Here is a 60948-nt window from a genome sequence, read left to right on the forward strand (position 1 = left end):
ATGAAAATTCAGTCATTTTCATTCAGTCGACCAAGCAGCTCATCCCACACTTCCCTATCCTCAGCCAAGTAGCACTTCCTGGGGGGTCCTGCAGCGTTCCCAAGAGCTTTTCAGGTGCCAGAATACACTATGAATATACTGTAGTTTCCTTTAAATGTGGATGTTGTAGCTGCACACGTCTGCCTTAATTAATTAATTATTGGAATCATACTGCGGTCATATTTGTGTGACGTTTGTGGCTCGGTAAATAAGTGAGAGTTGATGAAGCTGTCAGGCTGCATCCTTCGTACGTGCACATCCACACTCTCCTCATGGCAACACTGTACACAAGTAAACCGAGCCAGACCACTTTCAGCCGCGGGGGGCATTGTCTCCTTTACAACCGCCTCAAAGCACACCCAAACACACCTACAGCACCAGCCGGCGCCTCTCACCGTGTGTCTTTAACTGTAGCGAAACGTGTCACCTTCAGTTTTGGAGTGATTACTTTAGTCACGACAGGAAGCTTTTGGGGACCAAATGGTTTATTCCTAAGGTACGACGTGCAAAACTGAACGCGCTGTACACCAACTTCAACGTTAAGAATCAAGCGACCCTGAAAGCCTCCAAAGCCCGCCTTCTCAACGCTCTCATTGGTCTATTCTGAAAAGTGGGCGAGGCTCGTAAGTCAAACAGCGTATGTCGCTGGCTTATAGCGATGTCGTTTTTGTTTCTATTTGCATAACCAGGTCGGGTTGTAGATGCAGGGGACTGGGCAGGGTTGGGAGTGTAAGTGAACTGAACTTGTGCGTTGGTAGATTATATTTTTAAAGCACCTCAATCATAGCATGAACTGTGATGTAATCATAAGAAATTTCGATTTATTTTTTTATTTCTGCTTTTCGAGTGTATGTAAAAAAGGGGCTGCCTTACGAGTTATTGAGCTTTATTTTCTTTATTTTTTATTGAAGAAAGGGAGAAAAAAGAAAACTTCAGACTGGTAAGCAGCTGCTTTTATCTGTCAGTTATTTTTTTTATTAATATTATTGTCATTATTATGTTAAGTAAATCATTAACTAAATATTATTTCCTATAAAACGTTTTTTTTTGGATGGAATTATGGTGGACCTTGTTCATAAGAGATGGAAAGCATTATGACGTTGACTACACGAATAACCTGTTTTTAAAACTTAAAGTAAGTGGTAAATTTCATTATGAATCAATTTGTACTCACTGTAGTCTCATTTATTAATAATTAACTGTACAGTTAATAACATTTGAAGGGTATAGTGTGAAATTATCATATAATGAGCTGTATTCTTGATGGTTAATTTTTATTTACTGAAATGTTATACCATTTTTTAAACTGTTGTCTGTGTTAGTCCACAGTGTGATTTAGTTGAGATCTGGAATCAGGTAAGCCACTGACTAACGCACATTGTGCCAGTTGTCAGTTCCACTGTGCGTGTGACAGCGGCTAACCTGGTTTTGGGAAAACCTGACATCGCTGGGTTGACCCCAGCACAGAAGCAGAACCAGAACCGTCCATGTCCCGTACACACGGCTGGGCTCAGCCTTTCCCAGTGGTCTCAGTGTGACCCGTAGGGTACTTCCTCCTACTGTGTTCACATACTGTGCCTTATTAGGCACTGATATGGCATGCAAGGCCTCCTGCGGAGAGGATCGCTCTAATGCCACCTGTTGTCAGGACGGATGGTGAGTGGAGTTTGGTTTTGGTTTTGCAACAGGTAATACTTTTCATTCTCGCTGGTACCCATAATGGGCCCTAGGGCACTTTGCAGTAAACAAGGTTTGAGCATAGAATTGACATAATTGTATGGTATGGATTTTTCTTTTCTCTTGGTTGTCCACTCCTTTGCTTTATTGCATCACTGTGAAAGTATCAGAAAAGACATAAGTAAAGTTTCTGCTCCAAACAGTATCAGTATCATCTGTCTCCTTCAGTTTCACCTTTTAATAGAGATGTCAGTGAGGATGCCTTTTCCCCTCTGGTGTTTGCTGAGTCATTGCAACTGAGGAATAGATAAGTGCAATATATTTGACTCATTAACATGTGCTCATCATCAGTGTGGACGTGCAGATGCTCACTGAAGGACACACCCACTACCCTTTAAAAATTCTTTTTTTTACCCCCCTCTGAAAGTGGCCGGATGTTGAATTGTGGTGTCCCTAAATGCATTTGTTAATGTCCTGATTATTATAAACTCTACCCTATTGGATTACATACATGTTCAGCACTAGACTGAAGGCATCCACATGAGTTCTCTGAAATATCCTGAACACAAGGATTTTTTTCCTGCATAATGTGGCATTGAGTATTCTACTTCATGTTTATTTAATGTCAACCATCAGAGGAGGATGGACATTATGTGATTTTCCGCATCTATTTGTCCATCACACCATCTCGAAGCATGATAGCTGAAAAACTGGCAAGAAGACTACAAGAAAATTTTGTGTGGAAATGGTCGCAGATTCAGAAGTCAGTCTTATGTAGAGCCAGAGGATGCCTGTGCTTATTGTAACGTGAAGAGGATGAGAGTCTACGACTCCCCTGGAACAGGATGCCAGTCTGTTGCAGATTATTTTCTTAGTCAAAGTCAGTCTGGGGCAATGCAGATGAAGTGTCTTGTACAAGGACACAGACAGGTAGCATGAGATTTCAAAATGGGTTTCACTTTTTATATGCCATTCTCAAGAATTCTTGACTTAATGAGGGCATAGGGCATATCTCTGCTTGTGAAAGTCCATGTGGGGGCACTATTTTGCCAAAGTAAAAATAACATGGAATTTTAATATGAGACATGACTGAAATATTAAAAAAAGATGATTCAGGATCTATGCATGCCTTGATTCAAGGTCTGTGTTGCCACTAATTTTAATACAAAACCATTCATGTCTTTTTGACCTGTCTTGGTAATAATCAAACAGACAAATGAGGAATGAAAACATTTCCTTCTTGGCAAAGTTGGGGGAAAAAACGTAATACTGACTGCCCTCCAGTGGTGGTTGATTATCTGCCCAGCAGAGATACGCACTCTGAGTGCAACCCTGCTGTTGCACAACAATGACTGCATTAGTTTGTAAGACAGTAAAATACTTTGTGCAGTGATTGTAGCTGAGTGTGCTGTATCTTTCGTGTTCGCATGTAGGTGTCAGTACTGCATCAGGCCCTGTCCAGACAGTGGAAACGTAACAAGGATTTGGAGTTTATCTAAGCCCTGCCATGCCATACGTATCTAAATCTTCTCACTACAATTCAATTCTACGTAATTAATCATAATATGTAAACTTGATGTCTCGTGTGTGTGTGTCTCATTTTGAAACAGGCATTATCAACAATAACAGAAAGTGAAAGCTGTGTGAATAAAAATCTCATTATTTCAAAGGGTCCAAACAGATCTTGACATTTCAGTCATATAGATGTGTATGTAAATAACAAATAAAATCTCTTTTTTGACACTTTGGGTCAGTATGTAATCTACAGGCTCATTTTCAAACAGCATTAACGAACTTAATGTCACGCCGTGTGATTTACTCTCCGGGGTAAACAAACAGGAAAAGGGTGGAGGACAAAGTGTTTTGCGCAAAACCAAAATTGCGCAATTGTGTATGTTTTCCCTATCATACCAATGCGATCTTTATCACAACTGACATACATAACAAAAGATGCTGTTAGTGAGCCAGAGAAAAATGCATACACTAAGCGGAACATATTTCTTGCATTTTGCTATCACACAACTTCGTTTTATGACAAGCAAACAAAAGTAATAACCCATTATGATGAAAGCACAAATGTGCATGGAACATCAAAACTATCCAGCATGTATTCAGGCTTCTCAAATGTGCGTTAATGTCTTTTACGGTGTGACGTAGTGTGTCAGTTCAGCCGTAACAGTAGCACCTGTGACGCCAGGATGTTTGCACCGTTTCCCTCTGCTTCCAAAGATAAACTCTATGAACTTCCAGCCACCTGTGAATACTGCCTTTAAAACACTCAGAAATGATCAGTATGCATCATACAAGGCACTTTGCCACCGCAAAAAATCAGAGCATGCATATTTCAATAGCCATAATATATTTATAATGCACGCCACATAGGAGCATCACGAAAGTGTAGTTTTCAGAAATGTACATTGGTTTGTTGTTTATTTACTGGAGAGTATTCTGGATGCACCACACGTCAGAAAGCACAAATTAGTCCACCACAGGTTATCTAAAACACAATGCACCTTTTATTATATTTAAATACATAGTAATAATTGTGCTAGGTAAAAGTTTCCTAAAATTTTTTTTTTACATTTCATACAGATACTCTGCATTGTTTACAATAGCAAAACTGTAAATATATTTTTCTTATGTATGTACAATATGTATATGAGATTGAATAATGACATTAATTACAAAGGAAGTGGTTAAACCAAACAGGTGAGAGAACAGTGAACAAGTTTCCCTTGGCCCTGTGGTCCATGTTTTATCTCCATGATGACTCTCTGGATGTCAGGACTGCAAGACACAAAAATAAGCGTGGATGATGATCCTTTTGGAAAACACTTTGTTATCGAACAGCAGGAGCGCCCTGGATCAATAAAGATTGTCACACCACCCTAAAAGAAACGAGATGAGTCAGATCACCAGCAAAGGACCAATACTGTGCTTGTTCCTTTACCTGGAGGGGCTGTGGACTGTGTGCTTGTTCCTTTACCTGGAGGGGCTGTGGACTGTGACCCATGGCAGTATTCTAAAGCATACTTCTGACTCAACTGTACAGCCTCCTGAGCAAGAAAGTGCTATTTAAACTCACAGAGAAAACACCACACTGAAGGAGAGAGCACACACGGAAGCCCACAACACTTTGACCTGTCATCATCATAAGTGCTCAGGTGCAGTAAGTACTGCTTTTTGATGCTGTGGACTGTCCATCCAAAGTAAAGAAAATAACATCTTTTTTGGTTCACAAAAGTTTGTTAGAATTTGATCTTTAAGCTACAGCGTGTAGGATTTAGTGCCATCTAGGGGGGAGTTTGCAGATTGCATTATGTCACCAGTCCCAATTTTGCTTCCCTTTACATTTTTCCTTCTTTGATGATGGGGATTCACACTCACTTGCCTTCTCTTGTGATAAGCAATACATGCGCGTAATCCTCCATTTAACAAAAGTAGGGTTGTCAAACACGTTAGACTGCATTAACCAACAGAAGCGAGTTTAGAGTGGAGCAACCCCTGATTACACCTTTTTTTCTGTAGTCTTCTAGCCGCTCTGCAAAATACAAAAGGCAGAGGATGTATGTTCCTTGAGGACTACTGTATGAACATGTTGGTGCATCATGGCGGTCTCCATGAGGGGGGCACACTCCCATATAGATAAGCTCATTCTAAGCATATCACAACACACCGATTCATTGTTTGTGGGTACACTAATAAACAGAGGGTTCTACTGCTAATAAACACCCTTAAATCCTATAAATTGTAGCTTCAAATATATGGCACACTGAGACTTGATTCTATTTATGACAAGTCAAATCTTCAATGTGATAACAGCAAAGAACAAGGGAAACCTATCCCAAATGAAAATAAGGACAACAAAGCAAGTAAAGCCGCATTCTCAAACTCACAGATATGCATCCTGGAAGTTCATGGTTTGAAACCTTGTCCATACCTTTGGAAAACTTTAGAAGGCGTCTGGGAGGGTGTTCTTGGTAAAGCAGGAAATTCTGTTATTGTTTTGTGACTTTGTTTAAACCGTGAATTAATTTTTATTTTATACTATAAAAAAATCTGTCATGACCTTTGACATACTTTACCCTTGTTTTTCTGTGGAGCCATATTCCATGCAATATGCAAATGTGGACAAAGCTGGAATATCTTGCAAGGCTCAAATCCTGATGTATTACCTAGCTAGCAACCTTGAAAATTGCTTTCTCTTAAATGGTTTTAGTTTAGAATCAGGATTAGGTTAAAAGTTAGGATTATGATAGAATTTTTCTGAAATACATAAAGAGTTTGGAAATTACTTCAAAACAAAAAACTTCAGGATCTGGACCATGACTTTGCACACTTCAGGAAGTCTTGCGCAGCAGTAGCAGCACTGCAATATTTCACATTCACATTACTGCATGGAGTAGTGATACTTGCTGTAACATTACTGGGATTTTTTCCGGAAGCACCAGGGTTTTGCTAAAGTTATGCTTTTTTGCACCGATTACACTGTACACGGCCAGCATGTTACATTATTACACTGCATGCTAGATCACATTGGTGGACAACTGTGATCTCCTCACTCCAGTTTGTCACAGTGACAGTGACCATCCGGGATGCATATCCGCTAAAGTGAGAATGGTGCATAACCATGGCCATACTGCACTACATCCAAAATGCATCCTTCCATTGAATATAAATGTTGCACCAAATTACAGTGGAAGAAGATAATCTACAAAAAATAAATTGCACTGAATTCATACACAGCGTAAAGTGGGAGGATGCATTTCTGTGTAAGGAAGCACGGGCCAGGGTTTCACATGGGAGGAGAACAGGAGAGTGACATATTTTTGAACAGCCTTCCATGAAAAGCTGTTGTTCTTTGGAAGTCAAGCATCACCAAAGTAGAAGGCAATGTATAGATACACCTGCTTACATATAAACAGTATCCATACACAAAAGGCAAACTGAAAGGACACTGGTATCTTATTTTTCCATGTCGCCGTATAAAAACAGCGCTACAATCAAAATGTCTGTGACAGTCATTCCCAGTGTGCCACGCTAATGTGGTAATACAGCTCGTTTATATCGAAAAGCAGCTGTCGACATACATTTGTTGACTTGGGGGAAGGGGTGACACACTGTGTGTTACAGAGGGGAATTAGGAACAAGCTCCCAGCTGCATGAAAGTAAAACCAAAGCACCAACTGTTAGTCCAGAAGCAAACAAGGAGGGCGGGAGGAGGAGGGTTTGAATTTGGCACGAAAAGATGGCGAGACAGGGAGAATAAACAAGAATGGTGTAGAAATGAGGGTCTGTAGCAGATTCTGCTGATTGTAATAAAATAATAACAAAAAGGACAGAGTTCAGCAAAAGGTTTAGGTGAGAGAGGAGCCACCACACAGATGCGTCCACCACCTATCACCAAACCAGACAGCTGCAGCTGTAATGTTTAAATTCAACCACGCTGCAGGAGAAAGTGCTGGGATGAGGGGTTCTGGGACCAGGAGAGGGGCAGGAGAAAAGCAGAGGATGGACTCTGGTAGCAGCAGGTTCTCACACATACACACCCTCAGGGTTGAGACTGGACACTAGAGGGTTTTGTAGATTGCGTGGATGTCCCAGGAACTGTTTGGCAGTGGGACGAGGTGGCGATTCTATCGGCGTCGCACTGCGGCCTGAGTCAGGAAGAAAAAAATAGGAGGTCAGTCATCCATCCTGCAGCTTAGTGATAAACCTGGTGAGTATCATATGTGCTTTATTTTTGTGCTTCTGCTCTACCGTTCTTGTATCCGTCCTGCAGAAGATGTGCTAGTTCTAACTGCTCCAGCTGCTCCTGGAGTTCTGTGCGAGACTGACTGTGCGCAGGCAGGACACCTGTCTGCTGAATAAACTGCTGCAGGTTGCATTGCCTCAGCTCCTTGTTCAGTTCCTCCAACTCCTCCTGTTTGGACTGACAGGGACAAGAAAGGAAGCTTGAGACACATCAACAGAATTTCTGATGCAAATAGACATGCTTTTAGCTTTCTGTGATAAAGCCAAACAGCATCACTACCATTACAACAATCAATCAGCAAAAATTAAGATCACATTATTAATGTAAGAACTGAGTATTACCATAAGGGGGCAGCAGAAGATACAACACTAATCTCAAAGTGTAAGAGCATTAGTCATCATCTGGCCATTCAAACCACCAAGTTCCAGGAATACTACAAGTAGTTTTCTGATTAGATTGGATTCCAGCAGCCTGTGGGCACAGACAACGATCCAGAACAATGCTCATTTGTGCACTGAATTAATTAACCAGATTCCCAGTAATAAACACGTTCATCAACTGTGATTATTCAAAATATGCAGTGAAGAAACCCTCCAAGGGGACACCGGCATCACCTTTGTGCCCACAAATTAAAGTCTGATACAAACAGTCCAATCAGTCAGTTTCAATCGACCTATCCATTTATGCTGAATCGATGTGTCTGCACAGCACAGGAAGCTACAGCAGTATGATGGAGCTAATAACCCTAACGTGTGTGTGTGTAGTGTGTGTGTAATCTGATGTGCAGCCTGCTGAGTTCTTTCACACTTGCAGGTCTGACACCATTAGCCTGATGATGGTCATGCCATGCTCATCAGTGAAAACACTTACAGAGCCTGGACCAGTCAGCTGAGTGATGGCCGACAGGGAAATGCTCCTCACTAGTACTGTGGATTGGTTTTATTACATTATACACATTATATTAGCAGTCGGTGGACAACTGATGATTAAGTCATTTAACTGCCAATCTTTTTTCAGAGATTTCTTGTAGAATGATACGTGACCACCATTGTCTTTTTGCCCAGTTCGGTTCTGACTCTTGGGATGTGCAACTGTATGATGCACGCCATATCGACTGAGGTGTCTACACATGTATGAGCACAAATATGTTGGAAGAAGTCCAAGAATAGATTTGTAAATAAAAATAGCCAGTGAGAGAGTAAATAGCAAAATTCTCAGTTACTAACCCCCCCCACCCAGACTACTTAAAGGGACACTTACTTGATGGCAAAAATTGATCTTCTTAAAAATATATATCTTTTGAAATTGAAACATAGCTTCATACAGATCAGTAGTGATCTGCAATGGAAGGTATTCACCCCTGACATCAGGGTGAATGTGAGGCATAATTGTAAAGCGCTTTGAGCGTCTGATGCAGATGGAAAAGCGCTATATAAATGCAGTCCATTTAAGGTATCCCGGAATATTGCCAGAATTCATTCATACAGCTTGACCCCGCTAAATTCTATATCTGACAAAGCTGGACGACGGCTAAATGATGTCTCCGAAAGTCAACGTGAGTCCACATTTCTTGTTTCGTTTTGGCTTCAGTGTCCTTCATTAGTGCCGTGTGACCAGGGCGTGACGCAGGGCAGACACATATGGACAAGTTCATTCACACTCTCATGTACACCAATGGTTACGGTAATTTATCATCATCAATTAACCAAATCTGCAGGTCTTTGCAAGTGGGAGGAAGCCAGAACACCCACAGGGAACCCTCGCAAACACCACACAAAATGGACCAGCTCAGAAGCGAACCTGGAACTTTTTCGCTGTGTGGCAACAGTGCTAACCGTTAAGCCACACTTATAGATGTCCTAAGGAAAAATGTTTGGGTTAGGGACCTGTAATTTTAGGATTTTTATTTTTTTTATGTATCCTTCAGGCTCTTACCAACAATAATTTCAGACAAATATGAAAAGGTCATACATCATCCACTGCCTGAATTTTTTAAAATTTGCCTCTGAACATTGAGAAAATGAAAGTAATTTAGTCCAGGTGAAAATTACTTGGGGGGGTGTCTCTGATCACTTTCAGCTGATAAATACTTATGAGACTGTTTACAGGTCAAGACGTGACAATATGTATTATATGTGTGGAAAACCATTAATATATATATATATATATATATATGCTTTGCTCAGGGCTGTCTCTATGTAACTGGCAGATTACAATGATTGTTTCTTTGTCAAATTGTCCATGACACACAAAGTCTCTCTTTCTTCCATCAACCAGACACTGAATCTGCACTGTTTTCCCCCAGAGGTAGACGCAGACAGAAAAACACCAGCACTTATCATTATGTTTTAATCAGTTTTGCAGACACTGAGCTCAAACGTGGAGTCTGGTGGATTGTGGATCAGACACACTGGTCTCGATGGACTTTGCTGACAAAAATGGGAGGACACATTACAATCTACACAACAGATAGGGATGCACAGATTCTGATTCTGGTAGCTGGTGTTCATTCTACTTTGTGTAATTGAAGTTGCGTCTACATAATTGCATTATTTTGCGCTAAGTAACTGTGTAAAGGTTGGACAGGAAGAGAGACATCAGCAATTTCAAATAATCAGCAACAACAAAAGTAAAGCAGAGTGTAAACTCTGTTCTGATAAACTGTCAAGACAGATTTACAGTAGATGAGACAACATGAGCTGTTTTGTTAAAGGTGCATGACTGAAAAGATGGAAGCTGTGGTTCCATTTGAGGAGCTACAATAATCCAAAAAACATGACATCAAAACAATGAAGATAACCTTAGCCAAAGATGCAAAGTGGTCACGTGTGTTCCATTTACATGCAAAAATCTGCACGTGAATGTGAAACGATGCAACATTGCTGCCCACGTACTGTCATACTTCCTTTACACTGGTACAGATGTTAAGCAATAAATCCACTAGAGGGCACAGCCCAGGCTCAAAACTTTTTCAGACAACATTGAAGTGACGGTTGAAGATGCTGCAATAATGTATCTATGGAAAAAAGCCGCAAAAGCCGAGGCAGCAGTGTAGAATTAGCCCGTGAAGCCATTATATACTTCTCAACATGATTATATTTATAAAACGTATCAAAAATTTACCACCATTGTTATGTCTTTGTCACATCCCTTTGGACAGAGTCATGTCTCGCTTAAACAGATGACTACAGGATCACTTCTGTGACTTCTGGTGGTATTTCTCAGTTTCATTTGTATCATAAGCTTTAAGAAAACAACACTAGTGCTGCTACGATGAATCAAATAATCAATCTTTAATTGATTATTCAATTAATCACCAACTCCTAAGATAACCGAGTCAAATTCCTTGTATTCTTGTGGATACTTGCCGAATAAAGGCTATTCTAAGTGTTTTGAATCTTTCCTTTCTAAAATAATGTCAAAAAGTGCTCATTCCAGCTTTTTAAATGTGAATATTTCATAGTATCTTTACGCTTTTCTGACCACAAAAGGAATATCTTTGGATTGTGTTTAAAAAAAAGATATTTAAATACGCTGGGTTTCAGGAAACACTGATTGGGACTGTTCATTTCCTGACATTTTATGGACCAAATGGCCAGGAGTTTAAAGGCCCGGAGGGTTTGCAACAGTGTTCTGACACCTTTCATAACTTTTTCCATAACTGCCATTAAATTCCAATCACAAAAAACAGCAGCTGCAGCAGAAACAGCTGGACTCCAACTCATTAAAAAGGAAAGAGTCGGACTTCCCATTTGAAGCAGATAAAGAGTGATAATTGATTCACAAAAGTCATTTGCAAGCATACCATGATTTCAGACCAAAGGAAACTAATTTACAGAAGAGCCTAAAAGATGGATGCAGATGTGTTTGAACGAGTGACTTTTTTTTTTGCTTTTTCTTATGAGCCCCACCTGCCAAATCCTGCTTTACATCGATTGATTGAGAAAATAATCAACAGATTAATCAATAATGACAATAATCATTAGTTGCAGACCTCACAAACAAAATCTGGATGAGATGAACACAGAGTGTGTGTGTACAGTCTCAGTTCGTATTTGTATTTAATGATGAGCAAAAAAATTAGGCTTAAGACGCCCTTTCTGATGTGGAACAAAAATCCATTCTATTGTTTCACAAGTCTGCTTGATTTCACATCATGAGTGTGTTTCTGTGCAATGAATCTGCGGCGCATTCTGAGTATGAGTTGCATCTGTGTAAAAATACTTCTTGAAGAGGAAAATAAGGCTGGTTTTCCACTGCCAGCATTTGTGGTTTTTCACATATCCGTCATGTTTTCCCCCCGTATTTTTGGTGCGTCGTACACACGTTTGACGACGGCCATTGAATGATTTTTGGAGTGAAAAAACAAAGAGTGAAGCTGGGATTATAAGCAGAAAAAAAGTGCTGGATAATGTTCAGTTGTCGGTCCAATAAAGAAGCAGCTGTTCGACCACCAGTTTGAGCCTACGTTGCGTTGTGTCCCAGCTATTTTTCTGTGATTTTTTTTTTCATTTTTACATCTACAATGGGTAAGTGCACTGTGTTGTTAATATTCATGATAACAGGGCATGACGATGTGATGACTAACGATCTGATTCACCATTTAACTGCATTTCAGTTCCAACATCCATCCAAAATAGACCTGTTGCCTATTTTCTGCACAGCGGTATGTTCTGCTGCAACTGAAACGTACTGCTGCTCGTGGAAAAGGAAACACTGACTTAAGTCTATAATCGCCGTACACATATCACAGATATACAACAGACCGCAGATGGAATGCAAATGTAGTTTGTGGAAATATATGGCCTAAGTGGCACTTTTTCTGTATGTGAAACTCACTTTTTACCACAATGTTTCACAGGGGGCAAGTTGTAGCACATGTGCACACCACAGCGTATACGTAACCCTCAGCTTGTGGTGTGTGCCAAAAGGACTTTTAAATTCCAAAAATAAGCAACAAGGACTAATAAACATATGATGGACAACTTGCTGGATGTTACGTGATGCAGATAATAACATATTGCTGACTCACAAAGGTGGAAATGCTACAAGAAAAACACAAGTCCATTTGATTTTTTTCATCAGCTCCTTAAATTGAGATTTTTGTGGATTCTTGGTAAAATGGGCTCAACTTGAACAATATTATAAAATGTGTATTACCAACCTGTAACAAGGACTTGTACCAAGTTTCATAAAATTCCTCCTAAAAGTGTGAGAGGAGTTGATTTCAGAACACTACGTATCCTTTTTGGGACGGACAGATGGAGAGACAAATATAAATGAAAAGGAATTTTCTATGCTGTGCTTTAGTTGTTATATGTGTGTAGCTGTAAGGCAGTTGTGGATAAAATATACGTATCCAAAGATAAGTCATGCATATTTTGTTTACAACATCAATGAAATAATATGACGTAATCAACAAACAACTGTCTGGTATAAGTAAGTGAATCAGTGATATACAGTCAAGTCGTATGTGATATTCAGAGGTCTCTAGTAAAATGGGCCCAACTTGAACAATATGCATATTACCAACCTATAACAAGGAATTGTTCCAAGTTTTATGAAATCCCTCCTCAAAGTATGAGAGGAGTTGATTTCAGAACGCCTATACCCTTTTTGGGATGAATGGATGGACGGACTGAGGGATGGACAGACAGCCGGACGGAAATCGCCATGACAGAATCCCCCTTTGGGCCTTCGGCCAGCGGGGGATAAAAAACCTTGCAACATATACTCTGGAAAATATGATGCTCATTAATGGAAAACACAGTATTGGCCCTAAAAATTGAGATCATCTGTAGAATGTAGATCCCATTTTATATATTTATTCTAGATTATTCTATATTTGTGGCAAGAAGTCTGCTATATCTGTCTGCTATAATGTCAGTAAGTCAATGTGTCAAAATTTAGTATGAAATATAATGGGAAAAGAACATGTTTATTCACAGAATACAGGCACAAGATCTTTGCCAACCACCTAAAATAATGTGTTGTAAACAAATTTTGAGGTCCCAGTTCCCAATCCAAAAAAGACATGACTGATTTTGTACTATGCAAATCTTTTTTCATCTTTTTTCTCAGACACAAGGCATACAAAGGAGCAAATACTGTTGTAATGGTAACCACGTGCTAAGAGCATGCTGACTGCAGTAGCTCATACCTGCCAAACCCGTTCTGCTGGACATGCTGTAAAATGATTCTTCTCAGAATAAAACATAGGAGGTCTGTCCAAAAAGTAACGGACCTTTTTATTTTTTTTCAAAAACTATATGGATTTGAATCACGTGTGATTGCATCAGCCAAGCTTGAACCTTCGTGCGCATGCGTGAGTTTTTTCACGCCTGTCGGTTGCGTCATTCGCCTGTGAGCAGGCTTTGAGTGAGCACTGGTCCACCCCCCTCGTCGGATTTTTATTGTCAGGGAAATGGCTGAGAGGCTGCCGCTTTGATCCATGAAATTTTTTTCAGAAACTGTTAGAGACAGCCAGTTGGAAACCATTCGAAAGATTCAGATGGATTTTGGTGAAGATTCTGTCAGCATCACACGGATTAAGGAGTGTTAAAACCTTTTTAACCCCTTAACGCCCATTGTCGCATATATGCTACAATCTCTGACTCAAATATGCAACTTACCAAATTGACCTGTATGCCCGTTGTCGCAAATTTGCAACATACCATCATTATTATTATAACATTATAACATAAAGTTATTACCAGAATACCCAATATTACTATCTAGTTTTGTGCAAAAGTAAAATTAATAATCTCAACATTATTTACCATCTACTTAAAGGCAAAAACACACACAAAACATTGTTTTATATACAGCTATATAAATTCGGGCGTTAAGGGGTTACAAATGGCCCACAGCGGCGGAGGGAGCGCGGCGCACCGAGCGGCCATCGACAGGCTGGAACGACAGGATCATTTCTAAACTGAACGCTGTGTTGATCCGGGACATCGTGTGACTACCACAGAAATGGCAAGAGAGCTGGACATAGCACTTCTATGGCACATTCCACTGTTACAGGAGATTTTGTAATGAAAGACGTGCGGAGGATTTCGCGCGTTGGCACGGAGCCGTTTATGGCGCGCAACAAAAAAAAAAAACACCTCCGTGTTGGAAATCATTCAGAAGATTCAGACGGCTTTCGATGGCTTTTCAGTCGAGTGAGTATCCGAGAAATTGTGTAACAGCTGGACATGCCACAACATGTCCTGTGAGACTTCCAACACGGAGGTGTTTTTTTGTTGCGCGCAATGAGCGGCTCCGTGCCGACGCGCGAAATCCTCCGCACGTCTTTCATTACAAAATCTCCTGTAACAGTGGAATGTGCCGCAAAAGTGCTATGTCCAGCTCTGTTGCCATTTCTGTGGTAGTCACACGATGTCCTGGATCAACACAGCGTTCAGTTTAGAAATGATCCGGTCGTTCCAGCCTGTCGATGGCCGCTCGGTGCGCCGCGCGCCCTCCGCCGCTGTGGGCCGTCTTTAAAAAGGTTTTAACACTCCTTAATCCGTGTGACGCCAACAGAATCTTCACCGAAATCCATCTGAATCTTTCGAATGGTTTCCAACTGGCTGTCTCTAACAGTTTCTGAAAAAAATTTCATGGAGCAAAGTGGCAGTCTCTCAGCCATTTCTCTGACAATAAAAATCCGACGAGGGGAGTGGACCAGTGCTCACTCAAAGCCTGCCCACAGGCGAATGACACAACCGACAGGCGTGAAAAAACTCATGCATGCGCACAAAGGTTCAAGCTTGGCTGATGCAATCACACGTAATCCAAATCCATATAGTTTTTGAAAAAAATAAAAAGGTCCGTTACTTTTTGGACAAACCTCGTATTCTAATAAAGTGGGATTTGAGTGCTGAGTTTTGTGTTATAATAGTTTTTCAGAATAATTGCTCATGTGGCAAATTATGCTTAATTTTTATTACTGAATTTTCGTTGTTTGAGTTGTTTTGAGTCTGTATTTGTGCTGCAGTGTGGAGGCTTGAGAGGGATACAGTGAAAAGTAAAGGTAGAAGATGGCCCATAACATGCCCTTCAAATGACAGCAGAAGGACTGATATGGATTTATAGTGGTTTGTCATGAAGCCTGACCTCCCCTTACCTGCAGCAAAGACTCCGCCTTCCCCAGAGCCTTGTCAGTCTCAGACAGCTGCTCTTCCAGCTCAGTCCCATGCTTCTCCTGAATCTGAAGTTCTGACTTCACTGCATCTAGCGACTCTTGGGGACCATTGGCCTTAACGGCCTTGGGTCGATCTGCTTTTCTTTCCCGCTGGATCTCTTGCTCCAGTTGAGTAGAATGAACTGAGAAGTCATGGAGTCTCCGTCCACAGTCATCCAGTTTGGTGTGGAGCTCCCCGAGTGTCCTCCTCATTGCTCGCTCCCTCTCCACCTCTGCTTGCAACTCTTCTTCCCAGTATTCCTCATGGGCAAGCTCGGCCTGGTTCCTCCGTAGTGCTTGCTCCAAAGTATCTATCTCCTCTAATAAGCGAGCGTCAGAGACAGGGGAAGGACAAGGAGATGGGGAGGGACGTGACTCCCTCTCAAGGGCTTCTAGTTGGGCCTCAATGGCCCTCAGTCTCTCTTGCTGGTGAAGAACCTTGCGTAACACGTCCTCTTTGGATGGCCCAATAGGTGGTGAAGGAGATGGGGATGGCACATGTACAGATACAGGGCTGGGAGAAGGGGAGGGGCAGGCTCTCTGCTCTGGGGAGTCCCGAGGAGACCTCTTGAACTGTTTGGCTTTGGATCTTGGGGATGTAGACGGGCCCAGATTAAAGGTGTGGGATTTCTTCGGCTGACTGCGTTTTGAAAGTTCTGGCTCAAAATTCTTCAGCAGCGGGAGGGGAGACGGTCTTTCTTGTTTTGACACAGCTCCATCACTAGTGCTTGGACCAGTACGGCGAAGAAAGAACTGAACCTCACTGCCATGTTGGCCAAGTTTAGCCAGAGACTCCAGAGGCCTCTCTGTTGCCAGAAGCTGTCTCTCTGTGTCCCTAAGGCGCTGGATCAGAACGTAACGACCTGTCTGACCTGGGGATGACATGTGGAGACAGGGAGACTCAGTCAGGGTGAAGAAATATCAGAACAAAACAAAAAAATTACACAGCCTACCTCAGCTGAAATGCCAAAATAAATGACATAAAGGTCATTCCTGTACTTTCTGAAAACTGAATAATTAAACTCATTTGCAGAGTTGCTTATGGACGGGGGTGGGGGGGATTCTTCTCCTTTACTGTAATTTAAGACGTTCTCAGCCTGTTAAGTGAAAAAACATGACAGACGCATTAGGATGATGCCAGTACGTCTGTTGCATTCTGTCAGTGGGAGCAGGAATAAAACACTGCTCCATGACAATCACATAACATGTAAAATTGTTCAAATAAACTTAAGGTTCCACAAAGACCTTGAAATTAGGACAAACCCTCCCTAATGACTTGGCAAGCAGCTCACTCATGCAAGAAGGGGAGTGCTAAATCTGGAGGTGTTCAGTGGTGCTGTAGTGTACGGCTGGAATGAAGCTAGAGGATAGAGGAACAGAGTGCCAGCCCCATCCCAGAATGACCCCTGACACACCACAGTGGGACTTAATTAACAAATAATTAATTAACAAAGACTGCAGGGTCTCAGTGCTGGGATTCAGAAGCGGTTCAAACGTTTAGTCACACATACATGAAGGAATCATTATTTATCTATCTACAAACCCGAGGCTAACGCACGACAGCCATCTGCAAGCATTTTATACAGTACTTATGCAACTACTCTACAGGACTCTCACAAAGTTTCTCAAAAACAGGACAGTTTTAAATGAGAAATTATATAACCTTTACAAAACATGTTTTTGTGTTATGCAATCAGAGCCTGTTTTCAAAGAATTTAAGAGTACAGGTAATTAAATCTACAATATTGTAGGTGGATTTAGAATGATAACAGATCCACTTCCACCAGGTCTATTACCAAAACACTCAATCTACTGATAACGGCAAGCTGACGATGTATCAACGTCAAACAAGACCGAAATCGCTCAAATGTTGATCTCCCGATGTTGTAGCAACATCAGAATACGAGGGCTGTCAATAAAGTATAGGTCCTTTTAATTTTTTTCAAAAACTATATGGATTTCATTCATATGTTTTTACGTCAGACATCCTTGAACCCTCGTGCGCATGCGTGAGTTTTTCCACGCCTGTCAGTGACGTCATTCGCCTGTGAGCACTCCTTGTGGGAGGAGTCGTCCAGCCCCTCGTTGGAATTCCTTTGTCTGAGAAGTTGCTGAGAGACTGGTGCTTTGTTTGATCAAAATTTTTTCTAAACCTGTGAGACACATCGAAGTGGACACGGTTCGAAAAATTAAGCTGGTTTTCGGTGTAAATTTTAACGGCTGATGAGAGATTTTGAGGTGATACTGTCGCTTTAAGGACTTCCCACGGTGCGAGACGTCACGCAGCGCTCTCAGGCGCCGTCGTCAGCCTGTTTCAAGCTGAAAACCTCCACATTTCAGGCTCTATTGATCCAGGACGTCGTGAGAGAACAGAGAAGTTTCAGAAGAAGTCGGTTTCAGCATTTTATCCGGATATTCCACTGTTAAAGGAGATTTTTTTAATGAAAGACGTGCGGTCGGGACGCAGCCGGCGCGGTGCGGCAGCACAGGAAAAACACCTCCGTGTTGATAACCATTTGTAAAATCCAGGTGGCTTTTGATGGCTTTCAGTGGAGTGAGTATATGAGAAATTGTTTAACAGCTGGACATGTTCCAACTTGTCCTTAAGGCTTCCAACAGAGGTGTTTTTCCTGTGGCGGAGCGTCGCGGCGGCTGTGAGCCGACGCTGCAATCCGCCCGCACGTCTTTCATTAAAAAAATCTCCTTTAACAGTGGAATATCCGGATAAAATGCTGAAACGGACTTCTTCTGAAACTTCTCTGTTCTCTCACGACGTCCTGGATCAATAGAGCCTGAAATGTGGAGGTTTTCAGCTTGAAACAGTCTGACGACGGCGCCTGAGAGCGCTGCGCGACGTCTCGCACCATGGGAAGTCCTTAAAGCGACAGTATCACCTCAAAATCTCTCATCAGCCGTTAAAATTTTCACCGAAAACCAGCTTAATTTTTCGAACCGTGTCCACTTCGATGTGTCTCACAGGTTTAGAAAAAATTTTGATCAAACAAAGCGCCAGTCTCTCAGCAACTTCTCAGACAAAGGAATTCCGACGAGGGGCTGGATGACTCCTCCCACAAGGAGTGCTCACAGGCGAATGACGTCACCGACAGGCGTGGAAAAACTCACGCATGCGCACGAGGGTTCAAGCATGTCTGACGTAAAAACATATGAATGAAATCCATATAGTTTTTGAAAAAAATAAAAAGGACCTATACTTTATTGACAGACCTCGTATGACATTGATACAACACTGAAATGTGATTTGGTTGTTGTGTGGGGCGCCAGAAGAGGAGGTACTGCTGGCACCAGAGGGCGCCCTGCCTGAAGTGCAGGCTTCAGGCACGAGAGGGTGCTGCCGCCTCACAGGAACAGCCGAGGTGACAGCTGTCACTCATCAACTGTGACAGCTGTCACCGATCATCTGCACTTCATCCCGGATAAAAGCAGGATGACACCTCCACCACGTCGCCGAGACATCGTTCTTCTAAGGAGGTAATATTCTCAGCCATAAATTAAACTGTATCTTAGTCTGAACTCTTTTTGCAGCCGCTTTCCTGTGGAGCCTTGTCCGCTGATTGGTGGTTTGTGAGAGTGCCGACGTCTTCGCCTCTCACTCTTTCCAGATAAGTGCTGAAACAGGAGCTGCACGAGTGTGTGATTTGAGGTGGAGGTGGAATTCCCACCGTTGTTGTTACTGGGTGTACACACACCCACACTTGACTGTCTTTGCTCTTCGCCAGCAGTACCAGATCCGACACGCGGAGACGGTGGCCACCTGGGGGACTCGGGACCTGGCGGCTCCAGTATCCTTCGGGTTCGGTGGCGGAGGAAATCGTGTGGTTCCGGTTCTTCTTTAGACGGACGTCTCCTATCGTCGAGCCTGCCCACACGACACCTTTATCCATTGACTTTGTATCATTCTATAATCTGCTGTGTATGGTTGTGGCATTCACAACAGTAAAGTGTTCAAATTTGACTCCTTCTATTGTCCGTTCATTTGCGCCCCCTGTTGTGGGTCCGTGTCACTACACTTTCACAACATTGGTTCTGGTTTTGTTCATTTCTGAGGATGTGCTTGACAACATTTTCTGTCAATGCATGTCAAACATATTCAGCAAAAATGATTTTCATATGGACCAACATGCACAGGTGAAACGGAGAAGAATAATAAACAAATAATTAAGCTTCAAATGCCCCTTACAATCAAAAATGATCTAACTACTTAATTTAACCAGGCTAGTTCCATTGAGATCGAGACCTCTTTCAATGGAGACCTGGACAATTATAAAGTTTCCAATTCACCTAACCTGCATGTCTTTAAATGTTGGAGGAAACCGGAGCACCTGGAGGAAACCCACACAAACACGGGGAGAAAATGCAAACTCCACACAGAAAGGCCACAAGTGGGAATCAAACCAATGACCTTCTTGCTGTTAGGCAACAGTGCTGACCATAAATCCACCACGCTGACCACAACTTACACATTGAAGAGGAAATTTTGCCTTATATAGTAAATGCGTCGCTGCATCTCCAGACGTCATATTCAATAAAAACAAAAGCCTGTATCAGTTTTGACTCTTTGCTTCTCACATCTTTTTTTCTTTTCCTCTTAACTGACAGTAATTCCATCTTAATTTCTTTATTTCTCACTCTGAACTTCACTCACAGTCGCTCCTCCTCCACTGTGCCGCTGTTATTCAGCACAGGTGTAATTTATTCATTCCTGTAGTTACTGGATCTTTTAGCCTGTTATCAGAATAATTTCTAGCCTTAGGACCAGTGAAACACAGTGAGAGAACAGATAGATAAATGAATGAGTCCATCCCCTCCAGTTTGTCAACATGACAACTGAAATACAGTAAATGTCATCTTGTATGTCTTCAAGTTAAAAGGACAAACTGATTAAAACGGGTGAATTTTGATGCATCAGATGAATCAGTAAAGCAAATTTATTTTGCCTATGGGAATTAACCTTCCTTTTGGCTTTTTGAGCTTCCCCTGTTTTTGTTTTTTTTTTTTTATGACAGACACTGGGCTAGATATCATGATGTGTGTTTGTGTGTGTATTTGGGAGGGAGGCAGTCAGTCAGTCAGTCATTCAGTCAGTCATGTGACATTTCACTTTTGAGTATGATTATTTTAGTTATACTGGCCAACTTATCCCTGTACTTGGTACATTCATTACACATAGGGACGCCAAGAACCCTAATGATTTTGGGATCACAAGGTCAAAGGTCAAAGTTACTGGAACGTACTTTTAAAACATTTTGTGAGCACAATAACTTCTTTTTTAAATGCCTGACTGTCACCAAACGGGTATGTGAATTAAGTATACTGACCCCAACAAGCCTTTTGTCTCTGGGGTCAAAAGGTCATGGTCACTGGAGCATACTTTGTCAAAATCTTGTGAGCTTAATGACATCTGTCTTGATTGCCTGATTGTCACCAACACGCCCATTGTCTTTGGGGTCAAAAGGTCAAGATCACTGAAGTATACTTTGTAAAAATCTTGTGAGATCAATAACCTATTTCTTTATTGCCTGATTGTCACCAAACTCGGTATGTGTTTAAGACAGGGGACCCAAGAAGCCTACTGATTTGGGGTGTCAAAAAGTCAAAGGTAAAAATCAATGAATTGCACTTTGTTAAAGCCTTCTGCAGAAAAGTGTCACTTGTCAATGTTAAGCTCATTAATGTTTGCCTGTGCCGTGGTAGTTTAGTGCACGATGCACTAGTTTTGCTCGGGTTATCATCGCGGATCTGATATGCCTCCAAATGTTGATTTCACACAAGTTTTACGCTGGATGTCCTTCCTGATTAGAAGCCAAAATGTACATAGAAAATGGAGCAATGGCAGACTCCAATAGACTTGCCTGTCACTTGCTGCAAAGTTAGTGAATGTTGGATGGATGATGAAAATTAGAAGCAGGTGCGACTGTTACAGAAAAAGACATTTATCATACAGAAATGTTCTAAATCAGAGAGATAAACTGTAATTTACTGCATGTTTATAGAAATACAGTCCATTTGATTCACAGCAGTTACATTCTGAAAGTCAAATAACTCGTCATACCTCAGCGAAACCCAGCAGATTAGATTTTGTATGAATTTAGCCTCAAAAGACAAACAGAGCGAGGGAGTGAATGTGGTCATCAAGAGAGATAGTGTTTCCACACATAAATGTAATGAATCTGAAAAAGACTGTTTATTGCTTTTTTATCACTCACTCACTCATCTTCAAGCGCTTAGTCCAATTAAGGGTCGCGGGGGGCTGGAGCCTATCCCAGCAGTCATAGAGCGCGAGGCAGGGTACACCTTGGACAGGACAACGGTCTGTCGCAGGGCCACATATTGCTTTTTTGTTACATTCTAGAACTCAAATAGAAAAGTCACAAGTTCACACAACACTGCGGAAATGATTCTGAATGAAAGTAGCCGAGCCTGGTACTTTTTCTCCTCTGTCTGTCTGTCTTGGAATGTGTGCGGTTGAAGTTGCATGTTGTTTGAAATGAGGTTGTTTGTCAGTTTGTTTCTTTTCCCAAACCTAGTTCTGGTTGTCAGCAAGGCTACCACTGGTGGGTTCTGGGTATGGGGGATATATTGTCTCATATTTCAACAGGATGGTGTGAACTTACATTGCATCAAATATAAGTACACAGTGATGTACTCAATATAACCAAGAGCATTTTCCTTCAGATATATGAGTAAGTGGCCATCAGAGACTGAAAACATCAGAGCAGATCGTTATACTGCTGTTGTGGAGGCTGCTTGACAGCTCATATTGAACCACATAGACACAATAGATACTCACCAATGGCCTGAGCTAGCGCAATGACAACATCTTGGCAGGATGTTTCCTCTGATAGGCCGCATACCACCCGCACCACTCCATCCACCCACACTTTCAGTTCCATCTGGGATCAGATAGGGTGGTTTAACGGGAAAAATGGTCTTCAGAGCAGATCACTTCAGCTGGGCTCCACTCAACTCAATACTGCATGGCACAGACTCTGTAAAAGATGCAGGGGAGAGAGTGACTGATTCGCTATGTGCTGATATTATCGATGATGAATCCAGAGATCCCATTTCTCAGCTGTAAGAATGACCTCTGCTGCAGGGACAAGGCAAACTTCTCAGTAACAAAGTTTGAAAACACTTTTGAAAACCAATTTTCCACAAGATGCACTGCTTTGAAGCTCATGACGCATTCATGATACAACCTACGGAAATGGTCATACGCAAAGCTTTTGTTGACGTTCCAGTTTGTACACTAAACTGTCCTGAACTCAAATGTGCTGTACTCAGTGAGAGTGTCAGTGGATTGTATTTTTCAAGGCTGACAGCCCGGAGGCAGAGCGGCGTAGAATTTTTGTCAACTTCCTGGTGGTTAGTTAAGAGCCCTGGCAGGACCTAGAAGCATAAATGCCAATCTGTAACCCAATTAAATGCTCTGCTGCCCTCCATCAAAGCCGTTATGATAGCTTACTGCCGAGGGGAACGGACAGGGAAAGTGGAGCAACTCAAGTGTGCCTATGTTTGGGAAGAGGGGTATTTGTGTGGGTAGAAACACGCACGAGAGCCAGAACACGTCTCTGTATGACTGTTTGATCCCTCTCAGCAGGCCCAAAACTGGGTCTCATCAAACTTGAAGGAGTACATCAGCAGGTAGCAATGTCTGTACCACAGTTTTAAGCCCGTTTAACCTAAATGCATATATTTATGTAGCATATCAGCTCTGTCCACCTGTAGTTTAATAGATGCTTCAAAACACAGTAATAAAATGTTGTGGTGCTTGTAAAAAGTGTACTGCCTCAGGCGGCAGTCAGATTATCTATGGAACTTGGCAAAGTAAATCAAAGCTTGTCAACTCGGTGGGTAAAAGACAACTTTTCACCCAAACAGATGGCGTTCTTTCTGTCTGTCTCTTTGCTTCTCAATGGGAGGTGTTTAACACCGAGCCCCGCCATTATCCTGCCCCTCATTCAGGGCCTGGCTCTGCTCCGCTGGCTCTCTGTAGGGAGCTGCTTTGGAGGAATGCACTGACTTCATCTGCCAACCGGAAGAATTCCTGCTTTTCTTAACAAAGCCCTCAGCCTGCCGCGTTACCCCCTCCACCCCTCTGCCACTGACCCAGCCACCCTGTACCGCCATTACTTATCTGCTATTTAGAAGCTAAACACAAACTCTGTTTACAAGCAACATTTGATCTGATGTGGCAACAACATGACACCACATACTGATGGAATGACGGCACTGCATGGAGACACAAGCAGATCATATGCTCCAAGTTCGAGACAGACACTGATGATCACATATGGTAGAAATTCCTTTGATTTACACCAACAAGGTGATTATATCTGGGAAGAAACATGACATGGAAAGGGAGTGCTTATCAAAAACAAACACCAGAAATTCCAGCACAGGTCACAGATTGAGCTATATGGCAATTTATTATTAAATCTAAGCCAAACCAGGTTTGCACAAGCATATAATTTACCTAAAGTGAATGATTTATGCAGTTCCTTTTTAAACATTGAACATTTTGTATACGTCTGCTGCAAACAAGACTAGAAGAGCATTCAGTAGAGAGTATACTGTGGTGTTAAGTCAACTATGTGCCCAAGTGCCCACTCAAAATAGCATGAACTCAAATCTATGAGTGTTGATTTAACACCATGTCAAAGAGTACTCGGTCCAACTCAAAACCAGTTTGATTTAACTCCAGAAAAGTTACAGTGCACCCTGCAATACCTTGGTATATAAAGTGTATCTCCACCCCTTTCAGGTGGGGGTATTTAAAATGGCTATGTTCCAATGTTTAAGAGAAGTGTAAAAACATTAGAGGATCTTCCCTTTTATCTGAATCTGATAAATAATCCGTTCTGAGCCTTTTTCCAACCTCCACAGCAAATTTCTTGAAAATCTGTTGGTAAATTTTTGAGTAATCTCGTCAAAAAACTAGGGGTGCGGCTGATCTGATCCAATATTGGTGTCGGGTTCCGATACAAAGGTAATTCAAGTATCGAAAAATACCAATCCAACAGAGCAGTACACAACCTGTGGCGTTTTCCGGAAAATGCCACAGGTTGTGTACTGCTCTGTGTACTGCTCAGCGAGGCCACTGCTCTGTGTACTGCTCAGCAAGGGGGGAAAGGGAGGTTTCTGAGATGAAGCTGAGCTGTTTGTTCTGCGCACCGCAGCCAAGGGTTTTAAGGTACAGGAAGCAGCAAATTTAGCCCGGTAGCGGCTGTCAGGTAGCGATTCTCGGGTTCAAATTATCTGTGCCACCGAAGACGGTTTTTCTGAAAAAATAACTAGAAATGTGTGATGAAAAAAAATCAGCCGCTTTGGTGCCCAGAGGCTGTGAGACAGCAGCTCAGAGCACAAGAGCCTCGCTGATGATACATTTAGAAATTTATGGTTTATTTTACAGTTGGAAGGCTTCGTGTTTCCAAAAAGTTCCACATTTGCTGTTAGCAGGAAAACGGTGAGAGAGGGAGAGAGAGGGAGAGAGAGAGAGAGAGAAAGAGAGAGCGGGAGACAGAGAGAGAGAGAGAGAGAGAGAGAGAGGGGCCGAGAGAGAGGGACAGAGAGAGAAAGCGAGCACGAGAGAGGGAAAGGATTTTTTTTTGCTCCAACACTTTGATAATGTAAACATAATTTTCAAGTTGCGCCGCCATTTTGAAAATGAGACTTCTGGTTAATGAGCTTCACACTCGCATGTTTGGCATCATTAGAAACAACAGCTTGTTATGATGCCTCACAGAGCGGCTGGCCGACTGGATGTTATGACGCCTCATGGAGCGGCTAACCAATTGGATGTTATGGCGCCTCATGGAGCGGCTAACCACTCGGATGTTATGGCGCCTCACGGTGCGTGATTGGAGTGATTGGAGTGATTGGAGTTGGACGCCGGTTAAACGATGTCTCCGGAAGTCAACTTAAGTTCAGATTTCTTGTTTCTTTTTGGCTTCGGTGTTCTTTGTTTGTGCCGTGTGACCGGGGCTTTACATTCGTTGCTAGGAAAGTTCAACGTTCATTGTGCCCAACATTCTGGGCACAATGAACATGTTTTCACTGTTATTTGATTTCTTTGTGCAACTGACATCATTATTCAAGCATTCAAAAGGCTATTCCTACCTCCACACAACTCCAACCACACACAAGAAAGTTTTTTGACAGTTCTTGTTGAATGAAACGGCATCTCCCTAACTGGACAGAATTGTGGCGTCATCAGTATCGTTGCTCTATCGCAACTTGAAAATCATCCATTGAGAGAGATACAGAAAGAGACAGACAGAGGGAGACAGAGGACTTCATTTAAAATTTTTACTGTAACACTTGCTTTCACAATGTAAACATATTTCCCATGTCATTAAGAAGGAGAGAGAGACAGACAGACATAGAGAGAGAGACAGAGAGAGGCAGACAGACAGAGAGAGAGAGACAGAGAGAGGCAGACAGACAGAGAGAGAGGGAGAGAGATGACTTAATTTTAATTTTTACTGTAACACTTGCTTTCACAATGTAAACATGTCTCCCATGTCATTGAGGAGCGAGAGACAGACAGAGAGAGAGAGATGCAGACAGACAGAGAGAGAGGGAGAGAGAGGACTTCATTTTTAATTTTTACTGTAACATTTGCTTTAAAAATGTAAACATATGTCTCCCATATGAATAAAGCTCCACTGAAATTAAGAAGGAGAGGGAGACAGACAGACAGAGAGAGAAACAGACAGAGAGAGAGAGGCAGGCAGACACACCGAGAGAGAAAGACAGAGAGAGGGGGAGAGGACTTAATTTTTAATTTTTAAAACATATGTGTCCCTATCAATAAACCTCCATTGAAATTAAGAAGGAGAGCGCGAGAGACAGACAGAGAAAGAGACAGACAGACAAAGAGAGGGGGGGGAGGACTTAATTTTTAATTTTTAATGTAACACATGCTTTGACAATGCAAACATATGTCTCTCATATCAATAAAGCGCCACTGAAATTAAGGAGAGAGAGAGAGACAGACAGAGAGAGAGAGACACACACACATAGAGAGAGAGAGGGAGAAAGAGAGAGAGAGGGAGAGAGAGAGGACTTAATTTTTAATTTTTAATGTAACACATGCTTTGACAATGCAAACATATGTCTCTCATATCAATAAAGCACCACTGAAATTAAGGAGAGAGAGAGAGACAGACAGAGAGAGAGAGACACACACACATAGAGAGAGGGAGAGAGAGAGGACTTAATTTTTAATTTAACACTTACTTGCTATGACGATGTAAACATATGTCTCCCATATCAATAAAGCTCCATTGAAATTGAAAATTGAGGAGAGAGAGACAGACAGACAGACAGACAGAGAGACAGACAGAGTGCTGTCTTTTCTCTTTAAGTCTATAAAAATAAGGCCATAAAAGTAAAAATAAAAAAAATAAAAGTACTTAATTCTTTCACCAAAACGTCAAATCTAGGCTTTCATCTTAGATACACCTTCTGGAAAATTGTAGCTGAACTTTCAGGTCTTCTTTTAAAGAAAATCCTCATATAAAATCAACAAAAATGATAATAATAATATTAAAGCCAACAGAGCTCCGATAACGGATCGGAAAAGTAGCGGTATCAACAGATTCGGGGATCGGGATCCGATCCGATCCGATCGTAAGTGAAAAATTGTGGATCGCTGCATCCCTAAAACAAACATGCAAACAGACACTGGCGACAACATCACTGCCTTAGTGGTGGTAAAAATGAGGTCTTACTTTCCAGATATGATGTAATTTACACAGAAACGTTCTGCAGACACCTCACTAAAATATTTGAAAATCTGTCCAAGAACAAGCATGGGGAAAATAAACACACAAATCTCTAAGTCAACTAAAGTCATTTTCCCATGACACCCAGTTGTTGTTCCTCCTGGCTGACGAAATGTGATCATCTGTACAAAAAGGAAACAAACAAGTCTGAGTGTTTCAGATTGCTGTCTATTCTCACTGTCACAGGCATGACAAGGCAAGAGAACCAGACATCCGCCTGACCCAGCTCTTTTCACAACACAGTTCCAAAGTCCTATTATGTCAGCTCTCATTAGAGAGGCATCTTTCAATTGTTTTCCCTGGGAAATTCATTTTCATGGAGCACACCATCAACAAAGACAGGTACTGAAAATACCTGCAGAAGCCCACCAGTGTATTAGCCACAAATCACTATCCACAAAGCACAAATCTTCAGTTCAAGTGCAGGTTTCTCCTGTCTACTCTTTTTACATAGTTATTATATGACTTAAATTTGCATTAAAAAAAAAAATCATTCTTTCACAAAGATTAAGAATCAATTCTCCAATTTTTAGGTGAAAGCATCACATTTCACCCTCCTGGATAAATGAGTTCCTGTACAGCATAAAAATTTGATAATGAAATTCCAGTTAGGCAGGTTATGGTTGCTGTCAGGGCAACATGGTGGTACAAGTGGCTAGTGCGCTTGCCTCCCAAACAGAATGTCTCAGGTTCCAGACAACCTGTGCCTTGTTCTCTGTGTACACCTGAAGTTGCATCTGGAAGTAAAAGTTATTCTCAGTCAAGATGTCAAATCGTTTGTGGCAACCCTGAGAAGCACAGTGGTGCAAGCAGTTCAAGGTCAGTGTACACCTGAAGTTGCATCTGGAAGGGCATCTGGCGTAAGACCTGTATAATCAGCTCCCTACCGGATTGTTTATGGCATCCCTGTGCAAACACGGGAGAAGCCAAAAGAGGATTGTGCAGAACAGTCATGCAAGCAGCTAGTACAATTTCCTCTCAACAAGAAGGTCCCAGGTTGAAGGACACCTCTGCCCCAAATCCCATGTACACCTGGAGTAGCACCAGGAAAGACTTTGAGGATAAGACCTGTGCCAAATCAACATGTCAGATTCCTATCAGAGTGTTTATGGAAAACCAGAGCAAAAGCAGGAGAAGCCAAAACAAGTTTTTGCAACAAAGTGGTGCACTCTCAAAGAGAACATTCCAGGTTCAAGGCCATACATGCCCCCATTCTATTTGCACACCTGGAATCGCATTCAGAAGGGCATGTGGTGTAAAACTTGTGCCAAATCAATATGCACATCCACATGAGACCCACTGTGGTGGAGACCCCAAGCAGAAATGGGAGAACCCAAAAGAAATGAATTACTCCAGGGTTATTCTCACAGGCAACATGTTCAGCAACAATTATCTGTCCATTAGAGCTGCAATGATTTGTCACTTAAATGATGATTTACTGACTATTAAATTAGTCAACAACTATTTAATAAATGATTATTCGTTTTGAGACAATTTTTAATTCAAAATTCCCTAATTTTAGTTTCTCATAGAATACTTTCCAGTCGATTTTACTCTGGCAGTAAACTGACAGAACAAACTGTTTAAAGGTATCATTGTGAGATCTAGAAAAGACTGAGTGACATTTTCCCCAAATTTCTGATATTTTAGGAACAAAACAAGTAACTGGTTAATAGGTTGATTATTTTCTTGATTAATCGATTATGAAAAAAAACCTTTGTTGCAGCCCGACTGTCTGCTTCATCTTTTGAGAAACAGCCATTAAAGCATCTTGGAATTTGTAATGTCACAAATAAATATCCTCCTTAAAATCAACCATCCTAGGTTCATTTAATTTATATCACTTGTTTGCATTGTCATCAACATCACAAGTTTGACTTCAGTAATTAATGTTTTATGTAACATTTCAGAAGCAAATGCATAAACAATTGCAGACACACACAGGCCACTTTGTACATTTTCCATAGTGAGCACACGCCACTGTGCACACCCATGACAATTCAAGCAATCACAGGCAACCAAAAGTCATAAATTTATTCATATGATGACATGCCGTGTATCTAAATCCGCCCCCTTAACTTCAGGCTACACCCCTGATGAAAAGAACACCCCGCCCATTCCACCCACTCAAATAAAACAGGGCACATGAGGACATTTTTCAGCTGGAAGTCCTTCAGTGTTTTCACAGAAAGAAGAAAATCAAGAAAACATACAATCACTTTGACATAAGCAGAAACAGAAGAGAGTAATCAAAAACCAGTCGCCCACTCCAGTGTCATCAGACACACAGAAGTTCCACCAAAAAAAAAGACATGTGACTGACACATCTGGTGGACTGAAGAAAGAGAACAGAATGATAGCACAATGAAAGGAGGAGGAAAAAGAGTGGAAGACCGTGAGTGTAGGAGAAAGAAAAACACTGACAGAAGAGAGGAAAACAGTGGTAGAGAATAGAACAGTTATTGGGGCCGTGTGCCGTTTCTTATTCCCTCTCATCATCACTCACAGACCCAGCTAACCCGCTTTGCGTCCTTCATCACCCTGTCTACACTTCTGTCTGCCTCTCTTCAATATCAGCCTTCCAGCTCCACTGTGAATTCAACTGGTTGGCAGCACATCCCCGCAGACACCCGGGGCATGATTCGGCTCGCCTCTGCGCCGCTGTGTGAGAATATGTCAGGTTATGAATCAATGGACCATTCGGATGAGCTAGGCACAAAGTGTCAGCATGTTTACTTGAGGACAAAAATGTACATGAAGCTGCCACTCAAGTAAACATCCATGGGGTGAAGCGTAAAGACATTTTTACCCTGAAACACTAGTGGTAGCGTATAAGGTATTGTTATTGGTCATGTGTGTGCACATTGTAACTCGGAAACAGTGAGCAGATTTTCACCAAACATGGCAGGAAAATCTCTGGTGTTCAGATGAATAATTTCAAGAGCAGTCAGTGTTCAAGGTAATAAAAAAAGTCAAAAAAGTGGGATATAAAAGGATGTGAGATATTTCTACAAGAGACAACATTACACTTATATCAATCAGGAAATCATTTGCAATAACATAATATAGTATGAGTGATGTAATGATAACAAACATCACAAAATGACGGTATAATTGTATAAAAAAATACAGCGGCCTACCCGCGTTTGGACAATGCGGATGATTCAGATTTATTGTTATTTTAATTGTCTGTGAGGACATCAATGAAAGTTGAGAGACATAGCTCCTGGACATTATCATTGTGTAAGTCTGTGAGTGGTTGTTCATACTTTTCTTCTTGTTTTTTTTAAATGACTATTTATTTACTATTTTATTATTATTTATAGTGATTTGGGGGGAATTTTCACAGCCTTGTTCACATATTAACAATGTAATAGTCCACATCCATCCTGAGCACTGTGTGTGCAAACATGTTGCCATTTCAGCCATGCCAGTGGAGCTCAACATCCATGAGAGTGTCGCATGGCATTCACCTGCAAATCCGTGTGCCTCCAAAGACCGCACCAGTGTCACTCGACTCAGTGTCAGTGGCTCTCAGGCAGTATGTGTGTGTACTGCTTGATATTTGCGCCCCTATTTTCCTGCAACTCCGGGAGGCATTCAGCGGACAGTCAGACGCCATGCGCGCATGTCAGGAAGACCAATTCAGTGAGATTCCACATGAAAAAGTCATCACCTTTTCACCTGTTTTTCGCATGATTTTGTGTCTACGCCTCCTGTCCACCAATCACGCATCAGTGTGATACTAGCCTAACAGCGTGTGTTGCACGTGACCGTATTTACATTCTAAACCAATACTGGGCTGATTACAACAGTTTTTGTCCCGAGTGAAACAATAAACCCAGAAACATTTAAAAATATATATAGTTCAGGTTAAAAAAATACCAGAGTTCACTTTGAAGGAAAACACTGCTTGGTCTGAGACCTGGACCCAGATAAGTGGCAGGAAATTAATTAATTAATGCTTATTTGTAAACCTATTTTTGTTATCGCAATGGGACGATAGTCTGCTGGTAGTGCACCTGCCTCACAGAAATAAAGTACATGGTTCAAAGCCATGGATGGTTAGGGGTTAGGATTAAAAATGCAGTGGTAGAGCATCGCGAAATGAAGTGGTCATAACAAAGCATGAAAAATGTGTAATGTAGCAGAATATAACAGAATTTGACAGAGACCCAAAAAGATTTTGTTTACTTCTATTTTTTGTTGTTGTGAAGTATTTATTTTCTGAAATAGGTGCTGCACAACACAAATCTATCGATCGATTGAAGTGATTCAGTATAAAGGTTGCCTGAACTTAACATTTTCAGTTTATTCAGTTTAGGATTTTAAGTCAGCCCAAACACTATATATTTTTTAATATTCTTATTTATTTATTTAACCTTTATTTAACCAGAAAAGTTCCATTGAGATTAAAAACCTCTTTTGCAAGGGAGTTCTGGCCAAGAGGCAGCAAAAGTTGCACAACAATTAAATTCACACAATTAAAATTACATACTAATTAATACAAACAGTTACAATTTAAGGAAGTCATGTTAAGTGCTCTCAATCTGGACTTAAAAGTGCTCAATGAAATAAGTTCAGTTAATATGCACTGTTCCTCTGATGCATTTTATTTTCTTACTGAATATCCACAATATATAATCAAATTTCTTCTTTAACAAAAAAGACAGCAGTCTCAGTGGAGTTCTAAAACTCTGATCTACATCCATTCTTGCATTAAAATCCGGAGCTGTTTCAACACAAATAAACCCAAATACACCCAAATGAAAAGCATATGTGCAGCTTCACAGGCACACCCTTTAACATGATTGCCTTCTTTTCATTCGTGCTTGATTCATATCTCTGCAGCATCGGGAAAATACCAAAAGACAAACACCTCCAATAGACCTATTACTGCTCTGTAGCTTCTCTACACTTAAGCCCTGAGGCTACATGAAGAGTGAGTGCCTTCGTGTGTGTGTGTGTGTGTGTGTGTGTGTGTGTGTGTGTGTGTGTGTGTGTGTGTGTGTGTGTGTGTGTGTGTGTGTGTGTGTGTGTGTGTGTGTGTTCATGAAGAATACTGAACATGTCATGTCCGTGCACCGGTCAATGGTGCAAGCATGCACATGTAGCATTAAGGTCTATCATTATGGGAACTTGATTCAGCTCAGAGCCATTACTGCACGCGAACACACATGAGTCCAAGGAACAATGGCGGGAGCAAAGGTCAGAGTGCACATCGCACAATGGTTCAGAAGTGAACCACACACACATACAGCAACAACCAGACACACAGTGTGAATGCACACAAATAGCTGCACTATTTCAAAACAGAACCTGCAAGCATGGATTGCTTTCGTTGAACTGCACGGAACAGACACTGGCGTGAGAGGACAATGACACCGCACTGAGAAACAATTTGCCCTGTGTGCCATTCTGCAACAGGTTGGCACGGACACACAAACACCCAAAGAGCCAGTAACATGCTGGCACCGTGCAGCCTGGTCTCATCGGTTCTGTGGAGACACTGTTGTTGTTACAGTTCCACCCTCAGTAGACAGCGTTGCCACTTCTGTGGCCTCTGACGTCACTGTGTTTTCTGCTGTGTAATGTAACACCAGCTTTTGGTGTGTCCACCATAGAAAAGACACAATGAAATAAGAGCAAATCAGATACTTTCACTGCTGTCTGTCAACTCTTATTTCTTATTATTCCACAATCATCATCATCCAAAGCTTCAGTCAACTAAAAAAGAAAGAAAAAAAACTCTGATGTACTAAACATAAAGCAAAATAAAAACACACAGAAACAGTCTACACCATGCCCATAGTTTGCTACAGTAATTAGAGTCATTTTATATGGACCTGTGATTAAAAAAAACAAAACTTACAAAACTTTCTCCTATTACACTGTATTTGGACCACATCACTTTTTAACCAAAATATGAGCAACTTTCATTTTTTATCTCTCTACAAACTGTTGGTGGCTTTTGTCACCATATTTACTACTTTTATGCTCATTTGACCATAGATAGCACAAAACATACTGTACCTTTTTGGAATTTTTATGGTCAGACAATTATTGTGTTGTACTTTTCAACATGACTGGGACATTTTTAAATTTTGAGCCCGGTACAATCCTTCTTTAACCCCTACTTGGCTATCGCTACCACTACAAAGGCAACATTTTTATGCCAACCATGATATACTGAGGCTGGACTGTCTATTCCTGTGTACTCCAATCAAGGGTCACGGGGGGTGGGGGGAGGCTGGAGCCTATCTCAGCAATCACAGGGGGAACGCCGGGATGCCTGTCTGTCAAAGGGCCACATACAGACAAACACATTCACACTCGCACTCAGATCTACTGCCAATTTAAAGTTTCCATTTCGCCTAACCTGCTTGTTTTTGGAAATGGGAGGAAGATGGAGAACCCAGAGGAAACCCACATGAACATGGGGAGAACATGCAAACTCTACATTGAAAGGACCAAGTGGGAAGTGATCCCAAGACCCTCTTTCCATGAGGCAAAAATGCTAACCACTAATCCACTATGCCACCCAGAAAATTAACTTGAGAGTAGTTCTTGTGTTAAATTTATAATGTGCAAATATCAATACAATCAAAGCTGTGGGCTTTGCTATGTTTTTATAAAGTCTTTGTATTGTATCTTTCACAGATCTAATTCCACCATGAAGACAGATCTGAGCCCCAAATCAGCCAACAGAATTCATTATCAGCAAGGTTCAGGGCTCAAGTTCCGAAGGTCATGTAAAGCAAAACACGTGCAATCTGAAGGGTCATATTACAGTTTAATAAGTTACTTCATGCATTGAAGATAATTTGTACTTATAGTATAACAAGGTAGTAAAATGCAGAAACAAATAAGACAACCTCAGCTGTTTTTTTTTATATAATTTCATTGAGGCCTTAGCAACACTTCAAACAGCCATCTGTTAACTTTGTGGTTCATCTGTAACTGATGCAGCTCTGATTTTCAAAAGAAATAAATAAAATAAAATATATGAGTTGGTTTGTTTGCATTTCGGTGGTAACAACATAGTGTTTCACTTGTACGCAGGTGTTAGCCTATATGTATATGTAAAACTGCATTTATTGAAGTGACTGTGTTGTCACTTGTGTGAGAATGGATTTGCCGTATGATTTTCCTCATAGTAGTGAGCCAGGCTGCAGCTGACACGCGGCTTGCTAATTAGACTGAACACTTGCCTGGTTGCCTGTGAACAGAGCTTCAGTGAAGCTTCAACACACCTGATGAATAATGCATTTTTTTTGCAGCACATTAATTTCACAAACATTACTCTGAGCAAAATTCAAATGCATGTGACCAACCATTTCTTTGAAAATATCCAGGATGCACACATCTCTGTTCTACTGACATGCTAACAGCACAGTGGAAAAGCATCAAACTCATACTTTAACTCATACAGAGGTTATCTGCCTTTTTCATTTTAATGATTAGCTCATCCATGTGCAAAAATGTGAGTGTGAAATGAGAGTGGCTTGGTAATTCATTAATGAAGGGAATGCAACTATCTCTCATTCAAGGACAAAATATACACAGTAACAACTTTGTGTGTAGCAAAGCAGGCTTGTGAGTGAAATGCTGTGGGTTCGACTAACACATCAGCTTGCAATTGTAAAATCTAAGCTGTGTTAATACCTGTCAAAAAACTTTCCTTTGCAACATAACATGATCTAATTTAATCTAATTAGTAATTATCTAAGGAGCATCATGTGATGGGGGAGGTGATGGTCTAGTGGTTAAGTGTTGGGCTTGAGACCAGAGGATCCTCGGTTCAAATTCCTGGAAGACTTTCCAGTTCCTTATCATACCTCAGCTTTTTGTCAAAATATCATTGGTGAGCTTCCATCTAAAACCTGCGTGTACACTGAAAAAAAGAAAATACTTGAAGCAACTTAATTGAACTGTGTCAATTGGTAACACCTGAATGAGTTAAGTTCTTTGAAATTAAGTTAATAAGTTGGGTAGTGTTTATAAAATAGGTAGATGACATTTTTCAGGGCCCCTCCATACATGGTACGAATAAGTACAAATCAGGGCGAATCACGGCGGAACAGCTCATATGAGCAAACCACAAAAACATCGAGTCGATGGGCAGGCATAAACGATCATGCTGCGACGGTGTCGTGAACGAGCATGCATGACACCATTGCAGCGGGAACACAATGCAAGCAGCTGGAGCATGTGTAACCACATTGTGCAGCTGCTGTGAAAAAAAAAAATGCCACCCACAGAATTCAAACCTGCAGTTTACAAAAGCTCTGATTGCCAGCCAGAAACTTTACCACTGCACTACCATCGCTGGCCTGTACAAGGTGTGCAAAAATGCCTGAAATCAACAAGGAGATGGACGGATTAAAAAAATAAAACCACACACCATAAAAAACATTGCATTTTATTGAATCCCCCTTATCAAGCGAATAATACAAGTATGAACCATCTGCTCCTCTGTAGATGACCCATGGTCACAGACTTACAGTCATGAAATGACATAAATTAGAAGCAGGACGCTCTTATCATGTCCACATCTGCTGAACCAGGCGTGTCCAGCCGAGCCCAGGCGCGTGCCCCCAACGGCGCGCTGCAGGACAGGAACAGAGCTCACATGGGTGACGTGACATTCAGATCACCCACTGCATGTTATGATTTGACGGTCCGTATCACCTGGAGCAGCATGTCAATGTGCGTGCAGTCAGCAGTCTGCTTCTCGGTAGGAGGGGTCTGGTTAGGTTTAAAACTCCAGCTTTTGCGGGCTTCTGTTATTCTTCTCTACAAGAGTCAAGACAGAAGTCAGACTACCAGAGCAAGAATTTTAGCTGAGGAAGCTTCTGCGATTAGAAGGGAAACGTCCTTGCGTCAAGCAACCCAGTCCAGTCGAAGATTCAAGCTTCTCTACTCTCTGCTTCCCTGTTGATTTACTGCTGGTGAACTAATGACTTAGGCGCTATTATCCTGACCAACTGATTTTACTCTCTGTCTGAGGTGCATTTGCCGGGATTCCGGAAGCTGCCGCTGTTTCCAGAGGACTAGACTAACCTAGCACTGGCATTTAATGTCTGCTGTCAGTAGTATTCAAGAATTGAAACTATAGACTCTGCACCAAGATGGACCATTTGTACCTTAATAACTGACTTTTTATATCTTTTGTAAAAAACTTGTAACTGTTAGAATGGCCCAAGCAGTGAGTCTGGTCTGTTTGAGGTTTCTTCCTCAAAAATGCCAGAGAAGTCTTTCCTTACCACTGTCGCATTGTGTGCTTGATCTGGGGGAGTTGGTATGGTTTGATCATACTCATGCGAAGCGCCTTGAGGTAACATTGCTGTGATTTGGAGCTATATAAATACAATCAATTGAATTCAACTGAGATTTTGAGTTAGCCATAGCAAGATTTTGAGTTAGCCATAGCTGTGTTTTGCTCCTCACACAGCAGATGAGCCTAAGTATATCTAATTTTACACATTTCATATCCAAACTGGATTCATCATAAAGACTAGAAAGGTACTGCAAACAGATAAAACTGACAAAAGATATCATTCTTTTTTCCTCATCAGATTTTTATGATGCCAGAAATCAAGAATGCTTAAAATAGAGATAAAGGGAGAAATTTCAAAGCAGAACAGCCCAGAATTTATGCAGACCTTTTCACTACAAAAATAAACATTAATATATCTAAATCCATCATTATTCAAACATACCAAATCATTCACATAATATCCAACCTCCTGCCTGTTGGTAGATGTAATCATCTGTGCAATACTCAATTATGAACACAATGAATTGTTTCAGCTTACAAACTCCTGTTCAGTAAATGTACATCAAAGTGTAAATGCAAGTTCTCATTTTGTACCCATATGATTGCACAGCAATAAATTAAACAATAAATATGAAGCTGTGAAATTATGAACCAGCTTTTATTCTAGTGTTTAACTATTATAGAGAGTAACGACGGTTGAACCTTGGCACAACCTTCACCTGTGATTGTCACGCTGTATGACACAGCATTTAGAGCAGCACCATTTCAAACATCACAAATCTTCAGTGGCACTCAAACAAGACTCAGGAGAGCTGTGACCATCCTGAACCACAGGAACCACAACAATATAAAACAGAGCTGGCATGTTCCTAAAGTGAACAGAGTACAATCAATTTCACAGAGTTTTCAAGGACGGTGGTTTACACAGCCCTGGCCACAATAAAACACTACGGCATTGTTCACCGGGCCAAGCTGAAAAGACTTACTCATACCTTGTTTAGCATGAGTCATTCATTTGTGTGCCTCATCCCTGGAAACAGAGTGGAGGCGAGTACATTAGATATGAGAAATTTGCTTGCGCTGACTCATGGATCCACCCACAGAGCCAGTAGCTATCTGTGAACATAATTATGCAGGATAGCACAGAACCCAAAGAAGACAAGGAAGAACCAGGTTCCGCCGGGAGCTCGGCTCAGGAAGAGCCTTCTGGCTGCCTTCTCGATGACCCCTGCTAACACTGGCAGCTCTCAGAGAGCTGATGGCCAACCGTGCATAATTATACATGACCTGGTGGGGTCAGATAACATCACTCTGTTCCCACACATGCATGTTTCACCTCACGTATACAATAAACTGCCTAACTGCACACATTCCAGACAATTTTTTAATAGAACTAAAAAAATAGACAGCCTGATGCAAACTGAATGGTGGTGATTAATTTGGCATGAAAGCAGCATAGTAACACTGTGTTAAAGAATGTGATTTCTGCATAATATGAGGGGAAATTAATAGGCAGTTGTGAATGAAGACAACAAAAAAAAATTATAGTTCGGTTTTCTGCAGGTGACATGCAGTAAATTAAAGCTTGTGTCCATACTTGCTCATTGTACCAATTCATTTGTGTGTTTTTCCAGTTTTTGGGGTTTTTGGGCATCATGACGAACAATCCAAAATATGACCTAAGTTCACCAATATCACAAACTAATAAAATCGTGATAGAAAAAATTCACAAAATCAAAAGTGAAGTCCACTAATGTTTTGAAAACACCAAAATGCTTAATTTAATTTGATTTAATTTAATGTCAGTGCTGTGCATGCAGTTTTTTACATTAAAAATGTGATGGAACCAGTGTCTGATTTCTTTTTTCAGTGTGGCAATTTTTTTTACATTTTTTAAATCCAATTTCCAAATATGGTATATCCAAAAATTCCAACTAATCAATCAACCAAACATATGTATTTTTATTTAATTAAAAACATACAAAGGTACAAGCTTCATTTACAGTTAAATAAATATAAACATGATAAGCCAACACAAATACATTTGCAGATCATCACTCAATAATAATTATTTCAAAACCCAGCAAAATGTAAAATATTTTCAAAAGCAGCTCTCACACCTGAGTTTTCCTAAGTGGTGACTCGGCACACCTCATGAATAAGCGTAGTGCACATCTCGGGCCGCGCGGTGCATTATGGCTACGCTAAATTTTTGGCTACCAATCCACATTCAAAGACGGCGGAAAGCAGTGAGGAGTGCTATGATTTGGACCATTTAAAATGGAAATTTGATGATTTAAAATGTTTTTGTAAGCTCCGCGGATTGCCTATTACAACCAGGACTGCGTACAGCAGTAGAGAGAAACGGAAAGAAGAGCTGGCTGCCTTTCTGTGTGTGCTGCATTGGTACAGAAACTACCGTTGGTGCTGACAAAGGAAGAAAAGAGATCTGCTGTCAAAAATGATGACCAGTCCTTGTTGATAGTTGGAGACAAACAAATTTCTGACCCCTTGAAGGGAACTGACGGATGGTTGGATGAAGTCCAGGGTCTGAAACTGTGGATACTGCAGAATATTTGCTAAGCAGGGATGAGAAATCTCTACTCCACCGGCTTTGTAATGACTACAAGGAAGGTGGGTCTCACATATAACCTCTTTGGTGTCACATTTGTTTTGATAAGTTGACAGACACACAATGATATGTGCATGCATGCAGTTCGTTTATAGAACATGTCAATATTACAATATTACGCGCCACGTCTTTCATGGCACGACATTACAGTCATAAGCCGATGCACGAAAACGGCGCCATCAACCACATTATAATTCAGCATGGTTTCAGGATACTGACAAAATAAATGTGTGCAAGAAACTTACAGTTTTAGTCCGTCTTTTATGTCCGTCTGGATCTTTCTTTTCCGTGGGGAAATTGTGTAGAATGAACAGGTTTACAACCACATTTCTTCTTCTTTCCGTCTTTGGGTGGACTCAGTGGAGCCTTGCAATCATGTGTTTTCAGCCACCTTTCAAGCCCATGAATTCCATTCGAGCATTTGAAAACCGCACAATGCGCACCTGTCGTTATTGTATGCATCACTTAAGGCTTAAAGCCTTTGAAACAATGCCTGTAAACCTTAACTTTCACAGTCCGCTAACGCTACAGTATACAAAATTCAATGGTAGCGGTGTGTGGTTGGTAGCTGGAATTTTTTACCCTGTTTGACCCACGCATGCACAGATGCGTTGCACACTTTGCTTATTACTCGCAGGTTCAGTGTGCTAATCATTGCAAGTCGGGAAAGGTCAGTTAAAGCGCTACCACTTTTGAACATTTTTAATACTTTTGGGAACTCAGCTGGATCGCTGGCTGCCTTTACTTGACCTGTGCTTGGCTCAGAGTAAGCTCAGCACAAGCTGGCATCTAATTTTCATGCTGAGCATGAAAGGAGACATCACAACATAACCAAAGTTGAGTACAGAGGGTATTCCAAATTCGCTTGGAGTCATGCTTGCAGGCCAACCCATGATTCTGGGTGGATGGGGGTTTGAACAGGTTCTGGGAAAAACACTTTTAATGTCTTGTGTCTGCTTGGGTGGACTCCATGTTGAATGTGGCCACATGAAAAATGCTTGGAGAAATCAGCCATGGTGCACCCCAAAACTGTGCCAAATTCATCCGTTGTGAGAGCTGCTTTTCAGATCTGGGAGAGACAATTCACATTTTCACAGTTGTGAATCTCGCACCATCTTGCGGCCTGTGACTCACACGAGAGGTCACTTGCAGCAGAGTTCCAGTTCAGGGCACGATGTAAACAAACCTTGTGAAGTATGGACAACAGGACAACATTGGGGCACGGCAGAAGTTCATCACAGGTGCTACACCTCCTCTAGATAACCTTCTCTATTTTGGAGAATGTGTCATCATCATAATCGCCCGTGAACTTGCTGGATCAACGCCATCCACATCCTCGCTAGCCACTGTTTACATGCGATGTGAGATGCCTGAACTCTACTGGTGCTGCGATGCATTCTGGGAAGTGCAGGGGGCCGCCAGGGAGATTATGGAAAATGTTAAAGTACTGAATGGACAACAAATAGTTGTTTAGCACCTATTGTGAAATTTTAAACATAAAAAATAATCATATATTTAGTGTTTACAATTTATAGATAAATGGATAGCATTTACTCGTATATAGTGCTTTTTATAGTCAAAGTGTTTTACAGCGATACCTCATATTCATCCATTAACTCACACATCAATGTCAGGGTGCTGTCATGCAAGAAGCTCACTACACATCGGGACCAACTTGGGGATTAAAGACCTTGCCTGAGTGACTTTCTGGTCTGACAAGACCAGACTCTTCAAGATGTAGAAGATTGTTTCTCCAGTTACAAAAACAAATGGTGTTAATGTTTCGTAATATTTAAATTTGATCTGTTCCATGATGTAATCGACACCTGCTGCTCCCCATGTCCCTCACTAGGATTTAAAAAAGGTGTACTACTGCCAAGAAAATGGCAAGAGAGCAGAAACTCCATCCCTACATTTTCTACAGACAGCTCAGTCTGTCATCTAATGTGTTACAGTGATGTATAAGAGTTCAGGCTGAGATGAGATGGCGATCATCCAGAACAGATGCCTGTTTCTGAACAAGTCTGGAATCACTGGTTTACAGCAAAAATATGAGTCTAACAGGCAAGAAAGTTAATCTTTCTGGTGAGTAAACATTAGCAAACATGACAATGAAGAATTTTCTCCACAGACGGCATTTTCTTGTCATGAACCTGACACAGGTAGGTCATAAAATTCTACTGTAGGTAACGTAGTACATTCAGTGCTGGCTTAAATTTGAGTCTAAACTAAAAGCAAATATTTCTGACTGTAACATTATCTGGACAACTGCCAAATGTTTTAGCAAAGCCACAATCAACTCAAATGAACATGTTACATCACGGCCAAGCTCACTGTTCTCATTGCACACCATCCTAATATTTACCGAGGGAGTTCCAGTGTACCTAGCCCTTAGCAAAAGGGATTCAGGCAAACACATCCATGGAACAAGTGACACACTTACTTAGAATATTTGAACAAACCATCAGGTGACACACAGTACAAACATGTAAAATGCAGCCATATGACTTCAGATACTTTAGATTTGTTACGATAAAAGGTATGTGCCACAAAAATGTTGTGTTGGGTGTGTTAACATGGTGGATTTTGGTTTGTCAAACTGAACAAGAACTTTGGAATGTCTAATATGAAGCAATGTTTACCTGATAGCAAAGTGTGCACTGTAACCACAAATGAAACTGGAATGTCTTACATAAACGAGTCTGACTGTGGTGTGAAAATGTTCAGGTCAGGTCTGGGAGCATGCACTTGTGCCATCAGAATGGTCCTCTACAATATGCCAAAATAGAAATGTGACTTTCTTAAGGTGCTCCCTGACAAAATTGTTCATCTTGTTGAGAAAATGTTTTGTGCAAAATTTTATTTCAATACGACTATTCTAACCACTGCTGCCCGCAGAGTGGAAATTGCAACAGTTGAGCATATTAGCGCAAACCAGCAATAGTAATGTACCTGTTCACAAATGAAATACAAATGGAAACAACAATTCTTTCTCCTTTAACTGACCATACAGGAGAGATTAAAAAAAAGTATTACATGTCACTGTCTACCTATTTGGTGAAAACAAAGTCATGGGGAGTGGCGTTTGGTTCCGATTTTGTTCGCTTACAGGAACTGACATCGATGCCACTCATCAACTTGCAGCAGGTACTGGCGATGGCGTTCATCCTTCGTTAGGATCTGATTGTAATCCTGGATAGGTGCAACTTCTCACTCAGCAAAATCACTGACAGCAGCAATGCTATCCAGGACCTGCTATGATGACTGGAATGATGGGTCATCCTCCCACTCTGAGGGGTCATTGATGAGGAAGTCCATGTTGACACTGAATGCCTCAAAAATGTGACCTGAGGCAGATGTAACAAAATCTGCCACTAATGTCACTAATGAACTAATGTATCCAGTCCATAACTCACACGTCACAAAAAAAAAAAAAAAAAAAAAAACAGGGGCCAGGCTGCAGTGGTTAAAATTTTTCAAATCTCATGACATTTCGCCCAATTTATTTTTTCCCCTAAAGGAACCAAAAAAATTAAGAAGCACCTTGAAAAAGTTGAAGTTTGATTTTCGGGACCACCCTATTTTGCCGTTTGTCTGATACAAACTTATTCTAGCGGTACCCAAGGATCATTCAAAAAGATATCCAGTCGTTGCCTTAGGTCACTAGTTAGCATCCAGCACTCACAATCATACTTTACGACAGGAAGCACCAGAACCCTAAAGACTGAACCTTCATTCTCCTGCAAAGGTATCGGCATCACAAGAGACCTCTGTGCAGCAACGTAGTGGCTCCATAATTTCTTCCCAGTCATCTCTTGATTTCAAAGACTGAGGGTCATCGCCGGCTCTATTGCAGTTCTTCAACTAAATGTCCACATTAAACACAACAAAAGTAGCATGAAAAACAGACATTTTATTGTCTGATTCCATTACATCTCTTATGGCAATACACTCTCTCTACCCCCTCTCATGTTTCTAATCAAATCAGGTTTATATTTATAGTATTAATTTCTGGAATTAAAGAAAGTGCCATTCATTTAGCATTTCAACAGTGCAATCTGCTTTGACAAAAAGTCATTAGCCACACAGAAATAAAAAAGTGGCGTGCCATTGGACAGATATCCGGTTTGACAAAAGTGATAACAATCCTGACAGTGTTCAATAAATGCATGACAAGTGTTCATAATGTGTTGGTTGCTCTTGGTTACCCTTTGCCTCAGCCATACAGTGGGGTATTGCAATTGCTTGTGTGTGTATTCTTCTGTGCACACAGCAACTCAAATACAACTGAGCAGATTTTCACAAAATTTGGTAGGAACGAACATCTCCAGGTGATTAACATTTGGAGGAGATAAGTAAAAGACGGTCAAAAATATAGTCATACTAAAAATGCATGTTCAAGGATGTCTCTGTATCCAGTAGCACTAGAGAGGTGATCCAAAGCTTATATCAATCAGCTAATCGTTTTTCATTATGTCTGTTTATAATGTTATGATAGCCTCACTAAAAAAAATCACAAAATGACCTCAAACACATTTCCTGGATATTTACAACCAATAGGAACAGCTATGACTTGTCTACTGGTCTTGCTACCACCCCTCCTCTTGAAATGACTATTGCCAGTTCCCAGCAGTATTATGTGCACATGCAGGGTATGCATCACCTCCTCAATAACTTATCATTTCCTCTTGAGTTTCTCGTACCAGTTCAAACACATGGAGGTTAATTAAATTGTTGGCTGTAAGTTTCCTACAAGTGTGCTAAACTGCACTGCATTGAAAGCCAGAATTCCCCATATAAATTTTCAACTTCTGACAGGTTTTTCGACAGCTCACAAGGTCAATAGCGCACAACAAATATGACTGAACAAATATTATCACAGTTGAGCAGACAAGTCAATTTATTGACAGTATTTACACCAACACCCATCAACCATTTTGTGACGTAGAAAGGTGTAGCTAAGTGTCCATTGAGATGAAGGTGGTAACTAAGGCATGACGGAGTGCATCTTTTCCTCACAACAATCCCTGACATATCGAGCTGAAAACTTCCAAAAAAGTATGACAAAGGAACAAATGTCACAGAAGTGGTACTTGATAGATGGGGCATGTTTACAGATGGTGCATTAACAACCTTAAATACAACCAGTATTGCATGCAAACCACAGGGCTTAGGGTGGGCCTCTCAGCCAGCCTGATGTATACTTTGATGGGGAGGTGTCACACAGAACTAGTCTCTCCCTGTTATTACTCTGAGGAGGAGTGAAGATTGTGCCTATTAAAGCAGGATGCGGGAGATTGTGTGGACAGTAAGTGTAGAGTAAGTAAAAGGTAGAAGTGCCGGGCGGGTACAGATTTAGTGTATTCCCCCAGTAGTCTAGAAACACTGTTGAGAGAAAGATTTTACTCCATTTCCAAAACACTGCCTGTCATTTTCTTTGCCAAAGTACTCTGAGGCATGGATACACCTAAAAGATGCATTCATAAACTTACACATGAGTTTATATACAGTTTAACTCCTAGAGAGCTTCTACTGAATACCTAAGGGATAAGTTGCTACTCATTTGGAGCAACAAAATGAGAGGAAGATGAGGTGGAGGAAACTATAAGAAAACAGAGCTCAGTTAAGACAGTTTAACAGCCATATTGAGATATTCATTCATTCATTTATTTCTATTCCCGCTTACTCCAATCAAGGGTTATGGAAGGGCTGAAGCCTATCCCAGCAGTCAAAGGGCAAAAGGTGGGGTACACCATCAAAAGGACACCAGTCTACCTCAGGGCCTGTATTGAGATATGTGAGTACTGCTGTGGAACTGTACGATTCCTACGCACTTTCAGAAGAAGACGGCATTTGGGGACACGCACTCAGCATGTTTGTATATCAGGCAGGCGGTGTTTCAGGTTTGAGGGAATTTCTGGTTTTATTCACGACAGTCTTCAAGAAATACCCCTATTCCACAGAGCGCCGTTCCTTCTGGTTTCATCCTGAATAGCAAATTGGGGTGCCTTTTTTGAAGCATTACAGTAAGTTCTTGATCCATCCTTTGTTACTCTTGAACACACTTGGTATACACAGTAGTTACAATGCCACCAGTTTTGATACTGGGGTGAAATTTTCGAGCTCTTCAAAAATTTCATCCCGATTCAACAAATCTGTGTCATTAGGCAGTCACTTCTGGTTTTTCGTAGCACTAACAACTTCAATCATGTTCAAGCATCTTTAAGCAGGGTAGTCCTTGTGAGTATAGCTCAAAACGTGTTTGATTGTGCTTCATCGGGGTAAAAATTTGAAGCAAAAAGCAGCGTTTGTTGCGATTCTGGCTGAGAACGCAGCCGGGCGCAGCTTTACTTTTGTATCAAATCGGGTTGTCAGGTATGCGCTTTATAGGCCAGCCAGTTGCCAGGTCTGCACTTTATAAACCAACCTGATAGGAGGTATGCCGGAGTAAGCCGTTTCATCCTGTTTTTGCACTTTTTCGGGGTCGTAATAGAACGGTGTCCTGTGGAATAGGTGTGTAAGCCTGCTTCTTGGAAAAAACATCATATCTTGAGAAAGAGAGAAGAATGTGAGATGATGAAGAGAATATATGGTTTATCTCCTCACCTCTCCAGATGGAAAAGTCTCTGGTTACAGCGATGTTAGCAGAGGCACAGTACTTCAGGACATACACTTAGTAATATGCTCATTAGTGATGTGGTTTGTCTTAAGAGAGTGCGCACTAAAGAACAGACATTCAGTACTAACTCTTGGAACTAAGTAGACTTACAATTGAGGCCATGATTTACATACATGCTAGCTAAAAACTTTCTAATTCAATTTTCTATAACCTTCCTTGGTAGGATTTAGAAGATTTGTGGAAAGGGGAAGGGATTGGGCAATCTAAATATTAAGCCGGGGAATCCAGAGGAAAAACAGGCGGGCCGCAACTCAGGTTCTTCATTATGTGCCATAGTCAAAAGATTCAAAGTACAGTGAGCACCTATAGAGGGTTTTCAATCACGTGACCGATTTGCTGAGGGACAGGTGCCATCTCCATTCTTGATTACAAGGAGGCTGACTCGTGATAGAAAAATGGAGAGATTGTACGGTTATTACGATGCTTTAAATCCTCAAGATAAAGCTAATTATCGTGATCGATGTGTTGCAGTTGGTTCAGTGGATCCGTATCTTATACCAGATAGTGAATTTAGTGGCGATGTAACGAACTGACCGACGGTGTCACACTGCGATATTGTGAACTAGGAAGCTGCCGACCAGGTCAGCCTCGCCGGCCTCCTGCAGAGCATCACAGCGGAGCTCTGAAAGCGGAGGTCGTCTTGAAGTCCTGAGCGATTTCTCTCACCAGGCGCTGGAAGGGCAGCTTGCGGATCAGCAGCTCGGTGCTCGAGGACCACAATGTAAATAAGCATCCGTATTGGAAGCGTTCTTGTGTTATCCTCTGCAGTATTTTTATGTATTCTTATATAATTTTATTGCTGAATAAAATAAAATAAAATTCTGGTAACAGTGGATTTCTGTTAGCGGCGGATCTCTTTCAGCGCCATGGTGCCGTGAGGCTTCTTCACACCGACGTTGAAGCTTCTGCAATTGTTCGCCAAATGCACGTAGTGTATCACAGCAGCCACCGCGTCATAATCCAGAATGGGCGCGGGACACAAAATGACGTGACCGATACGTCACATGAAAACCCTCTATACAATCTATTGTCTTGGACCATACAAACTTTACAAATTAATATCCAGGATTTAAAAAAAAAACCTTTGTTCTGATTCTGAATGTCTGAACCCCAGGACCACAACTATGGAAGTGATGGGGTTGGTGCCAGCAGGTAGAAATGTGACATCATCCACCATTAAGAATCGCTCCACCATCATATCCTAAAAATAAAAATCTTTCCTAAAAAAAATCTGTCCTATCAAGAAGGAAGCTGCTACACCAATATTGAAATGCACACGTTGTCTCTGCTTAGTTTATAAGAGCTAATGGACCAAACTGTCAGAGCAACTACTGCTTCATGACAGAGCCAAAGCCACAGCGTGTTTTAAAAATAATTTAACATTCTGCTTTGAATGCACAGCGAACCTGTTTTATTGACACAGATCAGCAGTGTGCGTTATTCTCAGTTTGTTTGATTAGCGCAGAGCAGTAAGAGGCGATGCTCACGGATGACACAGTGAAAGTTTCGCGGGTCATTTTACAAACTAATTTACATCGATTCAAATGCACACCAAGTCTGTTTCTGATTAACAGGGCATGTGATATGACCTTCCTCCCAACCACTCAGCAGCAATTTCCACAAAAAATAAATGAGTTCTTCCCATACCTCCTCATTGTTGTCTGTTTTTCTCCCTTCTAGTGACAACTGACAAGTGAGACGTAGCCAGCGAAGAGGGTCGAAAGCGCTCTGTCCACTTTTGAAGACATTTTAAAGACATTTTTACATAATAATTATAAGAATTATTTATTTATTTATTTTTAACAACTAGGTTAGATCCAGGATTTTTTTTTTTTTTGCTTCCATCACTACTGCGAGAGCCAGCACTTTTCAGAATTTTGTGAATTTTGCATGTAATAATGCATTAACATTATTAAACTTTTTTTTAAAATAAAAGAGCATTTTGGACCTTGGTGCAGACACGTGACCTACTGAGATCTGCTGTTTTAATAAAATCTATCCTTGGATGTTTTTGGGAAAAAATGCATACTATTTGCCATCCTGCCAGCTTCTTCCACATCATTTTGGCTTTGCCCAACATCAATGAAAACAAGCAGCTTGAAACATGATCATTTTTGATGTATTAGAGATCTTTAAGCAGTATATTACTTATCTTGACATAGCAGTCAAACAACCCTGATTATATACAGGGTTGTTTATATATTATATATTAATGTATTCATTAGGTACATATATACATAAAATTATTCAATATTGATTTTTGCTCATCAACATTCATTTGTGAAGCAGTAATAGCTGTCATTTGCACGAGCGATATTTATTTTGCCCCTAATGTTCCTGATCAAGCACATCTTTATGCAATGACAGCTCTAACGCCAAGCCTCTAAGCACCGGGGATGAAGCTGACAAAACCACCTGCCTGTCCCCTGTCTGCAGATTTAGCTTTTCCCAACTCAATGCAGATATTTTGTCTTTTTTGTTGCTGTCGTGTCCCCTTGCTCGCCTCATCCTAAGCCCTTGGCTGAGGCACTGTGTTATTTACTGTCCAGAGAGCTCTGTGTGCAAAGAGGCAACATGCACGGCTGGTTGAACAAGGGAGCAACCTGCTGCGCCATAAACACTCACACATACTATATGCTCAAGCACAAAAACACAGTCACATGACCATCCCAAGGGGTTGAAAGATGTTTACCGCACTACAGAAGTGAGAGCCACGGGCACGTTTATGTCTGTAACACCGGCAACCGCACTGACACATGAAGATTGAAGGTGACGTTGTGACAAAAGACAGGGCATGACAGCATTCACTCAGCAAAACTTTATGGCCTCTTGGGATTTTGTACTTATGTGCAAAAACTCTCTGAAAGCAGGTGTTTTATTCCAACTTGTGTCTTGGACATATTGCATTCAGACAGCTGCATGATGCTCAGTGACCAAAGACGGATCTTTGTGACCCATTTCTAAAAATTTTGAAGATCATAAAAGTAGCCCTCAAGTAATCTTTCAGAATTGATTAAGTTTATTTGCAACAGGTCCAAAAGGTTTTGCACACTTCTCACTTAAGTGGAGCCTGTCCTCAGACCTAAAAGCAGAGGTGTAGTGAAATTCCTTATTGAACAACAACCCCCCCCCATCCATAACACACATCCTTCTCACCACTTCCTCTCAGTAATTATAGCCTTTCAGCTGACAAAATACAGGTTTGTTGTGTTTGTCTTCACCTCTTCTGATTCAGCAGGTGACGTGCGGTTTTTGAATGTTGGGCTAGATGCCATCCTCTTAACTGGTTAATATAACACACTACCAGGTACAACAATAACATCTGGGAAACTGACAAAGTGATGTCCAGGTGTTATTGAAGACTTTCCCAGAAAATCTTGTTGGAAGCATGACATTTTCCATACATCAGTCAACACTGACAACGAGGGGTGTAACAATCAACCAAACAATCAAAAATCTATTTTATAGCAATAGATATGGCAACATCGATACACAGACCCTTGAATCGAAGTAACTGTACTATGAACTGGTCGATGGCTCTATTTTAACATTATAAATGAGGTGAGTTAAGCTTGTTTCACTCCTGCTTCTGTGTCCTCAATCTTTCATAAAAGTTCAAAGAGCGGTGTGAGGCTCTCATGAGACTGGTCACAGGGATGTTTAACTTTGTACAAACAAAATCTGATAGTGGCTGACGATATAAGGGATAAATGTGCTCATGTGAACTTTATATTTGGTTCACAAATGATAACTCTTACATTGGTTCAGAACAGGAAAGATATGTTATTTATGTTATGCTAACAACAGCTGGCTTCTTCTTCTGGTCTTCTGAGTTACGCTTTGTGCTATTCCATATGGTGTTGCGCCTAGTAGTGAACTAAAAGTGAGCAGAGGCAGCACCAACATGTTGTACAACATCAGCAAAATCATGAAGGTCCCTAATTTTTCTTAAAATAAACATCTGAAAGTAAGCAATGCCATGTTTGGCTTATTTTAATTTATGTCTCCATGAAAAAAATTGTATGGGATTGAACTGTACTGTACCAAACCAAACAACACTAAATTTAATCAGTCCATTATATAAAAAAGTACAATTCCTGAATCATACTGTAGCCATGTACAGGGGGGGTGATATACTGAGGGAGGATTTCATAAACTGAAAACTTCACTGACTTTTGGATGGAAGTAGGGGTGTGAGGCAGGACAGGGGGAGAAGGGTGTGAGGGATGTGCATGTGATGCAAGCAGAACTGGATCAATCTTTTATCATGGCAGTATGCTTTCATCCTTAATGGATCCGACATCAGCACAGCACAGCACAGCACAGCAGTACCTTCAGTCACATTGCACAGGCAGGGAAGGACGCACGGAAAAAGCAAGTGGGACCAACGCAGAGGGAGACACGTCGAAGAAAGACAGCAAGAGAAAAAGACAAACAGTTTGAGCTGCTTGCCAAAATAATCACAAACATTTGACCATATTACTTTAGAGACATATCAGTGTCTTTTTCAATACCTGCAGGAGACAGGAGCCAAGCAATTAGGGCATCATATAGCATAAAGAATCCTTTTGAAAACTGCCATGAGGAATCCCAAATGAAAGCTTGCTGTGCATCTCAAGTGAATGACAGAGAGACAAACTGTAGCGATTCAAGTAGGAAAGTCCATCTGTGCATAGTAGCAACCAAAGACGGCCAAATAAACACTTTGTATTTATTCATGTTGTTAGAAATAAGAAACAGGAAGACTCAGAGTCAGAAAGTGGAAGGAAAAAATGCTTTCTAAAAGTTTCATTACAAATTAGAAGTCCACAAAACCACAGCATTATGCTGTTACTTCAGCAGCACTTCAGATTTCCAGATATTATTACTGAGAACAGATGGTACAATTACATGGTCTACAGTCACTGGTGGAGGTCAAAGCACTGCAACTTCAAATGAATCAAAGAAAAAGATTCCCTACTTGAACAACACATACTGTAGGTATAAATAAATCACTCATTGAAATGACAGACATACCCAACAGACATGAACAGTTGTTTTTGTTATTTGTTTGGTTGGGTTTTTTTTTTTTTTAAAGATTTGATCTTACAGTATAATTGTTTTACATACGAGGTCTGTGAGAAAAGAATCTGACCTTTTTATTTTATTTCTGAAAAAATTCTGATGGAAAAAAAGCCCAAATCATTCCACCATTTCCTCGCAATGAAACAACGACGAGAGGGGTGGACCAGTGCTCACTCAAAGCCTGCCCACAGGCGAATGATGTAACCGACAGGCGTGGAAAAACTCACGCATGCGCACGCAGGTTCAAGCTTGGCTGACGTAAAAACATATGAATCAAATCCATATATTTTTTGCATAAAATAAAAAGGTCGGATTCTTTTCTCACAGACCTCGCATATGAAGCATAGACTTTGCACCAACTATTTTCTAATTACCTCATTAGAAATTACCTTGTAGATTTCAAAATTACTCATTATTATTCACTGCTTCACCTCGGGGAGCTTTGGTAGGTGCTGTCTGTTGACGCATTCCAACACATTATAAATTCTCTCATTGCGCTGAGTGCCTGTCGTAATCTGGCTCTAACACCCCTATTCCACACGGTGCCGTTCTATTACGCTCGCCCACAATCCAAAAAAGTGCAAAACGGGATGAAATGGCTTACTTCAGCTTGTCTCCTAACAGGCTGGCTTATAAAGTGCAGACCTGGTGACTGGTTGGCTTATAAAGTGCAGACCTGGTAACTCACCCAAAAATGAAAGCAAGGAGCTACACCCAGCTGCGCCCTCAGCCAGAACTACAACATACAGGTCTTCTGCTTCAATGGAGCATCATTTTATGGAGCATGATCAAACAAGTTTGAAGATGTACTCACTAGGAATACCCTGTTTAAAGGCATTCAAACATGACTGAAGCTGGTAAGACTGTATGAAGACCAGCAAGTTACCACGCACTAGTAATGATTTTGCAAATCGGGATGAAATTTTTGAACACTTCGAAAATTTGACCCAGATTTCAAAATGATGGCCGTAACTATTACGTATACTAAGTTTGTTCAAGATTGACAAAGCTGGATCAAGAAGTTAATATGATAGTTTCAAAATGTGCCCTGATTTGCAATTCGGGATAAAACGGGAAGGAATGGTGCTCTGTGGAATAACCCCATAACAGCAGATGACACGCAGATGACACTTTGATTAGTTTATTTCATGTTGTGCTTAAAACATGCTCATGATAATTTAAGGCAGTAAATCCAACCGCTTTCTTCAATTTATTTATTTTCACTTATATAGCGCCAAATCACAACAAAGTTGCCTCAAGGCGCTTCTCACAAATAAAGGTCTAACCTTACCAACCCCCAGAGCAAGCACATGGGCAACAGTGGTAAGGAAAAACTCCATCTGATGATTTGAGGAAGAAACCTCAAGCAGACCAGACTCAAAGGGGTGACTGTCCGCCTGGGCCATACTACCGGCATAAATGGCAAAACAATTCATAAAACAAATATACAGGTAATGCTGCCGGTGCACAGGACAGGAGGGTTACAGAAAAAGACACCACACCCATCTCTGGATGGAGCCGCACCTCAAACAGAGAGACAAAAAAAAAAAAAAAAAAACAGAATCTGGCATCAGAAGACAACAAATACGGTGTAATTTGTCAGCATTAAGCCTGTGCTCCAATTAAGACCATTTATAGACAATTTAGAAAATTTTGCATCACCGGCTTATTGATATATATATATATACAAACACACATTTTAAAGTATAAATAAATGTATAAATACATGTATTAAGTATAAATGAATGAACATAAGTATAAATACAAGTATAAAAGTATAAATACATTTATAAATCAATCAATATATGTATTAAAGTATAAATATATGCATAAATACATGTGAGAATGTGTCAATAAATAAAAGATAATTAATTTATCTGTAAGGCATATATATTCATTTTTTTATTTATACATTTATGCATTCATCAATTTATTTAGATTTAGTTCCTTTTTGGTCCTTCATAAAAGTGAAGTGGTTTAAGTACACTTTTAAACACTTTTTTTTTTTTAAGTTTTTGTCAAATGTGATGTTCTGCTGGCCACCAGTTGATGTTCTATCTATATAAAAACACATTTTACTGGTTGACAGAAATGAACACCCTTGAGAAAATGTGTTTCTAAAAAGCTCAGTATCATTATCAACTGATGCATTCAAGGTAGGAAAGATCAACTGAGTCAAATTAACGATGAATTCAACTGACTATCATAAACAAAGTAGATACACAAATGTTAAAACAGTTATCTATGCTGGAGTCAAAGTTGTCCAGTTTGTTTATTCCCATGTATCTATCAGCTATGTTGAGATTATCTCTGTGAAGCCACATTCACTTCTTGAGACATGCAAACAGAGATAACAGAAGTTGTAGCTGGTAAGCTCCCAAAGACGGCCAGGAAAGGAGAAAAAAAATCACCTCCCAGGGGACAGGGATGGACTGAAGGGTTTCCAATCGATAGCCCTGATTGGATAACAAATTCAGCCTGCTAATGAACAACGAGTTCCCCTATCTGACACATCCTGAGATATCTTACACAGAATACTAGCTGTGCATAATGTTGAGTGGTTTGGTGCATTTAGACTGTGGCTTGGAAATATTTAACATGACTTTCACTTTTTTGTAACATTAATTAACCTGAAAGATTATTGGGAGTCGAGCCTTTGAATGCTGCACTTGGCAACTGTGTAGCATGAGAGAAATTCCTTTTCCCACAAACTGCTGAACAGGTAAAAGTAGGTGTAGTAGGACAACTTCAGCAGAACTCTAATTTAAGTAAACCCATGTTTTCCCAAACCTTAAAAATGTGTACTGTGCTTCGCACATTCTTACATTTCATGATTACTTACGCCACACACTCACTCACACACACATATATATTTTATTTTTCCTTTGTATTTTTTCTTGTGATATAATTAAATTTATATAGGGAGCATTTACCAGGTGCAACATCCACACTAAACAAACTAGTTGCTGGTTTTGACTTTTGTATTATTATTTTTTGTGCATTTGACCTTGTGTGTTCTAAGCACTTAAACAGAATTTGATTGATTTTGATTGACAGAGCAAGCCATATTTCTTCATATATTTTGCACCACTAACATACCTACCATTACATTATATTGCTGGTATTTTTAGTGTACAGAGAATTTCTAGGCAGCCGTTTTTGACTGTCATGGATAATTTCCAAAGCCAATTTTTCCAAAACTTCCAAAGATCACCGGTTTGATTGCTAACAATGCTCTCTTACAGTAATCCTACACTGGTCATAGGACACCTGGGTAAACTACACTTAGCTTATTATTGTGTGTTTGCCCAACAAAAATACACAAATGAATGCCTTCTCTTAACCTTACAAAGAGCAGTTTAAACTAAAAAAAAGCCCTTTGTGTTAAGAGTTTCACCCAAACAGGTTTGAATCCCAGTGTTATTAGTCACTCCAATAGGAAGAGAGGGTGGCGGGTCTCGTGTTCATAGTCAGAAGTTACAGCTCCTCAAACACATTCAAACAAGCAAACGACATTCAAACACTCTGTTTCACTCACCAAGTGGCAGGATCTGTCCCTCAGTCACGGATCTCAGGAAAACCCTTCTCGCGTGTGGCTGGTGTGCGAGGACTGTGCAAGTCTAGCAGAGGTCACAGGCAGTCAGACGTGGTCACTGGATATTTAAATTGTGTCACGACTCTTCCTACGTGCTTTCGTTCTCTCTCGCGCGTCCTCACTGTCTGGCTCAGGAATGCATTTCTACTGGGTGTCCTCACCACAGCCAAGATCTGAGACTACCACAATCTGCTCTCTCTCCCTTTCTCTCTCTCTCTCTCTCTCTCTCTCTCTCACACACTACCCCTCCTACTTTTCTGTGTCTCTCACCCACACAAAACACACCCTCTAATTCACCCTACTGTCTCTCGTTCTCTTTTAGCCCGGCTCCTCTCACTGCATTGACAGGTACATCTCCTTTTTTTTTTTTAAATTGTAGGGGAACTCAGAAAGGTGACCAAAAGAAACATATTCACAGAAGTACAGTATGTCTCAGTACGTTTTGTAACCTGAGGCTTGAGATATCCGCCCTCTTTACTGCTGTCACATGAACAGCTGGTTAAACAAATAAGTCTATCAGGTGATTTTCCTCTTCCTTTTCCTAGAATGAGGTCATAGTCCAGCAGACAAGGTGCAATGGCGAGCTGTGTACACATGGCTGTGTTTGAACAGGGCAACGCCTTGTGGGAAAATGAGAGCACAGAATGAGCTATGTCCAATCTGGTCCAAAGAGCAACTTGTACTATCACAACACTAGTGTCATCGATTACAGGAATACGGCATTATGTGATCTGCTCAAGCACGCAATAATGCCACAATGGCAAACTTCATCCCTACAGCCGCCCCCTCCCACACAGAAACACAGGGCACAAAGACAGGCATGACCAATCAGTAAGACAGAATGTGTCTGCGTGCGTGTGTGTGTGAGTGGGTGTGTGTGCGTGCGTGCATGTGTGTGTATGTGTTTTGGGGATTATCAGCATGAACTAAACTCTGTTTTCAATTAACACCTCCCTTTCTATCTGCACATCTCCCTAAAGATCGAATTCAACCCAATTGTTGTCTCTTTGCTTTTCCTTAGCCATCCCCTTCAAACATGAAACTGAAGATTAGCTCCTGAGATTTCACCCGAAACCAAAAGTGGAAACAAAAGTAGAAATCTTCATTGTTCCGCATAACTGTCCAGTAGAGGAAAAACTAATATTACTGGAAGCATAAGCGACGGAACAATGTGTTTAAGTGTGATTATAAAATAACTATATATATATATATATATATATATATATATATATATATATATATATATATATATATGTGTGTGTGTGTGTGTGTGTGTGTGTGTGTATAAGGATTAAACAACAACGAGAAGCTGTGCATTATACGTTTTGAATGCATAACACGGAGTCTAAAACACCACAACACGAAGCAGAGTGGAGTTACTCCGCAAAGTGCATTCAAACCATATAATGCACGGCTTCTCGTTGTTTAATCCGCTTATACCATGGTCCCACACAGTGAGCTAATACACAAATATTTATTTAAGTTAACAGGACTTGAAAAAAATGCGTAAGTATTTGGGACTATTTTATGCCAGTCTCAAGACATTTTCATCCTTTGCAACTGTTCTCTTCTTCTTTCCCGTCTTCAATCTTGTCCAGTTCATCCGCTGTTAAATCTTTATGCCATTGCTTTTGCTGTTCTTTATGCCATTGCTTTTGCTGTTCTTCTCATTTGCTCTCCTCCTCTTCCCATTCCTCAAACGTTTTATTTTGGCTAAAAATATTAAAATTCACTTGGAAATCCATGTTTTATCCCGTTTCTGCCATTCACCTGTCAAAACACAGCTGATCTCCAACTGATTTGACGACCAGAGTGGAGTGATATTACAGTGACTTAACTCGCCGAACTACGTGTCCGTATACACAAAAATAATGCACGCCAGTTAGACATGGAATTTTCACTGACCATGGTGTGTGTGTATATATATATATATATATATTACCATACAATAACTGTAATATTGTATAGTATTGTTAACCCAGGCCTCTGCCGATCCGATATGGAAATTCTATTTGTATTCTGCATGTTTAATTGTGGCTTGTTTTACATTGGATGCTCTTCCTGATGCAGCCCTCCTCATTTATCTGGGCTTCGGATCAGCACTCAGAATGTACTGGTTGCACACCACGTGTGGCAGAGTTACACCCCATGTGGCTGAGTTAACTGCTTCAACTCACCAAAATAAAAGTGCACATGACAAGAATGTCAAGAAGTCATAAGTTGGCGGTTAACTTTGATGCAACACATTAGAGTCCGACAGATATGGATTTTTTATTTTGTTTTGTTTTTGGCGGAGGGGGGCTGGGGAGTCGATACTGTGTTTAGGGAGTAAAAAAAATTCTGATGTTGATATATCTGCCAATATATACATAAAAATGGCAATGATTCCAAACGTTCTATGCCCTTATGAGTAAGAGATGTATGTGAGACTTGATGTTTTACTGTTTAAATGTGAACTTTAATATAAATACCTATAGCTATAATCAAAAACCAACCAACGTATGTCACACTACTTTCGCTCAGATTTGGAAGTCCCCCTGTTGGATTGCTCAGCATTTACATTTGAGCAACCACTTGTCTCTTGTCGCTGTAAAACACCCACTCTGATTGAAAATGAATGGCAAGTGGTCACTCTGCCTGTCTCTTGTAGCTAACGTGACCAAGAAGCAGTAGGGATCCCAACCATGCCTGACAGCATTGTAAACAATGCCACTGGACCTCTGTCTGCTGGACAAACTATGTAATGACATCATTTCCACTAGCCAAAGAGTTTTCAGCAGTTTTCATACTGGCAAAAATCATGCAAAAATTGATATGTTTGTGACAGGCTCATCTTGGCCAATATTATCGGCCAACTGATGGGCTCTACATTACATAAATTAAAAATGCTACTTTGTTTTGTCTATGTAACATCCCAAAGATGTGACTGGCACCTGCTTGATGAAGTACCAGCGTTCACAGCATCCCTTAGCAAGTTAAGTTAGCAACCACAGTGAGAAACATGATGCCCACTATATGATCAAATACAAAATATTAGGGCTGCAGCTATCGATTATTTTAGTAATCGAGTATTCTATCAATTATTCTGGCGATTAATCGAGCATCCATCCATCCATCCATTTTCTTCCGCTTTATCCGGAGTCGAGTCGCGGGGACAGCAGCTCAAGCAAAGCCGCCCAGACCTCCCGATCCACACACACCTCCCCCAGCTCCTCCAGGGGAACCCCAAGGCGTTCCCAAGCCAGAGATGTAGTCCCTCCAGCGTGTCCTGGGTCTTCCCCGGGGCCTCCTCCCAATGGGACGTGCCCGGAACACCTCTACAGCGAGGCGTCCAGGGGGCATCCGGAAAAGATGCCCGAGCCACCTCAACTGACTCCTTTCGACGTGGAGGAGCAGCGGCTCGACTCCGAGCTCCTCCCGAGTGACCGAGCTCCTCACCCTATCTCTAAGGGAGCACCAAGCCACCCTGCAGAGGAAACTCATCTCGGACGCTTGTACTCGCGATCTCGTTCTTTCGGTCATGAGCCAAATCTCATGACCACAGGTGAGGATCGGAACATAGATCGATCGGTAAATCGAGAGCTTTGCCCCCCTACTCAGCTCTCTTCACCACGACGGTCCGATACAGCGACCACATCACTGCAGATGCTGCACCGATCCATCTATCGATCTCACGCTCCATCCGTCGCTCACTCGTGAACAAGACCCCGAGATACTTAAACTCCTCCACTTGAGGCAAGGACACTCCACCGACCTGAAGAGGGCAAAGCACCTTTTTCTGGTCGAGAACCATGGCCTCAGATTTGGAGGTGCTGATCTTCATCCCGGACGCTTCACACTCGACTCAGCTGCAAACCGCCCCAGTGCATGCTGAAGGTCCTGATTTGACGAAGCCAACAGAAACACATCGTCCGCAAACAGCAGAGACGAGATTCTGTGGTTCCCAAACCAGACCCCCTCTACACCCTGGCTGCGTCTAGAAATTCTGTCCATAAAAATAATGAAAAGAACCGGTGACAAAGGGCAGCCCTGGCGGAGGCCAACGTGCACTGGAAACAGGTTTGACTTACTACCGGCAATGCGAACCAAGCGCCGGATAGCCCTTAGCAAAGGACCCCGGACCCTGTACTCCTGGAGCACCCCCCACAGGGTGCCCCGAGGGACACGGTCGAACGCCTTCTCCAGATCCACAAAACACATGTGGACTGGTTGGGTGAACTCCAATGAACCCTCGAGCACCCAATGGAGCGTGTCCAGTGGAGCTGGTCCAGTGTGCCGCGACCAGGACGAAAACCACACTGCTCCTCCTGAATCCGAGGTTCGACCATCGGTCGAATTCTCCTCTCCAGTACTCTGGAATAGACCTTACCGGGGAGGCTGAGGAGTGTGATCCCCCTATAGTTGGAACACACCCTCCGGTCCCCCTTCTTAAACAGAGGGACCATCACCCCGGTCTGCCAATCCAGAGGCACTGTCCCCAATCGCCACGCAATGCTGCAGAGGCGTGTCAGCCAAGACAGTCCCACAACATTCAGAGACTTAAGGTACTCAGGACGGATTTCATCCACCCCAGGAGCCTTGCCACCGAGGAGCTTTCTAACCACCTCGGTGACTTCGGCCTTGGTAATGGATGAATCCTCCTCTGAGTCCCCAGTCTCTGCTTCCTCTTCGGAAGACGTGACGATGGGATTGAGGAGATCCTCGAAATATTCGTTACACTGCCCGACAACATCCCCAGTCAGGGTCAACAGCTCCCCACCCGCACTGTAAACAGTGCGGGTGGAGAGCTGCTTCTGCCTCCTGAGGCGTCGGACGGTTTGCCAGACGACGGTGACGGGTCAGACTAAGGGCAGTTCAGAACCTCCATGACCAGTAAAAAAATCAAGGACCGAGATGTCGCCCACTATGGCGGAGCCGGGGCCCCACCCTGGAGCCAGGCCTGGGGTTCACGCGCGAGCGCCTGGTGGTCAGGCCTTAGCCCATGGGGCCCGGCCGGGCTCAGCCCGAAAGAGCGACGTGGGCCCGCCCTCCTGTGGGATCACCACCTGCAGAGGGGGCCATGGGGGTCAGGTGCAGAGAGGATTGGGTGGCGGTCGAGGGTGGGTGGCCCGGCAGCCCGGTCCATGCCCACAGCCCCTGGCTGTTGGGATGTGGAATGTCACCTCGCTGGGGGGAAAGGAGCCTGAGCTTGTGCGGGAGGTTGAGAGCTACCAACTAGAGATAGTCGGGCTCACCTCCACGCACAGCTTGGGCTCTGGTACCCAACTCCTGGAGAGGGGCTGGACGCTTCATTAATCGAGTAATCGGATAAAAAGTAATTTCGCGTTTTTAAACACCATCAATAGCCAGGGCTCTCCCTAAGCAATGGCACAAAGTCACTGTGTTAAAGGCTGGTGGACTGGGTCCCTGCGTGATTTTTTTATCCCTCTTTCTCTGCGATTCAGCAGATGCATTTCTGCTGGAGGTTGAACATGCAAGCCTCACAGTCACTGTTTTTTTAAGTTAACGTGTTTGTGAAGCATTGTGTGTTGTCCAAAAAAAGCGAAAATTAAAAAGCGAAACACTCAGTGCGAGTCTGAACAAAACAGACAGCAGTCGACTTCGACTGCGGGTACCCAGCCGTCGGGTCAATAGTCACTCACCACGTGAAGCAGACCTTGTGTTTTTTTTTTAGCAAAAATAGACAAAGAGACTGTTTCACTTTAAATGTGCAGTAAGTCTATTTCAGATGATCAATGTGGACCCATTCTCTTAAAAGGCTTTATTTTACTCTGCGTCACATTGGAAAGCGGTAGCTTTAAGGGCTAAATTATGAGCTGTTACACGTCTTCTTCTGTTGCTTCTCTGGGGGCATTACAGTGCCACACACAGGCCTGGCATATGTACTACAACGTTAAACGAAGCTTTGAGGCACAGAATTTGCCTCAATCATTTTTTGTAATCGAATTATTCAAGTTATTCGAGTAATCGTTTCAGCCCAAAATATACAACAGAATTTCATCGCTCCTTCAAATTAGTGATGGTAAACTCAAAACACTGTTTTACAAGTATCAAAACAAAACACTGACATTGAAACATTGTTCCAAATTCCATATCAAAAGGAAAATCTGCTGAATACACTGGCACCTGGTAGATAGTTCAGAAATATGCATCCACATCAAATTATGCATTTCATATTTAAAGGCTACTATCAGTATTAGGTCTGTATGTGCACCAGCACGTGTTGCTTAACATCATAAAAACAAAT

At 41.5% G+C, this 60948-nt stretch overlaps 1 protein-coding gene and 1 long non-coding RNA gene across 3 annotated transcripts; one reads left to right on the plus strand and one right to left on the minus strand.

The window, feature by feature from the left end:
* Nucleotides 1-4209: 4209 nt before the first annotated feature.
* Nucleotides 4210-54919, minus strand: rassf7a (Ras association domain family member 7a). 2 transcript variants are annotated; one of them, XR_004562278.1, is made up of 6 exons: nucleotides 54645-54919; nucleotides 22453-22651; nucleotides 15588-16516; nucleotides 7477-7648; nucleotides 4703-7373; nucleotides 4210-4666 (listed from the first exon to the last, which is right to left on the minus strand). XR_004562278.1 is itself a non-coding variant. In XM_034176859.1 (6 exons), the coding sequence occupies exons 2-6, from the start codon at nucleotides 22553-22555 to the stop codon at nucleotides 4472-4474; spliced, it is 1344 nt and encodes a 447-aa protein (XP_034032750.1). In that variant the 5' UTR covers nucleotides 22556-22651; nucleotides 54645-54919; the 3' UTR covers nucleotides 4210-4471. The 2 variants fall into 2 exon arrangements, 1 of the variants encoding a protein (XP_034032750.1); XM_034176859.1 differs by having other exon boundaries at nucleotides 4210-4503; nucleotides 7266-7373.
* On the plus strand, nucleotides 39168-59214 carry LOC117516007. The gene is made up of 3 exons (XR_004562279.1): nucleotides 39168-39289; nucleotides 55314-55324; nucleotides 59204-59214. It is a non-coding gene; the product is annotated as an uncharacterized LOC117516007 (long non-coding RNA).
* The last annotated feature ends 1734 nt before the right edge of the window (nucleotides 59215-60948 follow it).

The sequence above is a fragment of the Thalassophryne amazonica genome, chromosome 8 (assembly GCF_902500255.1).
Source record: "Thalassophryne amazonica chromosome 8, fThaAma1.1, whole genome shotgun sequence".
Classification (NCBI taxonomy): domain Eukaryota; kingdom Metazoa; phylum Chordata; class Actinopteri; order Batrachoidiformes; family Batrachoididae; genus Thalassophryne; species Thalassophryne amazonica.

What these genes read in the sequence shown, in the direction of transcription:
- rassf7a (XM_034176859.1), bottom strand. Translation starts at nt 22,555, where the DNA reads ATGGAACTGAAAGTGTGGGTGGATGGAGTGGTGCGGGTGGTATGCGGC. An exon ending in TGCGCTAGCTCAGGCCATTG is followed by an intron (nt 16,517 to 22,452) that starts GTGAGTATCTAT and finishes TGTCATCCCCAG; the next exon opens with GTCAGACAGGTCGTTACGTT. An exon ending in GTCCAGTCTCAACCCTGAGG is followed by an intron (nt 4,504 to 7,265) that starts GTGTGTATGTGT and finishes TGTGTCTTGCAG; the next exon opens with TCCTGACATCCAGAGAGTCA.